This window comes from Silene latifolia, chromosome 4 (assembly GCF_048544455.1).
Source record: "Silene latifolia isolate original U9 population chromosome 4, ASM4854445v1, whole genome shotgun sequence".
Lineage (NCBI taxonomy): Eukaryota > Viridiplantae > Streptophyta > Magnoliopsida > Caryophyllales > Caryophyllaceae > Silene > Silene latifolia.
In genome coordinates this window covers 2,842,208-2,914,264 of record NC_133529.1, presented here as the reverse complement: position 1 = coordinate 2,914,264, position 72,057 = coordinate 2,842,208, and the positions used below count along the sequence as shown (strand labels likewise).

At 36.5% G+C, this 72,057-nt stretch overlaps 3 protein-coding genes across 4 annotated transcripts; all 3 read right to left on the bottom strand.

Annotated features, from left to right (window-relative positions):
* Window positions 1–46,033: 46,033 nt before the first annotated feature.
* LOC141652564 (late embryogenesis abundant protein 3-like) lies at window positions 46,034–51,323 on the bottom strand. 2 transcript variants are annotated; one of them, XM_074460086.1, is made up of 5 exons: window positions 50,005–51,323; window positions 49,500–49,881; window positions 48,026–48,683; window positions 47,047–47,300; window positions 46,034–46,590 (listed from the first exon to the last, which is right to left on the bottom strand). In XM_074460086.1, exons 4-5 carry the CDS (start codon window positions 47,275–47,277, stop codon window positions 46,387–46,389), a joined length of 435 nt encoding a protein of 144 aa, XP_074316187.1. In that variant the 5' UTR covers window positions 47,278–47,300; window positions 48,026–48,683; window positions 49,500–49,881; window positions 50,005–51,323; the 3' UTR covers window positions 46,034–46,386. The 2 variants fall into 2 exon arrangements, with proteins under 2 accessions (XP_074316187.1, XP_074316188.1); XM_074460087.1 differs by lacking the exons at window positions 48,026–48,683; window positions 49,500–49,881; window positions 50,005–51,323 and having other exon boundaries at window positions 47,047–47,306.
* On the bottom strand, window positions 50,690–51,154 carry LOC141653908 (uncharacterized). The gene has a single exon (XM_074461775.1). The coding sequence runs from the start codon at window positions 51,152–51,154 to the stop codon at window positions 50,690–50,692; it is 465 nt and encodes a 154-aa protein (XP_074317876.1).
* A 6,427-nt stretch (window positions 51,324–57,750) lies between the features above and the next one.
* Window positions 57,751–61,372, bottom strand: LOC141652563 (FCS-Like Zinc finger 8-like). Its single transcript, XM_074460085.1, has 3 exons — window positions 60,697–61,372; window positions 59,358–60,245; window positions 57,751–58,159 (listed from the first exon to the last, which is right to left on the bottom strand). The coding sequence occupies exons 2-3, from the start codon at window positions 60,239–60,241 to the stop codon at window positions 58,090–58,092; spliced, it is 954 nt and encodes a 317-aa protein (XP_074316186.1). The 5' UTR covers window positions 60,242–60,245; window positions 60,697–61,372; the 3' UTR covers window positions 57,751–58,089.
* Between the last annotated feature and the right edge of the window lie 10,685 nt (window positions 61,373–72,057).

Sequence of the window (72,057 nt, the reverse complement as noted above, 5' to 3'; positions counted from 1 at the left end):
TCGAATAGAATTAACGATGCGCAAAAAAAATGAAAATTAAGCAAATAATGAAACGATTAAGTTGTTTACATACCGGTGATTTGAGATCCATCATGTTAATTAATCTTGTTAACTAGTTGGAAAGCCCGTGCGATGCACGGGGCTCCCAATATAATTATATGTTGAAATGTATACTAAAGTTGATAAAAAAAAGTTCAACTATGTTGAATTATTGATGGAAAAAAATTCGTAGTTGGTTTAGTTGATCACCGATGAATTATTAGTGTTTTTAACATAAAAGCTTTGTCCTTCAATAGTATAATATCAAGTGACATAGTTACAGTATGTTAGTTTTTTCATTGTTACCGGTACAACTGATTTTTAATTAAAAAAGATGATATCAATGTTATGTAAAACAACAGGTGTCAAGATTATATATATTTAGTATGTTCAGAGAAAATGTTAAATCTCTTACAACATAATTTTTAGTTTCACCCTGACTATTTTTACAATTAAGAGTATTTGCTCCCTATATACTTTTCGCAAAATCAAATCCAAAATGAATTTCAACAGAATTAGTAGTCTCTAAACAAAAATCAAAAATATTAAATAGAATGCAAGGGTCAGGGGGCGCTTAGTAGTATCATCTTTGGCAACATCAATTAGTAGTTTATGGCATCACTAAAATCGTTGGGTTACCAAGTTAGTATTTTATGGCAACGCTGAAAGCGTTGGTTTAAGTTACCATGGTCTAGTAACAGAAATTTTTTAAATTTTACAAAAATTCAAATCATGCAGAAAATGGGAGCAAACAAAATTTCGGAGGTTGATTTAGATGGTGATCGATTAATCATCAGTTCCAATAACAAAAACGCAACGAAAACGTTGTAGCATTTGGTATTAACTATATCACTTGTATAACATTCATAGATATAGTTGGATTATAGAGTTATCGTTCTTATTGTTTCACGCACCATCAATTTTTTACCGAAATAGTCTTTGACTATGTATACTTAAGACTACTTATCCTTTGAAGTTTACACTTTAATCAAATAAATTCATTATTTATCTACCAGCTCCTTAAATTTATTTTAATGCTTGATTACAAACTACAAATGTATGATACCATAAGTGGGGCAAAAATAAAAATGATAACTTAAACTATTATGAATGCCCATTATTTATGGATGTTCATTTACGTAGTACGCGTTTGACTCAATGTAGTACGCTTTTGACAATTTTACGCTTTCCATTTCACAAGCTTAGTGTACTACATTGAGAAAGAAAAAGAAAAAAAAATCTCCATAAAGAAAACACACGCCTACAACCCACCGTTCACAGCCCTCCACCACCACAATTGACCACCCACCCCCATTGCCCCTTCCCACTGCCGGCGACCACCCTTTCCACTACCAGCGACCACCAATGCCGAAAAACATTATCCCACCAAATCGACCAAAATAGACCTACACCACACCTAAATTATCCTCGTCGGCGTTATCGACACCTCGCCCCTCGTCGCCGGCAAAAGCAACGTTGTCCTCTCCTCACTGCCTTCCCCATGCCGTTGCTGCACCCACTACATCGTCCTATCACCACCAGACAAGCAATGAACAATAGTTTCTAATCATCACAAACCCTAAATGAAGAAAAAAATCCAAAAGAATGTAATAAAGAGATTAATTTGATTCACAATTATGTAATTAACAAATTAAAAGTATGTTATGCACTCAAATTATCATCAATAGTTGAATAAATCAGTTTAATTTGAGAGATTGTATGGTTAGCTATTGAGAGAATTAAGGTCGTTAGTTTTTTAGGCAGGGGTATGTAAATGGAAAATAAGTGGTAAAATGTACTGAGATGAGCAAAAAATGTACTGCGAAAATAAATTACGTTATTTATTTGATCATTTTAATTTACTTATATAAGGATAATTTATTAAGATATATTTGATCTACTTATATTAGGATAGTTTTAATAAAATTTGTTTTCAATATTAAGAAATCTACTTTTCTTAGGATAATTTTATTTATTAAATTTTTTTCGATGGATAATTTTATTAAGATATATTTGATCTACTTATATTAGGATTATTTTAATAAAAAAAATTTCAATACTAAGAAATCTACTTTTCTTAGGATAATTTTATTTATTAATTTTTTTTCGAAATCTACTCTTGTTAGGATTTTAATTTATTAAATTTTTTATTTTTTTTATCAATTTTTTTTCCAAAATCTACTCTTGTTAGGATTTCTAGAAAAGTTTGACTCTCTAATATCTCTCGAAAAGTTTCTGCTTTATATATATGTATTGATTGATTGTTGTTGTTGGTTTTTTTTAATTTAGTTGATTTTTAGTAGAATTTGATAGGAAATTTTTTAGAGAGAGAAAGTGGTGTGTGAATGCAAGGGTAGTTATCGTCTTTTTTTAAAAAACGTCGTCGATGAAAATCAGCCCTCATAATAAAATGACCATTTGATTTAATGATGTAAAGTTATAGTAACTAAAATTGTCACCTAAACCCGCTAATTACTCTGCTAATTGAAAAATATTCTAGTCAAACTTGTCAACCTAATATGTCATTTATGAAAAGTTCTTAGGTACACCCGGTGCACCACGTCACCGTACACCCTAGCTAATAAGAATATTAGAATTACCCACACTCTCCATAAATAATAAAGCAAAATCTGAGTGGAATATGATTAAAGGTTTATCATTGGCTAGGTTGTACGATAATCTTGTACACCGAGTGTACCCAAGAATTTTTCGTCATTTATAATCTGCTTCAAAGATGTTTTCCAAACATTTTATGATTGATTGACTTCCTTAATTTTTCCGCTAATATTAATCTACTGAATAACAAACATGGTCTAAATATTTTTACGTGACCAATCGATCACCACTTGTATTTCAACACATATTATGATTGATTGACTTCCTTAATTGTTTTACCAATAAATCATAAAGTTATAAATTAAGCCGATAGAGTATGTATACAACGACAATAACAAATACTCGGTCAAAGAAAATGCTCAAATAAATCCAAAGAAACATACATTTTGATATTACATAAAAAAATTCATAAGCACAAACAATTAAATTACAGGTGCAAAATGATAGAAATAAAATAAAAATAAGAATATTGTTGTAATATTGTGAAAGGAAAATCCAGATTATGAATGATGATAGATACCCTTTATCCCAAACATATGATAGATAACCTTTAATTAAAATATTTCAAAAAGGAAAAATAAAAGATTGAGACGGAGAAAGTATTAATTAGGCATATGCCGTAAACCAATTGTTTTTTGCAATCCATATTATGGATCAGACTTGATATTATTAATATCCAGGTTGTTAATAAGGTACATACACTCATCGAGCAGCCTTTTAGATACTGCGCAATTTACTAGGGAAATGATCTGGTTAGTATTTTCCGTCCCGGCGACGACGGGGCAATTGTCAATGCTGTCAAAATTATTAACCAAGCATCCAGAGATGGTTTCTAATTCAGAGATCGGGTTCATTTCCAGGATATTCATTGTTGTCTCTGCTGAGCAACCTTCACCTAAGTTCTCACTCACGCAACTCAACAGGAGATCTGCATACATGCATTTCAACAATATACAAACGTTAGCATCTTCTCACCCGTTAGTTTCCCTTAAAACGCATAAAGACCAGGAGAACAATGTCACCAATTTATTTTCTGTAATAAAAGTGATTATTTAATGGTAAAAAGGTATAAATAAAATGTTAAAATGATTATATTTAACCTGTATTAATTTCAAACGGAGTCAACCGCCTATTCTCATACTCTATAATATGGGTTTCAAAAAAAATCTAAAATACGTAAATGATTTATAAAAATATTTAAAACGATTCCCCCTTGCGAAATCCATACATATAATAATTGAGCTGAGTGAATAATGATGAAAGATTTGGATACCTTCTTGGGCGGTCGCCGTGATAACATAAAGTGCAAAGAAGGTAACAATGACGATTGCTAGGATTCCACTGAATATCTTTGCCATTGCGCTAAATGTATGTATATATGTATGTATGTATGTATTTGTGATGCTTCGTACTCAAGTATATCGTCCTCTATTTATAGCTTCACTAAGCGGCCTTATTAGCGACATGGTTGCGACAATGCCACTACTTGCACGTCTACATACTACAGTTGTGATGAAGAATAATACACCTATATGATTAGGAAGACTTTCTTAAACATGGTTGCAACTCCTCTAAAAACAATGCTTCACATTTCATCATTCGATCTCTTTTTATCTCATTTCGAATTTGGTTTGAAATCTTGATATCCGATTGTGGTCCAGCTTTAGAAATCGTATATAGGAAAGGCCTTGTAATTAACGTGGACTAACCTCACGAGTCACGACGACATTGCTAAAGGTATTGTACTCATTTAATTTGTAAGACGATTCTAATAAAGAACGGCTCAATATAAGATAATACATTACAATTTTACACCTTATTCGACGACTACTTCATAGTTCATACTACCCACCTATTTGCGTTAAATATGTTAGTTCAAACTTCAAAATTATAAAATAACTAATTATCAAATAATACAGAACTTAATTATTACGGGTAGTACTATTTTTTATGATCGGTAAAATATCATGTGAATAATAAAACTTACTCCGTAATATACTCTTTTCACCAACTAGTATTGGTGCTCGGTGTAAGGAGCCGCACTTTTAGCCGTATAATTCCTGAGAATTGTGTGCGCGGTCCTTTCACTTCGAGCTCTTAGATTTTATATTTCCACTTATGTATTTTCATTTCTGTTTTCATAGTCATGTAGTACTCCAAGATTACTTCCTGCGTGTCGAATATTGGAGCTAGGTTTTTAGTTTAAGTTACCTTTTTAGGCGTTTAGATTTCATATCGCTATTATGCACAATCAATGTATCATGCTACCAGGAACAAAATATCAAATTTGCCTCTATGAGAGGTGCTAGCCAATGAAAACCACTTCTCATCCATAAGCTTGATATTGCTTGTTTCTTGCTTTCAATAACCGTATTGCTTACTTTTATTGCTTTCGTGTGCCGGACTTGATAATCGTGACTAGGATTCCCGACACACGCCAACTGAGACCGATTACAAATGCACCCTAATCCCTCATTAGTGCTTGACGCTCTCGCTTGCATTCTTGTCGTGTGATAGACAAGGGTGCGCACCACGTTCCGACTCAAAGTCCCGAACCGTGTCGTTTGATATCAGAGCTCGGTGATACGATGGCAGGAAGGACCGTAGAACCGAGTGGGAACAAAGGAGAAACTAGGGCCCAGGTGTCGGCCTTAGAGAAACTACTTGAGGAGAAAATTCCGTATCTGAAGGACTCGTGGTGAGTCTCGGGGCACTCACCACGCCAAAGATGAAACGGTAAAAGGGGCGGGAGGCTCGCCTTGAAGTCGTAAACGAGACGATAAAGGGGCATGAGGCTCGCTTTGACGCCGTAGAGGCATTGATCCTACGTGAGTTCGCGGAAGAGATGGGCTATGTCCACGAGAGACTCGGACAGCTCGAGAACATGTGTAATACATTGATGATACTGGCCGCAGACGAGAATTTCGGTGGGACTCCCAAGGTGAAGCCGTCTCGCACCTCACAAATATAGTGGGGCGAGAGACTCGAAAGAAGTCGACAACTTCCTCTTCGACATGGAGCAATTCTTCCGAGCGAGTGCGCTCGACGAGACAATGAAAGTCACTACTGCGAGCATGTATCTAATCGATGATGCAAAACAATGGTGACGCTCCAAATACGCCGAGATTGAGGCAGGGAGCGTGGTGTTAAAATCATGGGATGATTTTAAACGACACTTTAAGGAACAATTCTATCCGGAGAATGCCAATTTTTTAGCTCGAAGAAAACTCAAGAGCTTGAAGCATACGGGTTATATCCGGGAGTACGTAAAAGCCTACTCGACGTGTATGCTAGAGATAACCGATATGACCGAGAAGGATCGTGTGTTCCAGTTCGTCGATGCTTTGAAGGAGTGGGCTCAACGAGAAATCATGCGACAGAGAGACCCGAGTCCCTCTTCGCTGCAATGACTGCGGCCGAGAGACTAGTCGATTACTATACCGAGCGTGAAGCTGCTCAAAAGAAGGTATTTCCTACGACAAATGGGGGCAACCCCAGATTTGGAGGAAGCACTTCCCAAGCCAAAACTCTTTCTACGGGAAACAACCGATTCCGTCCAGGAGGAGATAATAGAAGGTGGGGGCAAGCTAATTCCACACCAACTTCCTCGAAAGGGAGCACGTCGGAATCGTCTACTGCTAGGAAGTCGTTTGCCTGTTTCTTATGTAAAGGACCACACCGAATATCTAAGTGTCTGCACCAGAAGGAGTTCAACACTCTCAAGAAGAACTTATCTAAGATGTCGATGAAACCAAACCCCGAGGGGACGGGCCTAGAAGCAGACATGAGAGACGATGAGGAGTCTAGTGAACAGGGAGAAGTGGCACGGATGGGCACGGTGCGCATGATATTACCTATCTAAGTCCATGTTATATTAATTTTTTTTCGGAAATTTCCATGGTACCCCTTAAATTTGTCAGATTTCCCATGATATCTTTTCTTTTAAGAATTTGCCTATGATACCCTTGAGGTTCCATTTTTGTGCCCATGGTACCCCTAATATAACGGTCGTTAAATGGATGTTAAATTTCGATGATGTGACAATGAATTAGTAATTAAAAATTATTAATCAATATATATATAAAAATGAAAAGCAAGGGTACCATGGGAAATTTGACAAAATTAAGGGGTACCATGGAAAATTTCTGTAATTTTTAGTTACTAATTTATTGCCACATCATCAAAACTTAACGTCCATTTAATCGATAAATCGAAACTAACAACTAATATCAAATCACAAATCACGACCCAAAACATACACAGCCCAGAGCAAACAACCTTAACTGCATGCTATTTTCTAAAGCCCAACAACAAGTCAGAAATAAAAATCGGGTTGCGAAACGTCGTAGACGTTTTATAACAAATCGTCGACGTTTTTCATAAAAAAGACGTCCCTTACCCTTGAACTCTCTCTTTCCCTCTAATCTCTCTTTCACAGCCCCCTTCAACCCAAAACCACCAAAATTCCGACACCACACCGTATTCCTCTCGCACTGCCGCATCCGACCACCACCACAACACCAGCCCGCCGCACTCGCCACCCTACGCATCTCAGTCGTTCTTGCCCTCTCACATCTAGCACTCAATTCGCTATATCTCTCTCACTTTCCTTTTAAATCGACAACCACCACCACCACGCATCATCACCGCCGGCATCATCAGCACCACGCAAAATTAATAATGATTAGATGCTAAAATATGTAAGACGGCCTAAATATACGGAAAATAAATAAATAAAAAGACCAAAAACCAATTTAATAGTCCGATCCATGAACGGACAATGACTTTCCACGTCCAACACTAGGCCAGACGTGAACAGTACACGTCTATGCCCACAACAGACGGAGAGTTTCATTGTCCGTGCCCATTCTGGACGTTCACATTCATCGTCCATAATAGTACGTATAGACGTGCAAATTCATTGTCCCTGCCCATACTGGACGTGTAGATTCATTGTCCATGTCTATGCCAGACGATGAATGTAGTCGTCCATGTCCATGCAGGACAATGAATGTTCACGTCCATATCCATGCAGGACTGTGAAATTCAAAGTCTAACTATTGACGACAAACAAATTTACGATGGCTATTAGACGTGTTCGATTCATGCTAATTCTATTCATAAGGTAATTCAATACTAATTCTATGAAGACTATTTCGATTCAAGCTAATACCATTCATATAATTAATCAACCCTTTATAATCGAGTCGGAATAAGGTATAAATGCGGGGCAAAATACGACTAAAATGCTACTTATCAGGATGCAATGTCGTAAACATACTCTATTGGATTATTTTATAACTTTATGGAATTATGGTATATTGGTAAAAAAAATTAAGGAAGTTGATTAATTATAATATATAAGTACGTTCATGGGACTTATATATAATATTTGTACGTGATCAATCGATCGCCGCTTGTATTTCAACACATATATTATTTTATAACTTTATTATAATTAATCAACCCTTTATTGATTTATTATAATACATATATTATAATTAATCAACCCTTTATAATCGAATTACATGTTAACTTGATATGAATGGTATTAGCTTGAATCGAAACCCTAATTTTCCGAGAAAGGGAGAAATAGAAGAAGAAAATGATGAAATAAGGGATTGGAATGAATATGTGGGTGAAAACGATGATATTAATTTAGAAAGTGGGTGAAGACGATGAGGGTTTGAGAACACTGGTATGAATAGAAATGAAGGAAGGGATTGAAATGAATGACAAGAGAGGAAATAGGGATTGGAATGAATGGAGGGCGAGAGATCAAAGGCAGTGATCAATGGTCTCTCACAATTTTAAGAAAGAAAGTGTAAGAAGATAAGATTTCGTAAATGGCGGATTGGTAAATATTCAACATATTCAGCGCTTTTAGCATGTTTGACTCACCAATCTACTAATTTGAGTGTTTGATAAATGACATATTTAAACAGTAGATTGGAGCTCAATCTACTATGTTTCAATATGCTGCTCCCCCAGCATATTCAAATTAGTAGATTGTGAAAAATGAATATGACAACTATTTACACAAAGATAAAACAATTTATTAACCTAAACTCGCTAATTACTCTGCTAATTGAAATATTCTAGTCAAACTTGTCTATCCAATCTGTCATTTATAATCTGCTTATGCTAATATTAATCTACCGAATACCAAACAGGGTCTAAATATTTTGATACATCATAAAGTTATAAATTAATTTTTTTTACCAATAAATCATAAAGTTATAAATTAAGCCGATAGAGTATGTATACAACGACAATAACAAATACTCGGTCAGAGAAAATGCTCAAATAAATCCAAAGAAACATACATTTTGATACATAAGAAAATTCATAACCACACACAATTACAGGTGCAAAATGATAGAAATAAAATAAAAATAAGAATATTATTGTAATACTGTGAAAGAAAAATCCAGATTATGAATGATGATCGATACCCTTTATCCCAAACATATGATAACCTTTAATTAAAATACTTCAAAAAGAGAAAATAAACGATTGAGACGGAGAAAGTATTAATTAGGAATATGCCGTAAACCAATTGTTTTTTGCAATCCATATTATGGATCAGACTAGATATTAATTCCCATACACGCATCAAGCAGCTTTGTAGATAATGCGCAATCTACTAGGGAGTAGATCTGGTCAGTATTTTCCGTCCCGCGACGGGGGGCAATTCTCAATAAAGTTGTCAACATTATTAACCAAGCATTTAGAAATGGTTTTCAATGCAGAGATGGAGTTCATTTCCAGGATTTTCGTTGTTGTCTCTGCTGAGCAACCTTCACCTAAGTTCTCACTCACGCAAGTCAACAGGGTAACTGCATACATGCATTTCAACAATATACAAACGTTAGCATCTTCTCACCCGTTAGTTTCCCTTAAAACGCATAAAGACCAGGAGAACAATGTCACCAATTTATTTTCTGTAATAAAAGTGATTATTTAATGGTAAAAAGGTATAAATAAAATGTTAAAATGATTATATTTAACCTGTCTTAATTTCAAACGGAGTCAACCGCCTATTCTCATACTCTATAATATGGGTTTCAAAAAAAATCTAAAATACGTAAATGATTTATAAAAATATTTAAAACGATTCCCTTTTTTTTTTTTTTGCGAAATCCATACATATAATAATTAAGCTAAGTGAATAATGATGAAAGATTTGGATACCTTCATCGTCGGCAGTCGCCGTGATAACAAAAAGAGCAAAGAAGGTAACGATGACGATTGCTAGGATTCCACTGAATATCTTTGCCATTGCGCTAAATGTATGTATATATGTATGTATGTATGTATTTGTGATGCTTCGTACTCAAGTATATCGTCCTCTATTTATAGCTTCACTAAGAGGCCTTATTAGCGACATGGTTGCCACAATGCCACTACTTGCACGTCTACATACTAACTACAGTTGTGATGAAGAATAATACAGCTATATGATTAGGAAGACTTTCTTAAACATGGTTGCAACTCCTCTAAAAACAATGCTTCACATTTCATCATTCGATCTCTTTTTATCTCATTTCGAATTTGGTTTGAAATCTTGATATCCGATTGTGGTCCAGCTTTAGAAATCGTATATAGGAAAGGCCTTGTAATTAACGTGGACTAACCTCACGAGTCACGACGACATTGCTAAAGGTATTGTACTCATTTAATTTGTAAGACGATTCTAATAAAGAACGGCTCAATATAAGATAATACATTACAATTTTACACCTTATTCGACGACTACTTCATAGTTCATACTACCCACCTATTTGCGTTAAATATGTTAGTTCAAACTTCAAAATTATAAAATAACTAATTATCAAATAATACAGAACTTAATTATTACGGGTAGTACTATTTTTTATGATCGGTAAAATATCATGTGAATAATAAAACTTACTCCGTAATATACTCTTTTCACCAACTAGTATTGGTGCTCGGTGTAAGGAGCCGCACTTTTAGCCGTATAATTCCTGAGAATTGTGTGCGCGGTCCTTTCACTTCGAGCTCTTAGATTTTATATTTCCACTTATGTATTTTCATTTCTGTTTTCATAGTCATGTAGTACTCCAAGATTACTTCCTGCGTGTCGAATATTGGAGCTAGGTTTTTAGTTTAAGTTACCTTTTTAGGCGTTTAGATTTCATATCGCTATTATGCACAATCAATGTATCATGCTACCAGGAACAAAATATCAAATTTGCCTCTATGAGAGGTGCTAGCCAATGAAAACCACTTCTCATCCATAAGCTTGATATTGCTTGTTTCTTGCTTTCAATAACCGTATTGCTTACTTTTATTGCTTTCGTGTGCCGGACTTGATAATCGTGACTAGGATTCCCGACACACGCCAACTGAGACCGATTACAAATGCACCCTAATCCCTCATTAGTGCTTGACGCTCTCGCTTGCATTCTTGTCGTGTGATAGACAAGGGTGCGCACCACGTTCCGACTCAAAGTCCCGAACCGTGTCATTTGATATCAGAGCTCGGTGATACGATGGCAGGAAGGACCGTAGAACCGAGTGGAAACAAAGGAGAAACTAGGGCCCGGGTGTCGGCCTTAGAGAAACTACTTGAGGAGAAAATTCCGTATCTGGAAGGACTCGTGGTGAGTCTCGGGGGCACTCACCACGCCAAAGATGAAACGGTAAAGGGGCAGGAGGCTCGCCTTGAAGCCGTAAACGAGACGATAAAGGGGCATGAGGCTCGCTTTGACGCCGTAGAGGCATTGATCCTACGTGAGTTCGCGGAAGAGATGGGCTATGTCCACGAGAGACTCGGACAGCTCGAGAACATGTGTAATACATTGATGATACTGGCCGCAGACGAGAATTTCGGTGGGACTCCCAAGGTGAAGCCGTCTGCACCTCACAAATATAGTGGGGCGAGAGACTCGAAAGAAGTCGACAACTTCCTCTTCGACATGGAGCAATTCTTCCGAGCGAGTGCGCTCGACGAGACAATGAAAGTCACTACTGCGAGCATGTATCTAATCGATGATGCAAAACAATGGTGACGCTCCAAATACGCCGAGATTGAGGCAGGGAGCGTGGTGTTAAAATCATGGGATGATTTTAAACGACACTTTAAGGAACAATTCTATCCGGAGAATGCCAATTTTTTAGCTCGAAGAAAACTCAAGAGCTTGAAGCATACGGGTTATATCCGGGAGTACGTAAAAGCCTACTCGACGTGTATGCTAGAGATAACCGATATGACCGAGAAGGATCGTGTGTTCCAGTTCGTCGATGCTTTGAAGGAGTGGGCTCAACGAGAAATCATGCGACAGAGACCCGAGTCCCTCTTCGCTGCAATGACTGCGGCCGAGAGACTAGTCGATTACTATACCGAGCGTGAAGCTGCTCAAAAGAAGGTATTTCCTACGACAAATGGGGGCAACCCCAGATTTGGAGGAAGCACTTCCCAAGCCAAAACTCTTTCTACGGGAAACAACCGATTCCGTCCAGGAGGAGATAATAGAAGGTGGGGGCAAGCTAATTCCACACCAACTTCCTCGAAAGGGAGCACGTCGGAATCGTCTACTGCTAGGAAGTCGTTTGCCTGTTTTTTTATGTAAAGGACCACACCGAATATCTAAGTGTCTGCACCAGGGGGAGTTCAACACTCTCAAGAAGAACTTATCTAAGATGTCGATGAAACCAAACCCCGAGGGGACGGGCCTAGAAGCAGACATGAGAGACGATGAGGAGTCTAGTGAACAGGGAGAAGTGGCACGGATGGGCACGGTGCGCATGATATTACCTATCTAAGTCCATGTTATATTAATTTTTTTTCGGAAATTTCCATGGTACCCCTTAAATTTGTCAGATTTCCCATGATATCTTTTCTTTTAAGAATTTGCCTATGATACCCTTGAGGTTCCATTTTTGTGCCCATGGTACCCCTAATATAACGGTCGTTAAATGGATGTTAAATTTCGATGATGTGACAATGAATTAGTAATTAAAAATTATTAATCAATATATATATAAAAATGAAAAGCAAGGGTACCATGGGAAATTTGACAAAATTAAGGGGTACCATGGAAAATTTCTGTAATTTTTAGTTACTAATTTATTGCCACATCATCAAAACTTAACGTCCATTTAATCGATAAATCGAAACTAACAACTAATATCAAATCACAAATCACGACCCAAAACATACACAGCGCCCAGAGCAAACAACCTTAACTGCATGCTATTTTCTAAAGCCCAACAACAAGTCAGAAATAAAAATCGGGTTGCGAAACGTCGTAGACGTTTTATAACAAATCGTCGACGTTTTTCATAAAAAAGACGTCCCTTACCCTTGAACTCTCTCTTTCCCTCTAATCTCTCTTTCACAGCCCCCTTCAACCCAAAACCACCAAAATTCCGACACCACACCGTATTCCTCTCGCACTGCCGCATCCGACCACCACCACAACACCAGCCCGCCGCACTCGCCACCCTACGCATCTCAGTCGTTCTTGCCCTCTCACATCTAGCACTCAATTCGCTATATCTCTCTCACTTTCCTTTTAAATCGACAACCACCACCACCACGCATCATCACCGCCGGCATCATCAGCACCACGCAAAATTAATAATGATTAGATGCTAAAATATGTAAGACGGCCTAAATATACGGAAAATAAATAAATAAAAAGACCAAAAACCAATTTAATAGTCCGATCCATGAACGGACAATGACTTTCCACGTCCAACACTAGGCCAGACGTGAACAGTACACGTCTATGCCCACAACAGACGGAGAGTTTCATTGTCCGTGCCCATTCTGGACGTTCACATTCATCGTCCATAATAGTACGTATAGACGTGCAAATTCATTGTCCCTGCCCATACTGGACGTGTAGATTCATTGTCCATGTCTATGCCAGACGATGAATGTAGTCGTCCATGTCCATGCGGACAATGAATGTTCACGTCCATATCCATGCAGGACTGTGAAATTCAAAGTCTAACTATTGACGACAAACAAATTTACGATGGCTATTAGACGTGTTCGATTCATGCTAATTCTATTCATAAGGTAATTCAATACTAATTCTATGAAGACTATTTCGATTCAAGCTAATACCATTCATATAATTAATCAACCCTTTATAATCGAGTCGGAATAAGGTATAAATGCGGGGCAAAATACGACTAAAATGCTACTTATCAGGATGCAATGTCGTAAACATACTCTATTGGATTATTTTATAACTTTATGGAATTATGGTATATTGGTAAAAAAAATTAAGGAAGTTGATTAATTATAATATATAAGTACGTTCATGGGACTTATATATAATATTTGTACGTGATCAATCGATCGCCGCTTGTATTTCAACACATATATTATTTTATAACTTTATTATAATTAATCAACCCTTTATTGATTTATTATAATACATATATTATAATTAATCAACCCTTTATAATCGAATTACATGTTAACTTGATATGAATGGTATTAGCTTGAATCGAAACCCTAATTTTCCAGAAAAGGGAGAAATAGAAGAAGAAAATGATGAAATAAGGGATTGGAATGAATATGTGGGTGAAAACGATGATATTAATTTAGAAAGTGGGTGAAGACGATGAGGGTTTGAGAACACTGGTATGAATAGAAATGAAGGAAGGGATTGAAATGAATGACAGCAGAGGAAATAGGGATTGGAATGAATGGAGGGCAGAGATCAAAGGCAGTGATCAATGGTCTCTCACAATTTTAAGAAAGAAAGTGTAAGAAGATAAGATTTCGTAAATGGCGGATTGGTAAATATTCAGCATATTCAGCGCTTTTAGCATGTTTGACTCACCAATCTACTAATTTGAGTGTTTGATAAATGACATATTTAAACAGTAGATTGGAGCTCAATCTACTATGTTTCAATATGCTGCTCCCCCAGCATATTCAAATTAGTAGATTGTGAAAAATGAATATGACAACTATTTACACAAAGATAAAACAATTTATTAACCTAAACTCGCTAATTACTCTGCTAATTGAAATATTCTAGTCAAACTTGTCTATCCAATCTGTCATTTATAATCTGCTTATGCTAATATTAATCTACCGAATACCAAACAGGGTCTAAATATTTTGATACATCATAAAGTTATAAATTAATTTTTTTTACCAATAAATCATAAAGTTATAAATTAAGCCGATAGAGTATGTATACAACGACAATAACAAATACTCGGTCAGAGAAAATGCTCAAATAAATCCAAAGAAACATACATTTTGATACATAAGAAAATTCATAACCACACACAATTACAGGTGCAAAATGATAGAAATAAAATAAAAATAAGAATATTATTGTAATACTGTGAAAGAAAAATCCAGATTATGAATGATGATCGATACCCTTTATCCCAAACATATGATAACCTTTAATTAAAATACTTCAAAAAGAGAAAATAAACGATTGAGACGGAGAAAGTATTAATTAGGAATATGCCGTAAACCAATTGTTTTTTGCAATCCATATTATGGATCAGACTAGATATTAATTCCCATACACGCATCAAGCAGCTTTGTAGATAATGCGCAATCTACTAGGGAGTAGATCTGGTCAGTATTTTCCGTCCCGGCGACGGCGGGGCAATTCTCAATAAAGTTGTCAACATTATTAACCAAGCATTTAGAAATGGTTTTCAATGCAGAGATGGAGTTCATTTCCAGGATTTTCGTTGTTGTCTCTGCTGAGCAACCTTCACCTAAGTTCTCACTCACGCAAGTCAACAGGGTAACTGCATACATGCATTTCAACAATATACAAACGTTAGCATCTTCTCACCCGTTAGTTTCCCTTAAAACGCATAAAGACCAGGAGAACAATGTCACCAATTTATTTTCTGTAATAAAAGTGATTATTTAATGGTAAAAAGGTATAAATAAAATGTTAAAATGATTATATTTAACCTGTCTTAATTTCAAACGGAGTCAACCGCCTATTCTCATACTCTATAATATGGGTTTCAAAAAAAATCTAAAATACGTAAATGATTTATAAAAATATTTAAAACGATTCCCTTTTTTTTTTTTTTGCGAAATCCATACATATAATAATTAAGCTAAGTGAATAATGATGAAAGATTTGGATACCTTCATCGTCGGCAGTCGCCGTGATAACAAAAAGAGCAAAGAAGGTAACGATGACGATTGCTAGGATTCCACTGAATATCTTTGCCATTGCGCTAAATGTATGTATATATGTATGTATGTATGTATTTGTGATGCTTCGTACTCAAGTATATCGTCCTCTATTTATAGCTTCACTAAGAGGCCTTATTAGCGACATGGTTGCCACAATGCCACTACTTGCACGTCTACATACTAACTACAGTTGTGATGAAGAATAATACAGCTATATGATTAGGAAGACTTTCTTAAACATGGTTGCAACTCCTCTAAAAACAATGCTTCACATTTCATCATTCGATCTCTTTTTATCTCATTTCGAATTTGGTTTGAAATCTTGATATCCGATTGTGGTCCAGCTTTAGAAATCGTATATAGGAAAGGCCTTGTAATTAACGTGGACTAACCTCACGAGTCACGACGACATTGCTAAAGGTATTGTACTCATATAATTTAATTTGAAAGACGATCCTAATAAAGAACGGCTCAATATAAGATGATACATTACAATTTTACACCTTATTCGACGACTACTTCATAGTTCATACTACCAACCTATTTGTGTTAAATATGTTAGTTCAAACTTCAAAATTATAAAATAACTAATTATCAAATAATACAGAACTTAATTATTACGGGAGTACTATTTTTTATGATCGGTAAAATATCATGTGAATAATAAAACATACTCCGTAATATACTCTTTTCACCAACTAGTATTGGTGCTCGGTGTAAGGAGCCGCACTTTTAGCCGTATAATCCCTGAGAATTGCGCGCGCGGTCCTTTCACTTTGAGCCCTTAGATTTTATATTTCCGCTTATGTATTTTTATTTTTATTTTCATAGTCATGTAGTACTCCAAGATTACTTCCTGCGTGTCGAATCTTGGAGCTAGCTTTTTAGTTTAAGTTACGTTTTTAGGCGTTTAGATTTCATATCTCTATTCTGATGCACAATCAATGTATCCTGCTACCAGGACCAAAATATCAAATTTGCCTCTATGAGAGGTGCTAGCCAATGAAAACCACTTCTCATCCATAAGCTTGATATTGCTTGTTTCTTGCTTTCAATAACCGTATTGCTTACTTTTATTGCTTTCGTGTGCCGGACTTGATAATCGTGACTAGGATTTCCGACACACGCCAACTGAGACCGATTACAAATGCACCCTAATCCCTCACTAGTGCTTGACGCTCTCGCTTGCATTCTGTCGTGTGATAGACAAGGGTGCGCACCACGTTCCGACTCAAAGTCCCGGACCGTGATATTTGATATCAGAGCTCGGTGATACGATGGCAGGAAGGACCGTAGAACCGAGTAGGAACAAAGGAGAAACTACTTGAGGAGAAAATTCCGTATCTGGAAGGACTCATGGTGAGTCTCGGGGGAACTCACCACGCCAAAGATGAAACGGTAAAGGGGCATGAAGCTCGCCTTGAAGCCGTAAACGAGACGATAAAGGGGCATGAGGCTCGCTTTGAAGCCGTAGAGGCATTGATCCTACGTGAGTTCGCGGAAGAGATGGGCTATGTCCACGAGAGACTCGGACAGCTCGAGAACATGTGTAATACATTGATGATACTGGCCGCATACGGGAATTTCGGTGGGACTCCCAAGGTGAAGCCGCCCGCACCTCACAAATATAGTGGGGCGAGAGACTCGAAAGAAGTCGACAACTTCCTCTTCGACATGGAGCAATTCTTCCGAGCGAGTGCGCTCGACGAGACATTGAAAGTCACTACTGCGAGCATGTATCTAATCGATGATGCCAAACAATGGTGACGCTCCAAATACGCCGAGATTGAGGCAGGGAGCGTGGTGTTAAAATCATGGGATGATGTTACGACTCTTTAAGGAACAATTCTATCCGGAGAATGCCAACTTCCTAGCTCGAAGAAAACTCAAGAGCTTGAAGCATACAGGTTCTATCCGGGAGTACGTAAAAGCCTACTCGACGTGTATGCTGGAGATAACCGATATGACCGAGAAGGATCGTGTGTTCCAGTTCGTCGATGCTTTGAAAGAGTGGGCTCAACGAGAAATCATGCGACAGAGACCCGAGTCCCTCTTCGCTGCAATGACTGCGGCCGAGAGACTAGTCGATTACTATACCGAGCGTGAAGCGGATGAACAAAGTGTTGATTTTTTTTTTTAAGGTTTGTTTTTTGTTTGGCAGAGTTTGAAGAGAATAGAGTAGAGAGAGGGAGAGGAAGGGTAGGGAGTGTCTTTTTTAAAAAAAAAACGTCGACAATTTGTTATAAAACGTCGACGACATTTTACAGCCCCCAATAAAAACTCGCAATTCCCTTGATTATTTTACGTACAATATTGGCAATGACTTTCAACTCATGTCATTCACATCCAAAATCGAGTGTGAGCGTTACAAACTTGTGATCGTCACAAATGAGAATTTGTGAATTAAGATATAGATGCAAATCTCAAGTCACTAAATTAAATATATTTCAATTAAATATATTTCAATTTCTTTCATCTATTATATGGAGTAATTTGCAAATCTCAAGTCACTAAATAATTTGTAGATAAGATGAAGAGTTCAACCCCTAATCGATCGAGCTCCACCCCTTTCATCGTATAAGTACGTTCATGGGACTTATATATAATATTTGTACGTGATCAATCGATCGCCGCTTGTATTTCAACACTGATGGGGCATATTCTGCACCGCTGACCAAGTCAACATATTGAGCAAGGTCAAAGATATCCACAGCAAGTCAACGACTTAGACAGCCTAGCCGATGCAGTCCATCGGCCTGTCACCTGGGTCTCGGCATGGCAGACAGCCAGCCGGGGCACATATCCGCGAACTCATGTCCAAGACCCCTCGGTCGGCCTGCCATAGGTCCATCGGCCGAGGGTAGAACGGTCTTTCCACCTGCTAGCCACTTGGCCACTACGTGACAAAAGGTGAAAGTCTATAAATACTCCTCAACCCTCATTGAGGAGAGGATCCACAATTTAACCTAAGAATCACTATTCATCTGGTATTATCTTCCTTATCTCTCTACAATATACATTTAGCCAAGTAACAACAACTTATCCTTTAAGTTTACTGACTTGAGCGTCGGAGTGAGTTCGCTCGGCCCAAAGCCGAGCCCTCAGTTTGTTCATCGTTTCAGGAGACCGAAAGGAGGATTCAAGCAAGGACGTCATTCTACAAGCTACGAGTGGTAACAAATAATTGCTCTGGAATTACACCCGGAACAATTGGCACCGTCTGTGGGAAAAGACACTAGAAGCTAGTCACATTCATTCCCAAACAAAAAAAAAAACAACACAAAAACCCACCCAAAAAGCTAAGAAGATGTCGAAACAACAAGAGGTAGTCGTGACCGACGAAACCGCAATCTCTCGGCCAAGATAAAAAGGATCGCCGCCAGGTACTTGGTATTCGAAGGGGAACTGTACAGAAGGTCCGTAATAAGACCACTCTTGAAATGTGTCGGTCCAGCCGACGCAGAGCTGATACTGACAGAGATTCACGAAGGCATATGTGGACACCACATGGGGGCAAGAACACTAGCCCACAAAGCTCTCCGAGCCGGCTACTTCTGGCCCACCATGCTTCAAGATTCCAGAACAAAGACCAAGAAGTGCACGAACTGTCAGATGCATGCCCCGGTGATACATGCTCCTTCCCGAGACCTACAACCGGTGCTTAGCCCCCTTCCTTTCGCACAGTGGGGGATGGATATGCTAGGGCCGTTTCCAACGGCCTCCGGAGGAAGGAAGTTCTTGATCGTCGCCGTTGATTACTTTACCAAATGGGTTGAAGGCGTAGCGATGACGGCGAAGACCACACGGGTCCGTCGAAAGGTAATCTGGGAAAATGTTATAACTCGTTTTGGATTGCCCCAAGTCATGGTATTTGACCACGGCCGAGAGTTTTGGAGTGACCTGATAATGAACTGGTTAGAAGAGCTTGGCATCAAGTTTGCATACTCCTCCGTCTGCCATCCACAGAGCAACGGACAAAGCGAGAGGCGAAAAAAAACGATCCTCAACGGTTTGAAGAAGACAGTGGAAGACCTTAAGGGAAGATGGGCCGATGAACTACCCGGCGTCCTGTGGTCCCTACGGACCACGGAGAAAGAAGCAACGGGGTACACTCCCTTCCACTTAGTCTACGGATCCGGCGATCCTACCAATTGAAGCGGCGGTGCCAACATTCGAACGGCTACCTTTAACCCAAATAAAATGAGGAAGGCCTCGAAAGCCTCCCGGACCTGGTCGAAGAAAGCCGAGATACAAAGACGCCTCAACTTGGCAAAGATACCAAAACCGGATGAGAAGAGCCTACAACCGAAGAGTCCACAAAAGGGACTTAAAAGTAGGAGATCTAGTCCTAAGAAAGTCGGCCGCCACCAACAAAGGAAATATTCATGGTAAACTGACGGCCAACTGGGAGGGTCCCTACAAAGTGGTTGAAGAAATGAGGCCGGGTACATACCGGCTGACAGACATGGAGGGTGTGCCTTTGATGAGCCATTGGAACACCGACAACTTAAGAAAATACTTTGTATAGCGGCGGAGGTGTCCAAAACCCATTGTGGACACCCCAACGCATGATCATAACAAATGAAGAATCACCCAAGTTTTCCATCGAAGTGCTTGTCCCCTCCATAATTGCCACCGGACAGTCACCCAAAGAGAAGAAAAGCTATCGAGCCGTAACCCCGATTACCTCGGCTAAAGCCGAGAGCGACGGGGACACAACGACCGATACGCTAGAAGAAAAGCTATCGAGCCGTAACCCCGATTACCTCGGCTAAAGCCGAGAGCGACGGGGACACAACGACCGATACGCTAGAAGAAACGCTATCGAGCCGTAACCCCGATTACCTCGGCTAAAGCCGAGAGCGACGGGGACACAACGACCGATACGCTAGAAGAAACGCTATCGAGCCGTAACCCCGATTACCTCGGCTAAAGCCGAGAGCGACGGGACACAACGACCGATACGCTTAGAAGAAACGCTATCGAGCCGAATTCCGATTACCTCGCAAAAGCCGAGAGCGACGGGGACACAACGACCGATACGCTAGAAGAAACGTATACTCAAAGGCAAATTGAGACGCAAATCTAGCGATCAATATGCCTACAAGGCTTAACGCTATCGAGCCAGAATTCCCGATTACCTCGGCTAAAGCCGAGAGCGACGGGGACACAACGACCGATACGCTAGAAGAAACGCTATCGAGCCGTAACCCCGATTACCTCGGCTAAAGCCGAGAGCGACGGGGACACAACGACCGATACGCTAGAAGAAACGCTATCGAGCCGTAACCCCGATTACCTCGGCTAAAGCCGAGAGCGACGGGGACACAACGACCGATACGCTAGAAGAAACGCTATCGAGCCGTAACCCCGATTACCTCGGCAAAAGCCGAGAGCGACGGGGACACAACGACCGATACGCTAGAAGAAACGTATACTCAGTGCAGTTGAGACGCAAATCTAGTGATCAATATGCCTACAGTTACGAACGCTATCGAGCCGTAACCCCGATTACCTCGGCCAAAGCCGAGAGCGACGGGGACACATTGGTCGATACGCTAAAGACGTTAAACACAGTTGAGATATGCGTTCAAACTGCCTCGGTCATACCGAAGGTAAAAACGAAGGCACTCAATTAATAACGCAAGAAGACAAGTGAAGGATTGTGATCAAAGCCCCGGCCAAGCTAAAGGCCAATAAGACAAACTTCGTTGAAAATAATTGAAAGGAGAATACAGACGACGGCCGTCCCCATAGGGATAAGCCAAAACACAACCTACCAAAGTTGTACAAAATACAAGGAAAGAAAAGCAAAAAGTTACAAATATGTCATTTGGAGCGCCAAAAGATGGCAGGGAGGAAGGGCTTAATAATTGGCTCCCGAACAGCTGAAGCTATCTGAGACGCCGGGTGAGCCTGGTGACAACCGCCCGTCTCCCTATGCTTTTTGCTTGCCATCGCAGCGGATAGCAAAGATCTTCTTCGATGGGCAACCCAAATAGTTTTCCTAGCGCCTCGGCTTCACCCTCGGCCTTAGCCTCGGCGGCCTCACCCTCATTCTCTCGGCTTCCTCCTTGGCAGCGCCTTAGCCTTCTCAAAGAAGAGTCGCTTTCTCCGCGGCCGCCTCTTTCTCTATCTTCACCCTCACCGCCTCCTTGGCCTTCTCCGCCACGGCCTTCTCCTTAGCTTCGAGCTTGTCGTCAAGCAGCTCGTCAAATTTGTCCCACGGAAAGGAACCATCAAGAGGGAAGAGCTCCCCAATCACTTCCCTGGCAGCTTCTTCGGCCAGATCCCGGAATTCGGCGCACATGTTAGGGAGCATGACGGTTTGGAGCATCTCAATGTCCTCCTCCTTTTGTCTAATGATGGCCTCTTTCCTCCGAATCACCTTCCCCTGGATCTGAAACTGGCCCCTGAATTCGTCCCTCTGCTGGAGATAAAGGTCGGCGTGCCTCTGAACAAGGTTACACTTCTCTTGCAGCTTAGCAGCTTCGGCCGCCGCAGCCTCGACCTTGGCTCTCTCAGCAAGGACCTCCTTTTCAGCATCCTCCCTGAGTTTTCTCTCAGCCAAGAGCGCCTTCTCAGCATCTCCCCTAAGCCTCTGCTCATTGAGGAGATCCAGCTTCGCCGACACGGCCACCTGCCTAATGGCATTACGCTCAAGAACAGATTGAGCCACGGCTTTCTCCTGCTCTATGATACGAGCACCGGTCAGCTCGTTCCACCTCGCCAGCTCCTTGATCAGCTTCGTGCCTTCCACTATAAGCTGGGAGAGGGAAGCCTTCTGGGATGAAGAGTCAATAGTGACGCTTTGATCACCAGCCTGCACGGGGTTCTTCTGCACTTGCTGGGAAGCCTTCTGGGATGAAGAGTCAATGGTGACGTTATGATCACCAGCTTGCACGGGGTTCTCCCCCACTTGCTGCTCAATAAGAGCGACGGCCGACAGCGGCTGATCTACAAAATTTAACGAAAGCATCAGTATCAACATGCATAGACATACCAGAGAGCCTGTCATCAGCAGCGCTTAATGAACCGGCTAAATCTGAGCCACAGGATAGATCAGTACCATGCTTGGCCTTCTTGGCCGGAAGACGCATTTCCTTGCCAGCAGCAGCAGCGGTAGAGGCTGTCTCCTTTCTCTTACGGACAAGGGGAGATCCCTCCTCATCGGAGTCCCCCCCGTCGGTGATATCAACGATCTCCACCGTCTCCTTCTGAACAGGGGGGATGGGAGGTGGAACTGATGTCGATGCCATCGCCGCCAAAGACTTTGTTTTTCGCGTATGGCGCGGCATGTTACTAACAACCTTCGCCTGGGCCTCCACCACATTCAAGCCTTTCAGCTGCTGATCCATGAGATCATTCGGCGGCGTCCTGCGGTCATGGGCTAGAGCCTTGGGATGCAAGTTAGCAACGGTTTTATCTTTGTGCAGCCCCATTCTCCGGAGGATATCCTCAGACAGGTCCGGTCCAAAGTGGTCTGCGAAGGAAACAAAGCAAGAGTTAAGTAGAAGAAATAAATCGAAGTTCGAGAAACAGGAACATTGAGAGCGGTGATGGGCCTCACACCGACCCCACTCACCCTGTGCTAGGGCCGGTATGAGGCCGACATGGCAGAGCGGCTCATCCTGAAGAATGATCTGCGTTGGGGGAATCCATCTTTTCGGCACCCCACTCTTGTCCGCCTCAAAAAGCCTCATCGCCAGCTTCTCATCCTCCTTAAGAGGGACCTTGCTGGCATCCATCTTAAGCTTTTTCCGGGTAACCCATCTGTCATGCTCCGCCTTAGTCTCACACCGCAAATTAACTTGGTGCTGGAAGGAGCGGGCCAGCGGATAGTCATCCGGCACCTTAACGTACACCCACCGATTTTTCCAGTCCTTGCAAGAAGTAAGTTTGTCAACGAGACATAACCCCGCTCCATTTGCACACTCGTACCATCCGACGCGCCCAGATTGATGGCGGAGATGATGAAGCCGACGGAATAAATTCACCGTTGGGGCCTCTCCCTTGAAGAGACAAAGCCAGACAAAGCCGACTATGGTCCTCATAGCCAACGGGTGCAGTTGGGCAACGGCAACGTTCATGGCTCTGATGATGGCCATAACGTATTCATTCAGCGGAAACCGGAGCCCGTACTCCAAATGCCGCATGTATACGCCGGTGTAGCCCGGTGGAGGGCAACAGACGGACCCCCTCCTCGTGGATAACAATTTTGTATCCCCTGCCAAAGAAGAAATGGCCCTCGAAAAATGTCTCGCCGGAACAACCGGCGAACTTATGGGTCCAAGCACGGTCAAGGCGGACCTTACAGCGTCGCCGTGATCCATAACGTACTTCGCCTCCCCTCATTAGAACGAGCCCTTTCAGCATCATCACCAAAATCGTCAGCGTCATCATCGACATCATCGTCATCCTCCCATTCCTCCAAAATTTGAGGATCAACTTCAGGAGAAGGAGACCTAGGGCCCCCAGACCTCATCAGGATGGCGTCTAGCTTCTCCTCCTCATCAAGACGCGACGGGGAACCCCCGGCGCTTGTGCTAGTCCTAGTCCCGTCGTCGTGAAAGACATAATAGCAATGATTACTTAACAAAATAAGAAGTGAGAAAATTTGTTTGTTTACCTTGAAGAAAAACACTCGCCGGAGTAACAACTCTGAAAATTAGAAGACAAAGAAGTCCTTGAAAGTTTAGAGAGAAGAAAATTTTGGAGAAATGAAATTGGTGGCCAATTTCACGGAATAACTGCCCTATTTATAGGAAAAAGCCCATGAAGAAGGACCAATCAGGGCACAGCCCATGAAGCGTCAGCCAATCAGCGAACAGACACATGTCGGACATGCAACCACGGAATGTCAATCGTTGTAACAGTTGAACGTCAATCAATGCAACAGTGACCAAGCGTCTTCAACACGCCCATTCACATCTCTTCGCCTATTCATCTTCCTCAACAAATTCCTAGGTATCAGCTCTCCGCCGGCCTCTTGATCAACCAAGCTACGTAGCACCGGCCGTTGGCAATCAAAAACAACCGGCACTCTCAACCCTGGTCTCGGCCAGCGTCACTTTCTTTTCCACATCGGATGCCCTTTACACATCCATGCGGAGGGGGGATATATATGGTACGACCTAATAAGAACCAGGCCGAGGTAGAAGAAGCCGATGCAGTAGAAAAAGCCGATGCAGAAAGTTTTTGCAAAACTACTTGCGCAGAATATACGCTCAACATACATCGGAGCCCATACCACGGCATAGACTACGCTGGGGGCAAATTGATGGGGCATATTCTGCACCGCTGACCAAGTCAACATATTGAGCAAGGTCAAAGATATCCACAGCAAGTCAACGACTTAGACAGCCTAGCCGATGCAGTCCATCGGCCTGTCACCTGGGTCTCGGCATGGCAGACAGCCAGCCGGGGCACATATCCGCGAACTCATGTCCAAGACCCCTCGGTCGGCCTGCCATAGGTCCATCGGCCGAGGGTAGAACGGTCTTTCCACCTGCTAGCCACTTGGCCACTACGTGACAAAAGGTGAAAGTCTATAAATACTCCTCAACCCTCATTGAGGAGAGGATCCACAATTTAACCTAAGAATCACTATTCATCTGGTATTATCTTCCTTATCTCTCTACAATATACATTTAGCCAAGTAACAACAACTTATCCTTTAAGTTTACTGACTTGAGCGTCGGAGTGAGTTCGCTCGGCCCAAAGCCGAGCCCTCAGTTTGTTCATCGTTTCAGGAGACCGAAAGGAGGATTCAAGCAAGGACGTCATTCTACAAGCTACGAGTGGTAACAAATAATTGCTCTGGAATTACACCCGGAACAAACACATATATTATAATTAATCAACTTCCTTAATTTTTTTTTTTACCAATATACCATAATTCCATTTAGTTATAAAATAATCCGATAGAGTAGGTTTACGACATTGTATCCCGTTATGGTAGTTTAAATAACGAGCAACAAAAGAAAATCATTTCAGATCAATCGAACTGTTACGACCATTCTTGATCAATTCTAAAGTTTCTTGTTTCATGTTAACTCTATAGCCCGGCCATCACCAAGTCAAATAACTCGCAACTCCCTATTTGGGCCGTTGGTTTATAGACAATCTTATAGTAAGACGATCCTAATAAAGAACAACTCAATATAAAATGATACTCGCATTATACAATTTTTACACCCGATTCGAGAGATATTACCAACCTATTTAAATGTTAGTTCGAATCATAAAATTACAAATTATCAAATAATACACAACTGTAAGGTTCACATATGATCGTTGAATGCGCTGTTATTTGGTCGAGTGGAAGATGGTTGGGTTAGGCTAGCCGCGGTGGCAACAACCTCAACTACGCCACCAGGGGTAAGGGACTCTTTAGAGAAGTCGCGTATCAAAAGTTAAGCTTATATAATTTCAGTTCAACTTTTATAAGTTCATTTCAGAAAAGTAAAACTCCTAGAAATTCAGTTCATTTTAGCAAAATTAAGTGCAAAAGAATAGGCCTTAGTTATTAGAGCGTACAATTTTTTAACAATCAGGCTATTGTCAATTTGTCATTGTAAATTGTCCTATATACTCTCTTCAATTCAATCAAAACTGTGCATCCACTTTTTAAAGTCAACCTTGTTAAATATTCACCTTAATTATATTTAGTCAAATTTTGAAAAATTTATACATAAAATGGACATATATATTTACATTTGTTATAAAAAGGTGTTTCGAAAAATTTTGATTTCGACACAAAAAAAATAATATATAAAGGGATAAAAATGTGGTTAAAGTGTCTAGTAGTCGTGAAAAGTCAAAAATGAGTAGTTTGGATTGAATTGGAGAAAGTAAAATTTTTGGTCACCAATCTACTTTTTTTGGCAGTAAGGATCATCTGACCACTTTTGTGTCCTATTCTGTGTCCCACTCCATTTATCTTCTGACACGTCACTTGATGCAAGATTAAAATATGCAATACGGAGTATATAGTATAATTAATTGATGTGTCATAATATGTATGGAATGGGACACAGAATGGGACACCAAATGGGACAGAGGATCCTTACTGTTTTTTGGTCATTGACAAAATTTATGTCCACTAATTCTTGTAATTTTTTTGATAATTATTAATAAAAGTTCCGATTTATAATAATAATGATGATGATGATGATGATTGATGACGATAATAATAATAATAATAATAATAATAATAATAATAATAATAATAATAATAATAGGATGCAAAATACTCCTTACCGTTATTATTCTATTCAACATAAATTTTAAAAAAAATGTATTTCTCAGCATTCGTTAGAAAAAAAATTATAGATAAGATGAAAGAGTTCAACTCCTTTCATCGTATAAGAAAGTACATGGACTTATATTTAGGGGGTATTTGGTAAATGGCGGATTGGTAAATATTCAGCGTATTCAAGACTTTTAGCATGTTTGAATCACCAATCTACTAATTTGAGTGTTTGCTAATGACATATTTAAACAGTAGATTAAAGTCCAATCTACTCTTTTTCAATATGCTGCTCCCCTAACATATTCAAATTAGTAAATTGTGAAAAATGAATATGGTAATTATTTACACATAGATACAACAATTTATTAATCTAAACCCGCTAATTACTCTGCTAATTGAAATATTCTAGTCAAACCTGTCAATTCTAATCTGCTTCTGCTAATATTAATCTGTTGAATACCAAACAGGGTCTAAATATTTTTACGTCACCAATCGATCACCACTTGTATTTCAACACATATTATGATTGATTGACTTCCTTAATTTTTTACCAATAAACCATAAAGTTATAAATTAAACGGCCGATAGAGTATGTATACAACGAAAATGGATCCTCTCTATTTCTTTCTCTCCATTTCCTCTCCATTTTCTCTCTTAAACTCATTTAATAATATTTTTCTCACCAAACCTCATTATCCCTTTATTTTTACCCATAAATTTTGAGCCGTTCAATGATGTCAGAATACGATCTGGACCACCGAAAGAAAATGGCATTTCCATTTCTTTATAGGAAATGCAGAGAAACTCTCCTCGTATACAACGACAATAACAAATACTCGGTCAAAGAAAATGCTCAAATAAATCCAAAGAAACATATATTTTGATACATAAGAAAATTCATAACCACAAACAATCAAATTACAGGTGCAAAATGATAAAAATAAAATAAAAATAAGAATATTGTTGTAATTAAAATACTTCAAAAAAAAAAACGATTGAGACAGAGAAAGTATTAATTAGGCAGGCCGTAAACCAATTGTTTTTTGCAATCCATATTATGGATCAGACTAGATATTAATTCCCAGCTATTCAGGACCACCCATAGGCCCGATACACTCATCGGCGAGCGGATATACAGATACTGCGCAATCTATTAGGGAGCCGATCTGGTCAGTATTTTTCGTCCCGTAAAGGACGGGACAATTCTTAGAGTTAACATTATTCTTCAAGCAATCAGAGATGGTTACCAATTCATCGATGGTGTTCTTGCTCAGGATATTCATTGTTGTCTCTACTGAGCAACCTTTACCTATGTTATCTCTCACGCAAGTAACATAGGTATCTGCATACATGCATTTCGACAATATACAAACGTTAGCATTTTCTCACCCGTTAGTCTCCCTATGGTTATATTTTAATTTGTCGTAATTTCAAACAAAGTCAACCATCTTAAATGAGAATTTGCCTATAAAATAGATTTAAAAAAAAAAATCTAAAATACGCAAATGATTTATAAAAATATTTAAAACGATTCCCATTTTTTTTTTTTTGCGAAATCCACACATATAATAATTAAGCTAACTGAAAAATAATGATGGTTGATACCTTCTTCGGCGGTAGCCGCGATAACATAAAGAGGCAAAGAGCAAAGAAGGTAACCATGACGATTGCTACAATTCCACTGAATAGCTTTGCCATTGCGCTAAATGTATGTATGTATGTATGTATGTATTTGTGATGCTTGGAACTTAAGTATGTCGTCCTCTATTTATAGTCTTCACTAAGAGGTCTTATTAGACATGGTTGCCACCACAATGCCACTCTTTGCACATCTACAGCTAATCTCAATTTGATTTTAAAATTGTGATGATGATCAATAATACAGCTATATGATTAGGAAGACGACCTTAAACATGGTTGCCACTCCTTTGAAAACAAGCTCTCCATTTCGTCATCCGATTTATTTTATCACATTTCGTATTTGGTTTGTAGACCATGTTATAGTAAGACGATCCTAATAAAAAAGGGGCTCGGTTATTGTTGGAGAATATTACGTAGAATATTATATGAAGATATTACGATATCAGAATAATATTGTTATATGAAATAATATTCGGGTTACCAAGTTTAGGAGATTATGAGTTTGGATGAAGAGTATGTCAAGTACTATATATATGTCGTCTTCTATTATCAATGTTACACGAACATTTATCAATAATACATCGATTCTCTTTATGAACTCTTCCCCTCTCTATTTCTAATATGGTATCAGAGCCTCACGCTCTTGAGGCCTAAAACAAAATTCCGCCACCTGCCGGTGGGCTAATGAGTTACGAAGCTCACCGGCGGGATTTTCAATAAATTACTCAATTTGTTTTTTGCGATGAATTCAAAATTTTTTGGTGAAAATGATTTCGACGATGTGGAATAGCTATCCAATATTGTTTGGATTGAATTTTGATAGAAGTACGAAAAGAATGGCATTCTAAAAGAAAGGCGTTCTTCAACCATTAAAATTGCGGATAGTTTTTCCGTTCGATAAATTTATCAGGTTCGAAAAATTGCGACGTTCCTGATCACGAAATTTTAACGAGTTCGAAAAAATCGACGTTCTCGTTTCGTTTGAATTTTGACGGGTCCGAAAAGCTACGACGTTCCCGTCCGACCATTTACAGGTTCGAAAAGATTGACGTTCCTGTAGAAGATTTGAAGCCCAAGATCGAAAATTGAAGATCATCGGATTTTTCTTCTTTCCTAATCTGGCAAACCCATCGAAATTTTGACAAATTACCAATCCCCAGTACGTCAAGGACTAATGGCATATTGTAGGCAAGAGGTTGAATGTACGCAATCTCACGTTGTCTAAGCAACACAGATGCGGGAACAGCCCTATTCAATTTCAGCCCAAATAACAAGTATTAAATCATTTTTATAGAGTATCCGATTTCCACTCGAGAGTTTTTTTTATCGCACAATGGCAGCCTCAAATGTCCGTTGTTGTTTCTCGAATTTGCGAGGTCGCTTTGTCTAACCCGAGAAATCGCCCGTGTGATTTACAAACATTTTTGTTCCTAGATCCTTGAATACCGAAAACTGTGTATTATACATTGCAATTACACTTTAATTTAGCCGTCCGAGAGGTCGTGCTTCTTACTGTCCCGGTTTTTCTACCACGTTTCCAGGGTCGTGCTTCTTACTCTCCCGGTTTTTCTACCATGTTTCTAAGGTCGCCCCAAATAACAAGTACTAAACCCTTTTTTCCGAGTATCCGATCTTTGTGAGAGACTGTTCCGGGACCCTGGAAACCTGAAAACCATGTATTACACCTCAATTTTAGCCGTTCAGGAGGTCGTACCGGCTCGTGCTTCTCTTTCTTGCGGATTTTATACCACGCGCCTAGAGTCGTTTCAAAAGTTACCCTATTCGATTTCAGCGCCCCCAAATAACATATATTAAACCATTTTTATCGAGTATCTAATTTTCGCACGAGACTGGTTTATCGTGCACCAGACAGCCTCAAATGTGTTCTGTTACCCCTCAAAATTTGTCAGGTCGCTTTGTCTGACCCAAGAAACCATCCGTATAACTTATAGACATTTTTATTCCAGGATATTAGAATCCCGAAAAACCGTGTATTATACACTTAAATTTGTGCCGCTTTGTCTCACCCTTGAAATTATCCGTGCGATTTACGGACATTTTTGTTCTGGGGTCTTAAAATTCTAAAAACCGTGTATTACACACTCCATATTGAGGCGTCCCTGTTTTTGTGTCCGTTGTCACTTCTGGAGTTACCCTATTCAATTTTAGCCCCAAATAACAAGTATTAAACCAATTTTTAACGAGTATCCAATTTTTGCCCGAGAATTATTTATCGCACATAGGCAGCATCAAATGTTCTCTGTGGTTTCTCAAATTTGTGAAGACGTTTTGTCTGACTTGAGAAACCGTTTTTGTGATTTATAGACATTTTTGTTCCGAGGCCCTCAAATCCCGAAAACCGTGTGATATACACTTCAATTTGAGCCGTTCTCGAGGCCGTATTAGGCCGTGCTTCTTTTTCTCCCGGTTTTACTACCACGTGTCTTGGGTCGCTTCAGGAGTTACCCTATTTGATTTCAGCCCTATATAATAAGTATTAAACAATTTTTAACGAATATCTGATCTGCGCGAGAGACTGGTTTATCGCACACCGGTATTCTCAAATGTACTATGTTGCTCCTCAAATTTTGTGAGGGCGTTTTGTCTGACACAAGAAACCGTGGGTGTGATTTACGGACATTTTTGTTACGGGACACTAGAATTCCGTAAATAGTGTATTATACACTTTAAGTTGAGCCGTTCGGGAGCCCTTACAGGTCATGTTTCTTTTTCTTTTGGTTTTGACAACGTGTCCGGGTGAGTTTCAGGAGTTACCCAATTCAATTTTAGACCTACATAACAAATATTAAACCATTTTAACGAATATCCGGATTTCTCCCGAGACTGGTTTATCGCACAAAGACAAACTCAAATGTCATCCGTAATTCGTCAAAATTTGTGAGGCCACTTCGTTTAATTCGGGGAACCTTTGTGATTTACGGACATTCTTGTTCTGGTCCGTTAAATCTCGAAAACCGTGTATTACACACCATTTTGAAACGTTTGGGAGGTCGTATTAAGTCGTGTTTCTTCTTCACCCAGTATTTCTACCACGTGTCCGGGGTCGCTTAAGGATTTACCCTATTTAATTTCAGTCACAAAAAACAAGTATTAAACCATTTTTAACGAGTATGCGATTTCCATCCGAGATTGGTATATCGCACACCGGCATCTCGAATGTTCTTTGTTGCTCCTCAAAATCTTTGTGATTTACGGACATTCTTATTTTGGGACCCTTGAATCCCGAAAACTGTTTATTACATACTTCATTTTGAGACGTTTGGGAGGCGTTAATGGGTCGTGTTTCTTTTTGTCCCGGTTTTTCTACCATGTGTTCGGGGGCGCTTTAGGAGTTACCCTATTCAATTTCACCCTCAAATAACAAGTATTAAACGTTTTTTAACGAGTGTTCAATTTTCGTCCGTGACTGGTTTATCGCACACCGGCAGCCTCGAATGTTCTTTGTTGCTCCTCAAAGTTTGAGAGGCCGCTCTGTTTGACACGAGAAATCGTCCGTGTTATTTACGGAAATTTTTGTTCCCGGGTCGTAGAATTCCGAAAACATTGTATTATATACTTCAAGTTCAGCTCTTCGGGAGGCCGTTGTGGGTCTTCTTTCTTTTTCTCCCGGTTTTCCCACCACTTGTCCGGATTCGCTTCAGGAGTTACCCTATTCAATTTTAACCCCAAAGAACAAGTATTAAACCGTTTTTAACCAGTATATGATTTCCGTCTAAGACTGGTTTATCGCACATCAACAGCCTCAAATGTTCTCTGTTGCTCCTCCAAATTTGTAAGGCCTCTTTGTCTGATCCGAGAAACTGTGGGGTCGCTTCATGAGGACGTACCGAGTCATCTTTCTTTTTCTCTTAGTTTTTACCACGTATCTGGGGGTTGCTTCAGGAGTTACCCTATTCAATTTCAACCCCAAATAACAAGTATTAAACCATTTTTAACGAGTATCCGGTTATCCCCCGATACTGATTTAACGCACACTAACAGACTCAAATGTCAACTGTTATTCTTCAAAATTTGTGAGGCCGCTTTGTCTACCCTGAGAAACCGTTTGTGTGAGTTACGGACATTTTTATTCCGGATCCTGGAATCTCGAAACTCGTGTATTACACACTTTATTTTCACCGTTATGGAGGCCGTATCGGGCCGTGTTTCTTTTTCTTCCAGTTTTTCTGCCACGTGTCCGGAGTCGCTTCAGGAGTTACCCAATTCAATTTCAACCCCAAATAACAAGTATTAAACCATTTTTAACGAGTATCCGATTTCCGACCGAGAGTTTTTTATCACACATTGGCAACCTCAAATTTCCACTGTTGTTTCTCGAATTTGCGAGGTCGCTTTGTCTGACCCAAGAAACCGTTTGTGTGATTTACAAACATTTCTGTTCCGAGACCCTGGAATACCGAAAACCGTGTATTATACATTGCAATTATACTTTATCTAGGATTAACTGCTTAAGGATAGGCATTTGGCGTAGTGCTTATGGTGACCAAATGCAATTTAGAGATGATTTTCCAACAAAATTTTGTCTAAAACAGATGAAATTTTGCCTAAATTAATCGCAAATCCTTAAAGGGCGACATTGAGTTGGCATGTCCAATGTCCAACTCGAATATGTGATTAATCGATCACCACCTGTATTTCAAACACATATTATGATTTTAATTGATTTCCATAATTTTTTTTACCAATAAGCCATAAAGTTAGAAATTAAACCGAACGAGTATGTATACAACGACAATATAAGTATATAACAAATACTCGATTAAAGAAAATGCTCAAATAAATCCATGGAACGCCTTGTGTGGTAGAAGTGAAGCACAAATTACTATCCGTCACAAACTGAAGACGAATAGTACCCCTCTCACAATATGCAAGTGGCAAATTAAATGGAAATTAAATGGAACACCCTACTTACCCTCCCACTTGTTATATTGTGAGAAGACACTATATCCATCTTCAGCTTGTGATAGATAGTGTCCGTCTTTAATTAGACAAGCTAGAAGTGAAGTATGACCCAAAAAGGAAAAAACAAATTTTGATATATAAGAAATTTCATACCCACACACAATTACAGGTGCAAAATGATAAAAATAAAATAAAAAATAAAAATAAGAATAAGAATATTGTAGTAATATTGTGAAGGGAAAATCCAGATTATCAATGATGATTGATACCCTTTATCCCAAACATATGATAACCTTTAATTAAAATACTTCAAAAAGGGAAAATAAATGATTGAGACGGAGAAAGTATTAATTAGGCATGTCGTAAACCAATTGTTTTTTGCAATCCATATTATGGATCAGACTAGATATTAATTTCCAGCCCTTCAATAAGGCCCATACACCCATCGAGCAGATTTGTAGATAATGCGCAATCTAATAAGGAGTCGATCTGGTCAGTATTTTCCGTCCCGGCGACGGCGGGGCAGTTCTCAAAGTTGTCAACATTATTATCCAAGCATTCAGAGATGGTTTCCAATTGAGAGATGGAGTTCATTCCCAGGATTTTCATTGTTGTCTCTGCTGAGCAACCTTCACCTAAGTTCTCTCTCACGCAAGTCAACAGGGCATCTGCATACATGCATTTCACCCGTTAGTCTCCCTTAAGACGCATAAAGACCAGGAGAACAATGTCACCAATTTATTTTCTATAATAAAAGTGATTATTTAATGGTAAAAAGGTATAGATAAAAATGTTAAAATGATTATATTTAACCTGTCTTAATTTCAAACGGAGTCAACCGCCTATTCTCATACTCTATAATATGGGTTTGAAAAAAAAATCTAAAATACGTAAATGATTTATAAAAATATTTAAAACGATTCCCATTTTTTTTTTTTTGCGAAATCCATGTATATATAATAATAATAATTAAGCTAAGTGAATAATGATGAAAGATTTGGATGGATACCTTCTTCGGCGGTCGCCGTGATAACATAAAGTGCAAAGAAGGTAACAATGACGATTGCTACGATTCCACTGAATAGCTTTGCCATTGCGCTAAATGTATCTATGTATGTATGTATGTATGTATGTATTTGTAATGCTTCGAACTCAAGTATATCGTCCTCTATTTATAGCTTCACTAAGCGGCCTTATTAGCGACATGGTTGCCACAATGCCACTACTTGCACGTCTACATACTACAGTTGTGATGGAGAATAATACACCTATATGATTAGGAAGACCTTAAACATGTTTGCAACTCCTCTAAAAACAATGCTTCACATTTCATCATTCGATCTCTTTTTATCTCATTTCGAATTTGGTTTGAAATCTTGATATCCGATTGTGGTCCAGCTTTAGAAATCGTATATAGGAAAGGCCTTGTAATTAACGTGGACTAACCTCACGAGTCACGACGACATTGCTAAAGGTATTGTACTCATTTAATTTGTAAGACGATCCTAATAAAGAACGGCTCAATATAAGATGATACATTACAATTTTACACCTAATTCGACGACTACTTCATAGTTCGTACTACCCACCTATTTGTGTTAAATATGTTAGTTCAAACTTCAAAATTATAAAATAACTAATTATCAAATAATACAGAACTTAATTATTACGGAAGTACTATTGTTTAAATTTGGGCCTACGGTGATGGCTAGTAAGACTCTATGGTCATCATGTGAATAATAAAACATACTTCGTAATATACTCTTTTCACCAACTAGTATTGGTGTTCGGTGTAAGCAGCCGCACTTTTAGCCGTATAATTCCTGATAATTGTGCGCGCGGTCCTTTCACTTCGAGCCCTTAGATTTTATATTTCCGCTTATGTATTTTCATTTCTATTTTCATAGTCATGTAGTACTCCAAGATTACTTCCTGCGTGTCGGATATTGGAGCTAGCTTTTTAGTTTAAGTTACGTTTTTAGGCGTTTAGATTTCATATCGCTATTGTGCACAATCAATGTATCATGCTACCAGGAACAGAATATCAAATTTGCCTCTATGAGAGGTGCTAGCCAATGAAAACCACTTCTCATCCATAAGCTTGATATTGCTTGTTTCTTGCTTTCAATAACCGTATTGCTTACTTTTATTGCTTTCGTGTGCCGGACTTGATAATCGTGACTAGGATTCCCAACACACGCCAACTGAGACCGATTACAAATGCACCCTAATCCCTCACTAGTGCTTGACGCTCTCGCTTGCATTCTTGTCGTGTGATAGAAAAGGGTGCGCACCACGTTCCGACTCAAAGTCCCGGACCGTGACATTTGATATTAGAGCTCGGTCTCCACGACGAGCTGCTGCATCAATGGCAGGAAGAACCGTAGAACCGAGTGGGAACAAAGGAGAAACTAGGGCCCAGGTGTCGGCCTTAGAGAAACTACTTGAGGAGAAAATTCCGAATCTGGAAGGACTCGTGGTGAGTCTCGGGGGCACTCACCACGCCGTAGATGAAACGGTAAAGGGGCATGAGGCTCGCCTTGAAGCCATAAACGAGATGATAAAGGGGCATGAGGCTCGCTTTGACGCCGTAGAGGCATTGATCCTGCGTGAGTTCGCGGAAGAGATGGGCTATGTCCACGAGAGACTCGGACAGCTCGAGAACATGTGTAATACATTGATGAAACTGGCCGCAGACGGGAATTTCAGTGGGACTCCCAAGGTGAAGCCGCCTGCACCTCACAAATATAGTGGGCGAGAGACTCGAAAGAAGTCGACAACTTCCTCTTCGACATGGAGCAATTCTTCCGAGCGAGTGCGCTTGACGAGACACTGAAAGTCACTACTGCGAGCATGTATCTAATCGGTGATGCCAAAAAATGGTGACGCTCCAAATACGGCGAGATTGAAGCAGGGAGCGTGGTGTTAAAATCATGGGATGATTTTAAACGACTCTTTAAGGAACAATTCTATCCGGAGAATACCAACTTCCTAGCTCGAAGAAAACTCAAGAGCTTGAAGCATACGGGTTCTATCCGGAAGTACGTAAAAGCCTACTCGACGTGTATGCTGGAGATAACCGATATGACCGAGAAGGATCGTGTGTTCCAGTTCGTCGATGCTTTGAAGGAGTGGGCTCAACGAGAAATCATGCGACAGAGATCCGAGTCCCTCTTCGCTGCAATGACTGCGGCCGAGAGACTAGTCGATTACTATACCGAGCGTGAAGCTGCTCAAAAGAAGGTATTTCCTACGACAAATGGGGGCAACCCCAGATTTGGAGGAAGCACTTCCCAAGCCAAAACTCTTTCTACGGGAAACAGCCGATTCCGTCCAGGAGGAGATAATAGAAGGTGGGGGCAAGCAAATTCCACCCCAACTTCCTCGAAAGGGAGCACGTCGGAATCGTCTACTGCTAGGAAGTCGTTTGCCTGTTTCTTATGTAAAGGACCACACCGAATATCTAAGTGTCTGCACCAGAAGGAGTTCAACACTCACAAGAAGAACTTATCTAAGATGTCGATGAAACCAAACCCCGAGGGGACGGACCTAGAAGCAGACATGAGAGACGATGAGAAGTCCAGTGAACAGGGAGAAGTGGCACGGATGGGCACGGTGCGCATGATATTACCTATCTAAGTCCATGTTATATTAATTTTTTTCCAGAAATTTCCATGGTACCCCTTATTTTTGTCTGATTTCCCATGATATCTTTTCTTTTAAGAATTTGCCTATGATACCCTTGAGGTTCCATTTTTGTGCCCATGGTACCCCTAATATAACGGTCGTTAAATGGACGTTAAGTTTCGATGATGTGACAATGAATTAGTAATTAAAAACTATTAATCAATATATATATATAAATGAAAAGCAGGGGTACCATAGGAAATTTGACAAAATTAAGGAGTACCATGGAAAATTTCTGTACTTTTTAGTTACTAATTTATTGCCACATCATTAAAACTTAACGTCCATTTAATCGATAAATCGAAACTAACAACTAATATCGAATCATAAATCACGACCCAAAACATACACAGCCCAAAGCAAACAACCTTAACTGCATGCTATTTTCTATAGCCCAACAACAAGTCAGAAATAAAAATTGGGTTGCGAAACGGCGTCGACGTTTTATAACAAATCGTCGACGTTTTTCATAAAAAAGACGTCCCTTACCCTTGAACTCTCTCTTTCCCTCTAATCTCTCTTTCACACTCCCCCTTCAACCCAAAACCACCAAAATTCCGACACCACACCGTATTCCTCTCGCACTGCCGCATCCGACCACCACCACACACCAGCCCGCCGCACTCGCCACCCTACGCATCTCAGTCGTTCTTGCCCTCTCACATCTAGCACTCAATTCGCTATATCTCTCTCACGTTACTTTTTAATCGACAACCACCACCACCACGCATCATCACCGCCGGCATCATCAGCACCACGCAAAATTAATGATGATTAGATGCTAAAATATGTAAAACGACCTAAATATACGGAAAAAAATTAAATAAAAAGACGAAAAACCAATTTAATAGTCCGATCCATGAACGGACAATGACTTTTCACGTCCAACACTAGGCCAGACGTGAACAGTACACGTCCATGCCCACAACAGACGTAGAGTTTCATTGTCCGTGCCCATTCTGGACGTTCACATTCATCGTCCATAATAGTACGTATAGACGTGCAAATTCATTGTCCCTGCCTATACTGGACGTGTAGATTCATTGTCCATGTCCATGCCAGACGATGAATGTAGTCGTCCATGTCCATGGAGGACAATGAATTTTCACGTCCCTGTTCATGCAGGACAATGAATGTTCACATCCATATCCATGCAGGACTGTGAAATTCAAAGTCTAACTATTGACGACAAACAAATTTACGTTGGCTATTAGACGTGTTCGATTCATGCTAATTCTATTCATAAGGTAATTCAATACTAATTCTATGAAGACTATTTCGATTCAAGCTAATACCAATCATATCAAGTTAACATGTAATTCGATTATCAACCCAATTCATACTAATTCGATTCAAACGAGAAATTGAATAAGTAGTTAATTACTTACCGATGAATCGTTGTTAGCTTTTGATGTAGATTGTTCGTTGTTCGGCATTGAATCGGATGAACAAAGTGTTGATTTTTTTTTTAAGGTTTGTTTTTTGTTTGGGAGAGTTTGGGAGAGAATAGAATAGAGAGAGGGAGAGGAAGGCTAGGGAGTGTCTTTTTTTAAAAAAAAAGTCGACGATTTATTATAAAACATCGACGACATTTTACAGCCCCCAATAAAAACTCTGAACTCCCTTGATTATTTTACGTACAATATTGGCAATGACTTTCAACTCATGTCATTCACATCCAAAATCGAGTGTCAGCGTTACAAACTTGTGATCGTCATAAATGAGAATTTGTGAATTAAGATATAGATGCAAATCTCAAGTCACTAAATTAAATATATTTCAATTTCTTGTTACTTAGAAATATCCCTTCTTTCATCTATTATATGGAGTAATCTGCAAATCTTAAGTCACTAAATAATTTATAGATAAGATGAAGAGTTCAACCCCTAATCGATCGAGCTCCACCCCTTTCATCGTATAAGTACGTTCATGCGACTTATATATAATATTTGTACGTGATCAATCGATCGCCGCTTGTATTTCAACACATATATTATAATTAATCGACTTCCTTAATTTTTTTTACCAATATAAATTAATTCCATAAAGTTATAAAATAATCCGATAGAGTATGTTTACGACATTGCATCCCGTTATGGTAATTTAAATAACGAGCAACAAAAGAAAATCATTTCAGATCAATCGAACTGTTACGACCATTCTTGATCTATTCTAAAGTTTCTTATTTCATGTTAACTCTATAGCCCGGCCATCACCAAGTCAAATAACTCGCAACCCCCTATTTGGGCCATTGGTTTATAGACAATCTTATAGTAAGACGATCCTAATAAAGAACAGCTCAATACAAAATGATACTCGCATTATACAATTTTTACACCTGATTCGACGGATATTACCGACCTATTTAAATGTTAGTTCGAATCATAAAATAACAAATTATCAAATAATACACAACTGTAAGGTTCACATATGATCGCTGAATGCGCTGTTATTTGGTCAAGTGGAAGATGGTTGGGTTAGGCTAGCCGCGGTGGCAACAACCTCAACTACGCCACCAGGAGTAAGGGACTCTTTAGAGAAGTCGCGTAGCAAAAGTTAAGCTTATATAATTTCAGTTCAACTTTTATAAGTTCATTTCAGAAAAGTAAAACTCCTATAAATTCAGTTCATTTTAGCAAAATTAAGTGCAAATGATTAAGACCTTGGTTATTAGAGCGTACAATTTTTAACAAACTAAATATATGCACGACCCATATATTTAGTTTGTTATAAAAAGGAGTTTCGAAAAATTTTGATTTCGACACAAAAAAAAACAATATATAAATTAATAAAAATGTGGACGCAAAATACTCCTCACCGTTATTATTCTATTCAACATAAATTTAAGAAAAATGTGTTTATCAGCATCCGTTAGACAAAAATTTATAGATAAGATGAAAGAGTTCAACCCCTATTCGATACACAAATTGATAAAGGACATACGATCGATGAGCTCAACCCCTTTCATCGTATAAGAAAGTACACGGGACTTATATTTAGGGGGTATTTGGTAAATGGCGGATTGATAAATATTTAGCATATTCATGGCTTTTAGCATGTTTGACTCACCAATCTACTAATTTGAGGGTTTGGTAAATGACATATTTAAACGGTAGATTGGAGCTCAATCTACTATGTTTCAATATGTTGCTCCCCCAGCATATTCAAATTAGTAGATTGTGAAAAATGAATATGACAGCTATTTACACATAGATACAACAATTTATTAACCTAAATCCGCTAATTACTCTGCTAATTGAAATATTCTAGTCAAATCTGTCAATCCAATCTGTCATTTATAATCTGCTTCTGCTAATATTAATCTACTGAATACCACGGGGTCTAAATATTTTTATGTCACCAATCAATCACCACTTGTATTTCAACACATTATGATTGATTAACTTCCTTTATTTTTTTACCAATAAATCATAAAATTATAAATTAAGCCGATAGAGTATGTATACAACGACAATAACAAATACTCGGTCAGAGAAAATACTCAAATAAATCCAAAGAAACATACATTTTGATACATAAGAAAATTCATAACCACACACAATTACAGGTGCAAAATGATAGAAATAAAATAAAAATAAGAATATTATTGTAATACTGTGAAAGGAAAATCCAGATTATGAATGATGATCGATACCCTTTATCCCAAACATATGATAACCTTTAATTAAAATACTTCAAAAAGGGAAAATAAACGATTGAGACGGAGAAAGTATTAATTAGGCATATGCCGTAAACCAATTGTTTTTTGCAATCCATATTATGGATCAGACTAGATATTAATATCCAGCCTTTTAATAAGGATAATACACCCATCGAGCAGATTTGTAGATAATGCGCAATCTACTAGGGAGTTGATCTGGTCAGTATTTTCCGTCCCGGCGACGGCGGGGCAATTCTCAATAAAGTTGTCAACATTATTAACCAAGCATTCAGAGATGGTTTCCAATAGAGAGATGGAGTTCATTTCCAGGATTTTCGTTGTTGTCTCTGCTGAGCAACCTTCACCTAAGTTCTCTCTCACGCAAGTCAACAGGGTATCTGCATACATGCATTTCAACAATTTACAAACGTTAGCATCTTCTCACCCGTTAGTCTCCCAGGAGAACAATGTCACCAATTTATTTTATGTAATAAAAGTGATTATTTAATGGTAAAAAGGTATAGATAAAATGTTAAAATGATTATATTTAACCTGTCTTAATTTTAAACGGAGTCAACCGCCTATTCTCATACTCTATAATATGGGTTTGAAAAAAAATCTAAAATACGTAAATGATTTATAAAAATATTTAAAACGATTCCCTTTTTTTTTTTCCGAAATCCACACATATAATAATTAAGCTAACTGAACAATGATGGTTGATACCTTCTTCGGCGGTAGCCGAGATAACATAAAGAGCAAAGAAGGTAACGATGACGATTGCTACAATTCCACTGAATAGCTTTGCCATTGCGCTAAATGTATGTATGTATGTATGTATGTATGTATTTGTGATGCTTCGTACTCAAGTATATCGTCCTCTATTTATAGCTTCACTAAGCGGCCTTATTAGCGACATGGTTGCCACAAATGCCACTACTTGCACGTCTACATACTACAGTTGTGATGAAGAATAATACACCTATATGATTAGGAAGACTTTCTTAAACATGGTTGCAACTCCTCTAAAAACAATGCTTCACATTTCATCATTCGATTTCTTTTTATCTCATTTCGAATTTGGTTTGAAATCTTGATATCCGATTGTGGTCCAGCTTTAGAAATCGTATATAGCAAAGGCCTTGTAATTAACGTCGACTAACCTCACGAGTCACGACGACATTGCTAAAGGTATTGTACTCATTTAATTTGTAAGACGATCCTAATAAAGAACGGCTCAATATAAGATGATACATTACAATTTTACACCTTATTCGACGACTACTTCATAGTTCATACTACCCACCTATGTGTGTTAAATATGTTAGTTCAAACTTCAAAATTATAAAATAACTAATCAATCTATCTATCTATATTATTAAAGGAAGCTTTTTTCGAGCGTTTACAAAGTCTCCAACTTTGTCAAAACACCTAAGATTAATAATTAATGCTAAATAATTAAACCGAAAAAAAAGCCTTTAATGAATAAAAAAATACAATTAATCGTACAACACTTCTATCAAATGCCCAATTCTATATGAATTAGAGTCCATCAACTGAATATGCTAAATAGCTGTAAAAGCTGTCACTATCAATTAAATAATTAAAAAAAATATCTAAACTTATATCACACGTTTAAAGTGTCCAAGAAATCTATCTTTTGGCTCATGACTCTTGTACATACTCTAACACAGCTACAGAATATTTACATCATAAGAAATCTATCGATCTTTTAATATATAGAATCCCATCCAAACTTCACCCTCCAGCTAATTCCCAAGTCCAAATATCGTATGCAGTTTCCTGTAGAACATAGAATTTGATTCAAATTAGTAGGATTATACATACTATATATACAAGTTTTTTTGTATTTCAATTTCCACACACCATCTATTCCATATTTGATACATCTTCTAGAGAATTACCTCCAACAATGGCAATCTTCGCTACTACTAAGTTAATAGTGACGTAAATCAACTATCGAATAGAATTAACGATGCGCAAAAAAAATGAAAATTAAGCAAATAATGAAACGATTAAGTTGTTTACATACCGGTAATTTGAGATCCATCATGTTAATTAATCTTGTTAATTGTTGTTGTTGGTTTTTTTTAATTTAGTTGATTTTTAGTAGAATTTGATAGGAAATTTTTTAGAGAGAGAAAGTGGTGTGTGAATGCAAGGGTAGTTATCGTCTTTTTTTAAAAAACGTCGTCGATGAAAATCAGCCCTCATAATAAAATGACCATTTGATTTAATGATGTAAAGTTATAGTAACTAAAATTGTCACCTAAACCCGCTAATTACTCTGCTAATTGAAAAATATTCTAGTCAAACTTGTCAATCTAATATGTCATTTATGAAAAGTTCTTAGGTACACCCGGTGCACCACGTCACCGTACACCCTAGCTAATAAGAATATTAGAATTACCCACACTCTCCATAAATAATAAAGCAAAATCTGAGTGGAATATGATTAAAGGTTTATCATTGGCTAGGTTGTACGATAATCTTGTACACCGAGTGTAGCCAAGAATTTTTCGTCATTTATAATCTGCTTCAGATATGTTTTCCAAACATTTTATGATTGATTGACTTCCTTAATTTTTCCGCTAATATTAATCTACTGAATAACAAACATGGTCTAAATATTTTTACGTGACCAATCGATCACCACTTGTATTTCAACAGATATTATGATTGATTGACTTCCTTAATTGTTTTACCAATAAATCATAAAGTTATAAATTAAGCCGATAGAGTATGTATACAACGACAATAACAAATACTCGGTCAAAGAAAATGCTCAAATAAATCCAAAGAAACATACATTTTGATATTACATAAGAAAATTCATAACCACAAACAATTAAATTACAGGTGCAAAATGATAGAAATAAAATAAAAATAAGAATATTATTGTAATACTGTGAAAGGAAAATCCAGATTATGAATGATGATCGATACCCTTTATCCCAAACATATGACGATAACCTTTAATTAAAATAATTCAAAAAGGGAAAATAAACGATTAAGACGGAGAAAGTATTAATTAGGCATATGCCGTAAACCAATTGTTTTTTGCAATCCATATTATGGATCAATATTAATTTCCAGCCTTCTAATAAGGTCCATACACTCTTCTAGCAGATTTGTAGATAATGCGCAATCTACTAGGGAGTCGATCTGGTCAGTATTTTCCGTCCCGGCGACGACGGGGCAATTCTCAATGCTGTCAACATCCAAGCAATCAGAGATGGTTTCCAATTGAGAGATGGAGTTCATTCCCAGGATTTTCATTGTTGTCTCTGCTGAGCAATCTTCACCTGAGTTATTTCTCACGCAAGTCAACAGGGTATCTGCATACATGCATTTCAACAATTTACAAACGTTAGCATCTTCTCACCCGTTAGTCTCCCAGGAGAACAATGTCACCAATTTATTTTATGTAATAAAAGTGATTATTTAATGGTAAAAAGGTATAGATAAAATGTTAAAATGATTATATTTAACTTGTCTTAATTTCAAACGGAGTCAACCGCCTATTCTCATACTCTAGCTATAATATGGGTTTCGAAAAAAATCTAAAATACGTAAATGATTTATAAAAATATTTAAAACGATTCCCTTTTTTTTTTTGCGAAATCCATACATAAAATAATTAAGCTAAGTGAATAATGATGGAAAGATTTGGATACCTTCTTGGGCGGTAGCCGAGATAACAAAAAGAGCAAAGAAGGTAACGACGATGATTGCGAGGATTCCACTGAATAGCTTTGCCATTGCGCTAAATGTATGTATGTATGTATGTATGTATTTGTGATGCTTCGTACTCAAGTATGTCGTCCTCTATTTATAGTCTTCACTATGAGGCCTTATTAGCGACATGGTTGCCACAACAATGCCACTCCTTGCACGTCTACAGCTAATCTCAATTTGATTTTAAAATTGTGATGATGATCAATAATACACCTATATTATTAGGACGGCCTTAAACATGTTTGACATTGTGTCACGGTCCGGTACTTTAGCCGAACCGTGGCGCGCACCCTTGCCCGTCTCAAGGCAAGATGCAAGCGACAAGGCTCTTCGGACTAGTGAAGGATCACTCACTAGCACGATACTCGGGTCTCGGCAACACTCGACAGGATTGCAACGAGAGCGTCAAGCACTAGTGTTTATCAAGCACTAGGGGAGACATTGAATTTACAAGTTTAGTGTAGAATAGCGATATACCTATTTATGGAAACCTATTCTAAAACTACTAAGAAAATACTTACTACAAATGTACAAGGGAAATGAAATTACATAAGCATAAATAAATCTAAAGGTTCGAAGTGTGCGGATCGTCACACATTGCATCCCGTTATGGTAATTTAAATAACGAGCAACAAAAGAAAATCATTTCAGATCAATCGAACTGTTACGACCATTCTTGATCTATTCTAAAGTTTCTTATTTGGGCCATTGGTTTATAGACGATCCTAATAAAGAACGGGTCAATTTATAAGATGATACTCGCATTATACAATTTTACAACTTTTATTCGACTACTTGATACTACCAACGTATTAAAAACTACAGTATATTAGTTCAAATTACTCCCTCCTATTCTGAATAAGTGTCCCATTTGGACAATGACACGAAAATTAAGGAATATAGTTAAAATAGTGAAAATTATTGTATAGGGGTAAGAATATATGAGTTAAATAATGAAAAGTATTGAATATGATGGGTTATGGGTGGTTGGGGTGGTAAATAAAAAAAAAAGAGCTAAGGGTAGGAAAGTAAAAAACCATGTCCAAATATGGCAAATGGGACAGTTATGTGAATAGATGAAAATGGCAAATGGGACAGTTATTTAGAATAGGAGGGAGTATAAAATAACAAATCATCAAATAATAAAAAGCTTAATAACTCCGTATTACGGAATATTGTTTAATATTGGGCCTACCACCTACGGTGATGGCTGGTAAGACACTGCTATACAACATTTTTTGTGATCGGTAAAATATCTTGTGAATAATAATAGGGCACAAAATAGTAAATACACTTCACCGTTGTGAATTTATTCAGCGAAAATATAAATAAAAAATGTATATCAGCGTTCAGCCGAAAACAACATTATCGATAAGATCATATGAGCTCAACCCCTTTGCTCGTATACAAAAGCAAGTACTCCGTATTCATTCTATTCAACAACATTCTCCAGTACGTCCAGGAAACATGGCATCATGCGGGCAAGGGGTTGAATGTACGCAATCTCACGCTGTCTAAGCAAACACAGATGCAGTACGCAACAACAGAGTACAAAAATCAAAACCGAACAAAATCGTGCAACACACGACTTTAAGGTTCACAGAACGACCACTGACTACGTCATTTTTTGGTTCAAGTGGAAGATGGTTGGTTAAGGGTAGCCGCAGTGGCAACAACCTCAGCAACACCACCAGGAGTAAGGGACTCTTTAGGGAAGTCGCGTAGCAAATGACCGCCAATTATACCTTCTACATCCCCTTGCAGCTCTGCTGCTCTCACCTTTTCTGCATCCCTTTGTGTTACTTCCTTATCAGCTTCCAGTTTTTCCCTAGCATTCTGCAATTTTATCAAATTTAACCAAAAAAAAGAAAAAAGAATCAGTAATAAATACAACATTCACGACACGAAATGTTTTTTTTTTTTTTTGGGTGTATAAGAAGTCACCAAAGCGATTTTGGTACTGACGTGACTTGAACCCAGATCATGAGTACCACATCTCATGACTTTACCAACTAAGCTAGTTGACGTATACAGCCACGAAATGTTTTAAAAAGGTGTCATATATTATCTTGCCATAAGTTTCACAAGGAATCGCGAATCGGTTAGAACGTATCGTTAGACACTTAAGACGAGTACTCCTGTAGAACTGAAGAGAAATATCGATATACCTTCTGATGTACTAAGTTCCAAACATTTGTATGAAATTTCTCATATAATTTTGAATAAACGTACGAAAACGACTTAAAAGAGAAAATATATGAACGAAAAATTCAGCAAAAAAGGAAAAATTACCCCAATAACTTCAGCAAGAGTAGTCATATCATCATCATAAATCCTCCTATTATTAGCCATAGCAGCAGCTTGCGCCTCAATTCCAACACCAGTCGGCGGAGGAGCTGTGGTACCAGTGGCCCTCATCTCGGCCGCCTGAATAGCGGCCGCGTCGCTCTCGTTGACGGGTTTATCACCAATGACAGTAGCAGCTACTTCTAATGCAGTACCTATGGTTAGTTTTTCTGCCATATCTCCTCTTTAACTCACCCCCGCTACAGAACAAGTTAACATACACTTAACTAGCTCAATTGTTAATGTTATCAGAATATTTGACAATGTTGGAAACTGTGCCATTTTTGAGGAACACATGTCATATAGCAATATAATGTTCCCTACTTCTTACACGTATAACTTTAGATAGAGTTTCACAAGATTCAGACATCTTATGTTTTACGTAAACTAAACTTGAAATATAGGACCACTTGTCCAACACCTACTTGTTTAATTTGAGACGGGTTAAGTATGGTCGATAAGATAAAGGCTGGATGCCTAGGGATTAACAAAAGTTTCCTATATATGCTAATCGGAACATGTGTAACCCGTTTTCACCTTAGACGGATACTATAGTCTAAAAGAGACTTACTGTGCTTATACGTGGCTCGGCTCGAGTCAATTGGAGGGTATGTCAACTGTCAAAAGTGAATATGAAGTTCAACTTACGTTACTTCGACACTTCACATTAGCTTTCAACTATATGTCACAAGTTCAATATGGAGATAGTTGTGTTGAACACTAATCACCAATTCACCATGTTCATAAGATCATAAGATGCATTCGAGACCGCTATAAATTAACAATCTTCTGACAGCAAACAAATGTTACATATATATCTAACTTCCGTTCAGTTATTTGTTTATCTTTAATTAAAATAACTTTCACAAAGGATAAAAAAAAGATTATGACGAAGGGAATATTGATAAAGGAAACCGATACGTACCAAATAGGAGCATGGACGACGACATATAGCAAGGCATATGACCTGGAAATCTCAATAAAGGGCCGGCCTTTACTGCTAAAATCTGTCAATGGCAATGTCAGTAGCGAGTACCGACTCAAGGATCAGTGAAGCGGGCCTTCATAGCCGTCTTTCAAGAGTCTAAACCAGAGTCCACCGTCACATAATCCATGAAGTCAGAAACGCTGTTGAACTCGAAACAGTGAGAGAATCAGTGATTCAGACAATACGAAAGCTAAGAAATTCAACCCCTAAATACAAGGTAATCACACAAAACTGTCAATCATGTAAGGAGTTGAGGATTCCTGAAGGCGGTTTAATGCACAACTACACATCAGAGTGCTGATAATAAGAAGAAATTACCAGACGAACTGCAGCGCCAATGCTAAAATGAGACATAAAACATTACAAAAGGTCGCTCAATCGTGAAACCAATCACAAATAATAACAGAGCATAACTATCAACCACGAATCACATTTGCTGTGATGAACACAAGAGACAATCTTTGAATACTTAGTAGAAACACAAATCAAAACGAACAGTTACAGTAGCTCAGAAATTGTGTAGCAGGGTACGGCTGCAGCTTCAGGACTCAGGAGTCAGGACACCAAATATAAACAGTTTGCAAATATGAGCCTCCTACATGGACACCAAATATAAACAGATTAAATGTATAATAATTATTGGCCCTTCTGGAGTTTCGCATCAAAGAAGTGACAGGTATGCTCATAAGTAACGATTCTCGGTGCTTTTGAGAACTCATTAGTGAGCGTGGTGAAAATCTTGTTTGCACCTTGGGCAATGAAGCGTCTTTGCTAATTCGTTTCCATTGCAAAAATAAGTACGTTCTTTATCGCACCCGCTTCCATGACGAAGTCACTATAAGCAAGTGACTCGTTAGCTCTTGCATTGGGGTCTGGGTTTCGCGGTATTGGCTCAGTTAAGTACTTGAGCTTACCGTTAGCAATGGCAGCATTCCTTAATGATGCCTCCCAGTCCGCAAAGTTGGACCCGTCATTCTTCAGTCGGGTGGACGGAATCATGTGGTCCATGAAAGTTTTGAGCCAGGACTCGCGTGCAAGTGTGGCACTTGGCATAGGGATATCATTATCTCCAGCCATTTGTTGTAAGTAGTATTATCAATATAAAACAAATTCTACACTACGAAAAGAAGAATAAAAACATAATAAACATACTCATCGTTATGATTTAAGTCTAATGCAAAAACTTTTATAATGCGAAGACTCAAGCATTTATACAATTGACCTCCCTCAAGAATTATATAAATGATCCAAAGACTCAATTATCTGTAAATTGATAAGCCAACCTCTTGGCTAATTCTACTATTAGAATTCTTGGTTGATAAATTTCTGTAAATTCTATCTATAGTCCATCATAATCACGATAAACTCTTCGGATTATAATGTTGAGGTAAAATAAGTCAACACAAACTACTACATGGAAGTATGAAATACCATGTAAACAAAAACTCTAGGCCAAGTTTTACCATTAATTGCGTGTAAAACAGTGTAAAACGGATGAGTTCAAACAATCGAGCAAATCCCAGGAAAGATATAAACTAAAGAATCCCAATTATTAAACATCCAAATCACTTCTCGTTGATAAAATCACAGTGATTCCCTATATTCGCTACAGATACCTCACCAACATCGAAAGCTAATCTAAAAGGCACCAGTTTCCGCTCAAATTCATACCATATCAGCATCATTATCATAATTATTCTACTGAACTACTAACCATAACATATCCTACTGTTATCATAAAAAAAAAAAAAAAATCAGATATTTGCCAACAACCACCACCACCCCAATATTCGCTACAGATACCTCACCATCACCGAAAGCTAATCTAAAAGGCACCAGTTTCCGCTCAAATTCATACCATATCAACATCATTATCATAATTATTCTACTGAACTACTAACCATAACATATCCTACTGTTATCATAAAAAAAAATCCAATATTTGCCTAAGCCGTAATCCCAAAATGACTTGGGGTCAGCTCACATGAATCATTCCAACAACAACAACAACGACAAAGCCGTAATCCCAAAATGACTTGGGGTTAGCTCACATGAATCATCCCATAGAACGGTCACTTAGGGATCACACAAAACATCTACAACATTTCAAAAATATCCCGACAAACTGCAAACTAAGTTACCCGATTCACTTAGTTACCTACAAAATTGCGTATCAATTCGCGCAAACTACAGATCCAAATTACATTGAATATCTGAATTATGACATTTGGCTATAGCTTTACTGAATTATACTCTATATTGAGCTAATCGCATATTCAAATTGGGAATCCAAATTGGTCATACTATCTAATCAAAAGGTAAACAAACAAAATGGGTGATCACAAGTGCAAAAGGAGTGCCAATTAAACCACTAATCATTTCAAGATTCAATTCCTTCCAATTACATGATCCAACAAAATTAAAATCCCAATTGAAACAAAAAAGTGGGATAATTAACTAAGGTAATCACTAACCGAATCATATAATTAATTAGTTCGTCCGTGTCAATCATTTGTTTACCTTTGATTAAAATACTGCCAGCAGCAATAAATATAAAACGTAAACAAATGATTAGGACGGAAAGAGTAATTAATTAATAAATTAATTTACAATAACAAAACCATCGTCACCATCATCACCACTATCATCACTATGACCATCCCCACCCTTAGGAACAATAACAACCAAGTCTCCGCTATCATAAACAGCGGAAGCAAGTTCGGGTCGAGTCATTTCGGGTAATCTAAACCTCCACAAATCAAGCTCGAATTCAGTCGTGGCGGATACAGCCGCGACCGAGTTCGAGCGAATAACGATCTTAGTCACACCAGGATGAATCTCCACCGTGTCCGCCACCACATCGGGACTCACATCGGTGTCTGACACGGTGAACTTGAAGAAGCCACGTGTCTCCTCGATTGACACGTCAGCGTCGGAGTGAAATGGGAGTTCTAGAACCTTCGCGAAGATGTGAGGAAGTCGACGGAGCTTCTTCGATAATGGTGATGATGCGGTGTCGTATCGGAGAGTTAGGTTGCGTTTTTTTGGGATTGGATGGACCTTCATAACTTTGGGGGAATTAAACCCTAATTTTATTGAATTGATTTTGATTTTGGATGCGTTTGATTTGGGGGTGAGAAATTAGGGTTTGATTGGTTAATGATTGGGATTTTTGGGAATGATTTGATTTTCCTTTCGGATTTTGTTATTTGTGCGTGTGATTGTGTTTCCTTTTGAATATTACCGATATTTTCCTTTTAACTTTATTCAGTTTTAAAGAAGCGGATAAATAATATTTCCGTTCTTGTGTTATTATTATGGGAGATAGGGCGTGATTCTCTAAGGGATAATATATAATATTTGTCGTGATTGAATAAATTTATTTTTGAGCAAAATATATTGGGTTTGGATTGGTAAAATATAAATTTTTGGTTTGGTAGAGGATAATGGAAAAGAAAAAGAGAATGATTCTGTGATATAGACAAGGGAAAAGGAGGATAATGACATGTAACAAATTGAGATGATGAAAGGATAGCAAGTTAATGTAATTGAGATCTCTATGCATTTATTTTTATACATAATTGTATGATCGTTTGATGCTGCTAAGATACAATCTGGGCCGTTAAAAGAGAGAAATAAAGAGGATCTTGACTCAACTTAATGTTCTTGGTAGGTAACTAATTATAGGTCAATGATTACAAGGTAGAGTCGCGATTTTACAATTTTAGTAGGGGTAGACCGTAAACGAGTAATGTTATAAGCATGTTATAAGCTAAACTTAAAAAATAAGTTCAAAATCTACTAATACATTTTTTCTTTGTTTATACTTATACAATATTAGCATTAATTAAACTGTTTATAGAAAAACAACTGTGTTAATTCCTCAAAGGCATGTTTCGTAATTAAGGATGACTACTCATCATGATTATTAAATGGTTGTTTTAACTGAGGTCGAGCTCTCAGAAATCAGAATGCAACATTGTTAAAACTCATGAGTTAGAACTTTACCATCCCAATGGTCCTACCCAGCTCGAATCCAGATTGAACCGGACGGTATACACAAGAGAAATTCATGACTACTTGACTATGGATTAGAGGTGATCATGGGCCTAATCGGAGCGAGGGTATAAGCCTAATTGATTGGTCCAAGCCCGACTTTAAGTGGGCTAAAATGAGCAATTGGGCTATAATCTGAATTTCTTAATCCTGTAAATGTGATGAACATTTAAGGCATTGTGAATTGCAAACAATCAACATGTTTAACGATCAAGAAATTTAAGTCACTTAATCTGATGATGATCAAGTACCAACCTGAAAGACTAGCTTGATAATGCAGTGAATTTTCGACATAGTCGGAAACGTTCTTTCAGAGTAATGAAATTATAGTGAACAATTCGAATACAAACAGAGAAGTTGGTTATATAGAGTATAATCTTAGAAAAGGTTGGTAATGCTAGTTGGAAGGTCGAAGAGGTTTACTTGTTTCGTCTATACGATCACACTAATTAATTTCTTATGAGACGGTCTCATACTAGAAATGTGAGACCCGTCCAATTCGACAAAAAACTCTATCCATTGATTTACCCACTACGAAGTAGTATAATTTTGGGGTTTCAATACTTTTTGCTTCTCCCATCACTGGCAAACAGATTAGGTCGTGTCGGATTCGTGTCACATGTAAAAGGGTCACAAACCCTTCAACCCTAACCTGACCCATTTAAGTTTCGTGTCATGTTCGTTTCAACCTACTTACATAAATGGGTCATCAAGACTCAACCCTAACCCGTTAATTTCGTGTTCGGTTCCTGTCGTGTTTTCATGTGTGTCAATATATGGAAAGTGTAAATACATTTATGCGATGATGATCAAGAAAAGTTATGATTAATTTAGTAAATAGGTTATTCGTGTCGGGTTCGTGTTTAGAGAACTCAACCCAAACCCGACCCAATTAAATACCGTGTCCGTGTTCGTGTCGACCCACTTACATAAATGGGTCATTATGTCTCAACCCAAACCCGTTATTTTCGTGTCGTGTCATTGTTTGCCAGCTCTACGTCACTGTTTTTTTTTTTTTCGAGCTTGGTTTAAACATAAATCTTATGTGAAACCGTATTGCATATATGGAACTAATATCATGATCCTATAATTAGATGTAAACCACGTTAGAAGATGGTATTAAAATTTTTTAGCATTAAATGATCACTATTTGCAAATCAGTAAGTCTCATGAGAGACCGTCTCTCACTAATTTAGTGAGAGACATAATACCTTATACCGACTAAGACTATCCCAAGAAATTGGAGAAATATCGAGTTGACGTATGGTTTGAAATTAGGATTGACAAGTACGATAAGTAATTTCAATAATACATTAATTAATTTTAGCTCATAATCAAGTGGTCCTTATTATAAAGATTAGTGTTCTAATTGTGTACTACTTGTGTTAATGTGTACAAGTAATATGCGTACGTTTCTTGTATTTTGGACAAAAATACAACCCAAAGAGTTCTTTTTAAGCCAAGTCCTTGCACAATCGTTGAGCTGTCTCACAGCTAACTCCCTTTTAAGATCACTAATCTATGTGGAATTTCCTATTAATTACTTTACTATTTTCTTGGATATTATTTAAACACAAGTTGTATATTCCTATTTTATATAACAAATAACTTGGACAACAAATGTCCCTAATTTAGAGTTTTCTCGATTTATTAACTATAATTCTGAAGTTATAAATCGTTAGTTTAAGTCATTTTCTGGGTTTAAGGATTAAGAGTTTCTAAGTTATTTAACTAATTTAAGTTAAGTGGTATTAATGAAATTGCAGTTCGAATTGTTAATCATAATGTTATAATGCTAATCATGATATTAGTGCAACTAAAATATTTAAGTTAACTGGTAATAATATATTTCATTTCGAAATTTGTCAAATATAACCACTAACTGAATAGGACAATACAAATAAGATGATTATATATTTTTGTTTAGCTTCCGCAAAAAGTCATGCAATTTCATTAACATACAATCAAGGAAGTCTTATTCTTATATAATTTCAAATGATCGTAACATGTAAAGTATCATACTGGTAAGGTCAATTATGACAACTAAAATAATATGTTAACTTGTTAAGTGGTAATAATGAAATCATTTCGAATTGTTAAATTCAACCACTAACTAAATTGGACAATACAAATGTTACGATCATATTTTTGTTTAGCATTCGCAAAAAGTCTTACAATTTCATTAACAATCACAGAGATCTTATTCTTATATAATTCATCAAATGATTAAGACAGATAATATATCATTATGATGACAAGGTTAATTAACTATGACAACTAAAATATTAAATTACGTGGTATTGTGGTAATAATGATGTTTTATTGCGAATTATGAAATACTCCGTATAACCACTAATTAAATAGGACAATACAAATGAGACGATTTTTATTTATTTAGCTTCCCTAAAAAGTCATGCAATTTCATTAATAATAAAGGTCGTCTTATTCTTATATACATAATACATGGTTGAACAAAGTCGTTATAGGTGAGTAAATGATTGTGGATAGTAACCTGAGTCCTGGGTGGGTAGGGCAGCAATCAAGTTTTTGCATTAAGGTTTATAGACTTTGTGACCACCTTATTATTGTGTGAGGTGTATTAACTATTCAATAATATTATTATTGGTAACAAGGATAAGAGTACTCATAGGTCACTATAGGCAGATGATTTTATTTTATATCATTCGGTTTTATTCGAATTCGATTCAGGTAGGATCACTAGTTTGATTAAGCTCAAACTCATGAATTTTAATATTGCTGCATTTTTAGAGCTTAAATTCGAGACCTCTGATTAGGTTATAACAACTCTTTATTAGTTGATCTAAGTGTTTATGGCCTCATGGGTATAGTAGGCGATGATAATGCTACAGGTAGCTAGAATACTCTCTTCCAAGGGCTTTTGTGTGTGCAATAGCGAAATATTCGTCATTAGCAAATTTTAATTGAAGCCGGTTTTAAACATGCAAGAGTATAAAAGTAATCCATACATTCAGTAACGAGTGATAAAACTATATTTTTTTTACCATTTCATGTTTTATAACGATCTTAAAAGATATTTTATTATTGGTCATATAGAAAACTAAAACGAAGTAAAACCGTACATTTATGAATGGCATATAATTAATGAGTTCACCTCTTATTAATTAGCCTAAATACCACTCAGAATTAGTTTGTATGATTCAATTAAAGTTAAAAGAAAGTATAGACGGTGGTGGAGCTAGGGGGCCAGCAGAGTAGCAGGGTGCTCATCCTGCAGGCGGATGAAAGTTTCAAAGTTTGTAGTTAAAATGTTCCAAGTTTTATCAAGTTTACCTTATCTATTCGCCTCGGCTGAGTTCAATTTCTGGCTCCACCACTAGGTATAGATCTTTCATTAAGTTACATTATTACATGTGATTAGATATAAGCAAAGCAAACTAATAAACCTATAAATAAGGTTTAGTTAACTTATACACTCCACCAAGAGTAATACATATAGATAATAATAATTGAGTTTTCTAGTTATGTCATGAAATTTGGTTGTTATCAAATTGTAGTTGTTTGGACGATTGTTACACTAAAATAAAATGGACAAATTATATAGGTTTGAATCTTTGAAGAGATGATGATAATTATTGATCAACAAAGATGGACAAACAAGACACTGAAGACACGACATTTTTTAATGGTATAACTTACTTTGGGTCCCTTTCCGTAACCCTACTTCCCTACTTGTATTATTGTATTCCTATGATGCATGATTGGCCATCTAATTTATAAATAAAAATAAAAATTGGCGGAAAGTGTGATAGCTTAATACTCGATTTCAGTATCACCCTCTTACATAAATTCTAATATTCCCTCTTATCTTGATTAGAAACTAACGATTTAGGATCGTCTTCTTGTCTAAAACCGAAGTTATTCATGAATGGAATCTGATAAAAATTACACGAGTTGACGTATTGGAATGAACTCGTTGCATTGATGATTAGTGATGGCCGAAACTAAAACAAAGTTATCCAAAGTCCCAAAGGCCCGCCATTGCGATCATGGAGATGCAAGTTCAGTGGTGGAGCGAGGGGGGGCTAGTAGGGGCGGTCGCCTCCGCTGAAGTTTGAAAATTTCGAAATTTTTAGTTAAAATTTTCAAATTTTTTCGAGACCCCCTTATAATATTTCCCTTTCGCCTCCGCTGAAAATTTTCGCCCCGCTGCCTTAAAATCCTAGCTCCGCCACTGTGCAAGTTTAATTTGCAACCAGAATTCTGGTATCATATATGGACAAAGGCAAAATGTCTAGGGACGATCAGAAGGCACATCTATCTAAGTACACAAATAGGATCCTACATCCAGTTGTATAATGCTCATTATACATCTGGCTAGAATTCGAGCTAATATATAAAGAACTCGAGCTATATATTTTGAGGAATTCGAGCTAATATATAAAGAACTCGAGCTATATATTTTGAGGTTATGTTTACCCATTTCAACAATTCTTCATATTTTTAGTATATGTTTCGAGTTCTTGGCATTACATCTACTAATGGTTCAACAAAATATTATTTACATGAGATTTTGAGTCTATATCTAGTCTTTTAGTTCTAATTGTAATGTAGAGTTTTTTGTTGAAATTTTATATACAAACTATTTTTAAGTTACTTTTATATCCTTATTGATCTGTTGCTGAACAGTATGATATAACTAAACATGACTTCTCAATTATATTTCCCAAGGCTTTTGCAAGTCATATAAGAAGTCGAGCTATTACCCATAATACATGTGTTATTGAACATAGAACTCGAGCTTATATAAAAAAAAATTCGAGCCATCAGTTATTAGCCATTAAAGCTCCACCTGATGCGCGCGTGACTTGCCAATTGAATTTCCCAAGGCTTTTCCAAGTTATCTAAGAAGTCGAGCTATTACACATACTAGATGCGTTATTGACAATAGAACTCGAGCTTAAATATGAAGAATTCGAGCCATCCATCATCAATCATTGATAGTAAAAATTGATTTCGATTGAAGAAAGAGAGTTATAATAGATTAAATAAATTAGAGGGAGAGGATGATTATGTAAGGCATAATGTAAAAAAGATGGATATATAAAGAATTCGAGCCATCGGCAATCAACCAATAAAGCTCCGTCCACCATTGATGGTAAAAATTGATTAATTTCTTAATGATTTTGATTGAAGAATGAGAGTTGTGATAGTTGATTGAATAATTTAGAGGGGGAAGATAATTAAGTATAAGGGAAGAAGATGGAGATCAGTAGTTAGAATAGGGAAGCAGTTATGGAAAAGAGGGATTACGTTTGATTTGTTTTAGGTTTATTATTTTAGGATTTAATAATTGTATTAGAAAAAGACTAAAATAACCCTGGATGTACAATAACATTGTACATCCAGTTGTATAGTCTATGAACTGATCTAAGTAGGGTGGGGTGTTATATACTTATCTGATGCATTTATTCTTAAGACGGATATACCTGTCTTACAACCAACCGCTATTCGTACGGTACGATTATCGCTTGAGCATCAAAATAATTGAGAAGAAGATATTAACATCATGAACAATAATTCAACATCACCCACTGAAATCCAAAAGAAACTATGTGCCAAAAAAATAGAGAATCAAAACTTAGGTCATTCATGATTCATTTGATTACTTTCAACAAAGATTAAAGACTACAAATTTCCTTCACAATATGTCACATAGCTCAGCATCTCCTAATCCTCTTCCACTCTCTATTCTCTTACTCACATTGGTGTACAAAATTTTTTATGAAACTAAAAACCAATAATTTTGAGTAGAGAAATGGTAAAAAGATAACATTAAAAAATTCCAACTAGCTAAGGTTACTATAATTATATTACTAGTTGGGAAAAATTAGGAACTTATTATTATTATTTTAGGTAGGGCAAATTGTTCTTGATTATGGTTTGAAGATGCTGAGAGCACACTCCTAGTTCTCCACTTCATCAAAAAGCATTTCTTGGCAACGGCATTCCTCACTGCAAAAGGCCTTTTCCCCTCTGCATTATAATCATGAGCAAAAAAGTGGAACCTAAATTAGTCTTTTGATAACAATTTGTCATATTATAGTATGGCACAATTTACTAGAATAGATTATTTGCGGGTTTTTGAAGTACCAGTCAATCGATGCAGTTTTTAACGACCGAATGATATAAGAAGGATAAGGAGGTCGAATGTATAGAGCCTAGACTTGGGAAACGGGTCAACCAGCTCGAGTTCGGGTCGGTCATTTTTGGGTTTACAGGTTCGGGTCGGGTTTGATCATTTCGAGATCAGGCCATTTTTGGGTCTATTATTATCATGTTCTTTATGCATAATAGTCAGTTCACAACAATAACCATTCGGATCAAGTCATATACTCATATTGTTCAAGCCAGTCCGAGTTACGGGTCATGCTCACTACCAGTCGGGCTAATTTTGCCAAGTTTGGGCTTATGTTTAACTCATGAACAATCCGTCATCAAATGCATTGACTCGCTACTACTTCACGATCAAAGAATCATCCGGAGATTAGTTTATCATATTCCAAAATTGAAAATAATGATTCTTTTGACTCATTTGAAATGATACTCTAGTAAACAACTCATATGTAATGTGCTGCCAAAAAAAAAAAAACTCATATGTAATATTGTAATGTAATACTACATGATAAAAATCATCCAATTGATGAGACTATTAGTGCTAATAATCCAAAGCAATGATCCTTTCATAAAGCATCCTACACATATAATCAACAAGCTATGACTTAAAGTGGAATGATTTGATCACATGGAGCACAAACTCTTAAATCATAAAGTTAACACCACTCTTTGATGTTAGTTCTTAGTTGCTTTTATGTTTCTTTAAATCTATTTCATAGTGCTAAATCACATCAACACAAGGGAGTGACACGAAACCGATAGACAAACATTGAACATAGGATGTTATTCCTCGACCAATAGTGATAGAGCGACACCAGGTGGTTTTAAAGATACAAACACAACATGAAACCAATAGACAGACATTGAACATAAGATGTAATTCCTCGACCAGCAATGATACCGATAGACAAACATTGAACATAAGATGTAATTCGTCGAGCAGCAATGATAGAGCGACACCAGGTGGTTTCCGACTTTCCGAGATGCATACATTAACTATTTAACTACAATGACAAAAACACAATTGAAAGAAACGAGAAGAAACTGAAAGATATACCTGTACATGTAAATGTCCCTCCCTTCACCAAGCTTCTTCTTACAATGATGGCAAAAACTAAGGAAATTATCAGGTGCCGGAATCGAATTCTCCAAATTCGAAAAATACCCATTTCTCTTAGATGAAAAAGAAGGTGACCCAACAATTTTTCCACAACAACTTTCAACAATGCAATTCCCAAAAATATGAGTAGTCTTAGGGTTAGGACCATGAGAGATTACACAAGTATAATCCTCGGATTCTTCGTCGATATCATCAATTGAAAGACTCTCATTGCCATCAATAATTCGATTTCCGACGATTGATTCCACAGGATGAACTTGGGAATTAGGATCCTTATTTCCAAATGGTGACCAAAGATTGTTTCTTGGGGTCTTAATCCCAAATTCTCTAGGTGATTCAGGGGAAAAACAGGGGAAAACAGAGGAATTTGTCAAAGATGGTACTTGAATTCTCAACTGTGAACCAAAAACAACAAGTTTTCTCTTTTGTTGTTTTGTTTCGGGTTTTGGGAAATTATTGTTGTTGGTTTCAAGGTTTTCATCAATAAGAGCAAGCCCAATACCTTGTTTATGACTTAGCTCTTCCCAAGCATGTTGTTGTTGATGTTTTGTGTTGTTTGGGAGCGGTTTCGGAGATTTATTGTCGAAAACCCAGAAATTAGCAACAACAGAAAATGGGTTTTTGTCAAGAATTGAAGTTGGGCTCATCATTTGATCACTATTATTAGTACAAGTGAACAAATTCTTGAAAAATCTTGGAGAATTTAAGAAAAATGAGGTGGGTTTTGTTGGTTTTTCAGGTGGAAGCCATGGATTATTACTAATTTGATCACCAACTATAGATTGTTTGCTTGTTACTGATCTTGATCTTTTCCTCAGCATTTACCTTCAACAACCAAAACAAATCATCAATCATGCAAAAAGCCGAAAACAAATGTATATGCAACTATGCAAGCGGTATTTTAATCAAAGGTAAACAAATGATCAGGACGGAGGAAGTACAAAGAAGTAAAGAACTCAACTTTAGCTTAATTCTAACAATACGAATCATCAATCATGCAAAAGTTCAACACAAATGTAACTGCAAGCGGTATTTTAATCAAAGGTAAACAAATGATCGAGACAGGGGGAGTACAAAGAAGTAAAGAACTCAACTTTAGCTTAATTCTAAGAATACAAATCATCAATCATGCAAGAGTTCAACACAAATGTATTTCTCAACGGATTTTAATCAAAGGTAAACAAATAATCGGGACAGAGAGTACAAAGAAGTAAAGAACTCAACTTAAAGCTTAATTCTATGAGTAAGTAAACAAATGATTGAGACGGGGGAGTACCTTTCTTTAGGAAATTGATTGAAGATGCTCAAATCCCACCAAAAAACTAAACTTTGTTAGCTCAAAGAACACAACTTGGATCTCTCAAAACACTCCACAACTCACAAAAACAAGTTAGATTCACAAAAAGATCAAAACTTTCTCACTTTCTCCACTAATTAACCAACAAAAAACATCAAATAATCAAAGAAACGCCCAAAAACACATGCAAAATCAAATGCATATTTCACAAAGTAAGTAAAAAAAGGACAAATCTTTGAACGAAAAAAAGGTGAAAACAAACTAGCAGTGAATATGCTACTGCAGTTGTTCAGCTACAGAATTTAGTAGTTTTCTCAAATCCCAATAAAAAAAACCCAACAAATTAATGTTTTACCCATTAATTTTTTTTGGACTATTCTAGAAAAAAATCGGTTGATGAGTGTTACAGAAATTCCATAAATTTCGCATACGTGGTAAAACTGTGAAAGTGAATTTTTATCCACTTTTTTCAGTTTTTTTTTTTTACTTTTATTAATTTTGGTAAGTGTTTGAGTTTAAATTAGTGTTATTGTTGTTGTTCTTGTAAAACTAACTAAAACCCACGAATGTTGTGATTTTTAATTTTTGTAGAGATGGAAAAAAAGAGAGGAAAAAATTGAGTAAGTTGGAAATGGTGAGGAGCTTTTGAGGGACTTTATAAAAAGATGAGATGAGTGTCAATTATAAAGAAAATGGGGCCCACTTATATGAAAAATTAAAGAGGTGGGTCATTTTCATTATTTTTGTTTTTTTGTTTAAGAAATTATTTTGCTTCATAGGCCCTCTAAGTTGCTTAGAATTGCATGTTGGAGTGTTGTTTGTGTTGATCCTCATCTCCTAATAAAAATGACATGTAATTATAGCTTTTTTTGCAAGTTATTATGATAAAGTTGAGTTGGATAAAATTACGATGGTAGTAGATGTCAAATAGCTTAGTTGATAAAATTATGAGGTATGGTACCTATGATTTAAATTTGAACCGTATCAACATCAAAATTGTCTTAACAATAAAAAAAAGGTAACGGTTAGCCTAATTCCATTTGTTCAAGGCGATTAGGCTCGATCTGATGTCTACATTTATGACGAGGGAGGTTTAAATTTGGTAAGTTGATAATTAAAACTAATTTACTAATTGTATGTATTAAATTATTTTAAGGTGAATGTCATATTATTGTTAGGACATGGAAATTGGAAAGTTGATAATGAATAATTTTTTTTACACAAATTATAGTGTAAGACGGTTTTACATCGTGATACAGTCCATTTTTGTAAAAAGATTATTCATTTGTTGCTAATAAATGAATATTTTTTACACAATGTGACTTTCTCACAGTATGTGACCTTGTTACGCAATAGCTGCTGATTTTTTTATAGCTTGTGTTAGTTGATTTTCATTAATTAGAAAAAGAAGTCGACAAGATTTTAATTAACTTAACTCTTTGAGCATGTGTTGATATGACATGGGAAAATTACCTAAGTTAAAGGGTACTCTAATATTTTAGGTCGATAAAGTTATTGATTTTGATACTTTTATAAAGTCAAATTCCAACGTAAAATATTTGTAATTGTCAAAATACTTAAAACATTTAAATTTATGTCAAATGCTTCATACAAATGATATAATCTCTCTTCTACTTTTATAATATAATGTTTAGACTCGAGAACCCATTCTATTCATGCTACGCAAGATGTCGGGCACAAATTTTGTGCATATGTCCTTCAGTATCGTTTCAAATATAAATATGACTCAAAAGTAAAAATTTAAAGTAGTTGATTATTTATCCATTTGCCACAATTTTGGAGAGGATGTGATTCATTTGACTAAGACAAAGTAGTTGATTATTTATCCATTTGCCACAATTTTGGAGAGGATGTGATTCATTTGACTAAGACCATTGTATAATAATTTTTTTTTTTGACAGGTGGACAAAAAAACGAGATTATATATTTATGGCTCTCTTACCTAGTACTCCTCCATTCAACTCCACTTTGCAACATTGCTTTTTGCGCGGGTATTAAGAAACGGATTAAAAAAACTATTAAAAGTACATAGGGAAAGGGAATGGTGGGGTTAAAGATATTAAAAAAATATAAAGGTGAGTTTTATGGTGGATTTGTGTGGGGTATGAATGACATTTTTTGTAAATATAGATTTTCAATAAGGATAGAAAAGTCTTTTACATGTCCAAATAAGGAAACCTGTAAAGTGGAGTTGAATGGACGGAAATAAAATACTTGTAAAGTGGAGTTGAATGGAGGGAGTATATGAGCCATTTTATTGCAACTTTTAGGAACATAACAAAATGAAAGACAATGGGAGGATGTGATTCATTTGACTAAGACCATTCTATAAATTTTGATACTCCTTAAACAAACAATTAGATTAGTGTATTCTTACTAATAATTTATGGTTTATTTTAGATAAGTTTTGATTACGGAGTATAAGTACCTGTAAATGGGTTAGAAAAGTCGAAATTCATACCCGGTTAAGAAATAAACATTTTAAAAAATACAAACATGCATTAGTTACTACAAATAAAATTTCAAATTATAAACGGGTACATACAAAGTAAAATAAAATATAACTCCTCGATAAACATACAATAAAGAAAGAACCGTTAATTATACCAGAAAATACAATCTTAATTATAGATGATCATAGTTATTTCAATGTGGGACATGATAGCCTTCAACAACGTATGTCCTAATAACACACACTAATGTTCTAAATGTGGTAAGATTTACAAGATATTTGTCTGAGAAGTCCAATTACAAATAAATACACTTTTAAAATACACGTTAAAAAAACCGTTAATCCATAATCGGCATTGTACACTATTAAAAGGTTGGTGAAGCAAACTCATTGATGATCTTACATTGGGATAATTAACAAGTCTTAATCTTAGTGCTAAGGAAATTAAAGATAGTTTAAGACGTAATTAAGTACACAAAAATAAACTCAAATCGTGTGGGATTTCATACTTACCAAAGCAAAAATGATGACAATATCTAAATTGTCGTTTAGTGAAGAGGGCTTCCCTCCTGAATAATGTATCTGCTGCACTGTGATTTGTCAGAAATGAGCATAATTTCGTAGGGTGACCGTATTGCGTATGTATGGCGTATAAAAATTGAAGTACATGAATCAATTGAATGTGGGTGTTGAATATTATGAACAATAGAGAGATTAGAAAGGACAGAAATTGCACGCATTTGTATGTGGTTTTATCTTCATGACGTTTCCTAACGTTATTTACTAACTGCTCTTCTTCCTACATATCAATGACCCACATTACTAGTTATTTACCCATTTATCCTTCTTAAATAATACGGAGTAAAACAGGTTAAATAGACAGATAAGAGAAAAAAGTAAAATACACAAATGAAGTTATATGACTTATGACTATATGAGTGTAGTCGGAGTTTGATTTCTGATTCTCGCGAATGAATACACAAATTCTCATTTATAATCGTTGTAATTTATGACGGGAGTGTAACACTATTTAGATCAACCTTTTTCTAGGGAAGATTCTTCCCTAGAAAATGGCCGGAAGATACAACGGTTATAACTTAAGTAAGAGTTGCTACAAATGAAATACTCCCTCCTATTCATTTTAACTCTCCCCTTTCCTTTTTCATCTATTCATATAACTCTCCCTCTTTCCTTATTTAGTAAAGTTTTATACTTATTTTAATCACCTTACCCCACAACAATACCCACAATACTCATACTTTTATCTTATTTTAATCACATTACTCCACAACAATACTTATTTTAATCATCTTACCTCACAATAATATATTCCATCTCTCCAATTACCTTACATCACCATAATACTTTACGATAAAATAATTATCCCCTTAATTTGCGTGCCCTTTTGAAAGGGGGGAGTTAAAATGAATAGGAGGGAGTATTAAATACTCCCTTCTAGTCGCTCATTTCTTCCCTTAATTTCCATTTTGCACAAGAAATAAGGAAATGATTTTAGACCACACAAAACACTCTACCCCACGTGCAAATGAATTTGGACCACACAAACCTTTCCAAAAAAAAGGAAAGAGAGAAGAAAATTCGATTACCATGAAAAAGAAAAGAGGGAAGAAATGAGCGACTATGAGCGAGTATAAAAGTATTTTCATTTACTCTTTTTGTTCTTATATTATATATTTTTTTTTTACCTTTTTCATATCATAAATAGATTATTTTAATATTTGTTTGTTAATCTATATTCATGTGAAATTGTATGGGAAAAAAAATCAATACGTATAATATTTTTTTTTGTTAATCTATTTTATTATGGGGTCCTAATTTGAGTCAGTTATGACCAATTGACCATATGTGAGAACGGAGAAGACCCGTTTCTTATGAGGTTTAACACTATTACATTCTAAGTGTTCGAACCAAAAAATTTTAGTTAATTTAAAACAAGTACTTACCAATGATTTAATTGATCATAAATATATTTTATCGTTTACTAAAGATATTGCACCACGCCAACCCCAATCGAGTCAATACTAGTATAAATTTTATTTTGATGGTTGAAATAGTACTCCATATTTGACATTGTAGTTTCGTAGGTGTGTGGTGGTTGTTTATGTATATCACAATGTTCACCATTGTAAAGAGACTTACGAATATTAATGGTTAATATCATGCATGCATTAATCTTGGAAGAAAAGATCAAGATAAGTAAATATTTGTATGAATATAATAATCGTACGTTCAAAAGTGACTTCAAATGCAAGATGAACGTGTTTTAATTGAATAGTTGAATTTGCAACAAAGTCAACTAATGCTGACTAATACCCCCTCCATTCAACTCCACACTAGCACTTTCTTTTTTCACGTTTGCCAACGCGTTTTTTACGCGCTAAATATCGTTAGCTACGTATTTGCAAAAAATATAAAAGTTAGATATTTTTAATGTACTCGTAACAACGAATAAAACAAGATCCCACATGAATATATTTTCACTTACGTATCGAGAGAAAATTGAAATTGAAGGCTTAACTATGAATAGTGTACAAAATAGATAATGGTAGTGTGGAGTTGAATGGAGGGAGTAAGCTCGAAGGTTGCATAATATATATAAACCCACAAGCCCTACTCATTTTCTCAATTTTGTAGGCTAACATGATTTATGATAATACTTGTGTATATATAAGGCGGTTCACATATTTATCGTAAAACGGTATCTTTAAATAACCATTTTTACTTACTAACAAGTTTGTGTTTAGATGCGTTTCACAATTACCTATGAGTAATACCGCCTTATACAAGACTTACGTGCTCTTTAATTTATGTTTAGGAAGCTTAACAAAGGCAAATATATACCCGTATAATGTTGGCTGGGGCTTGAACGAAAGTCATGTGTACCACTTTTTGTACTTTATCAGTTAAGATAACTGATATCTGCAGGTGAATTAGAAAATATGGAGGACTATGATTTCATTAAAAGTAATGTTGTTCGGCTCAAAATTATGGAAAATAGAATATTCTATAAAATTCTAATTCTTATATAACGAAGAAAGTCATTTTATTGAAGGGTTAAGTAAGTGATTTTTCACACGTAAATATGCAATTTACATAAATAACAATTTCATATATATTTAATTTTCATGTGAATTTCATTTTATAAGAGTAAACCAAGAAATATACTTGCACAAAAGAAGTAAAAAAATTGATTAAAAGGGTGAAATAATGGCATGAAAATAAGAGGAAAAAGAAAACAATAATAAAGTCTTTTACCGTCCGCTTTTAGGTCGGTCGGTAACTTACCTACTACATCAAATATGCAGTCAGTATTTCTCGGTCATTATCATCAGACCTGATTTTAATAGATCATATCATTGATAAATGAATATGTATTTTGAGCTACCAATCGAAATTTCAATATTTCTATATTGCGTAGCACACAAGAGGTAGTATTTTTTTCATAACGAAATACGTAGTAGTAATTAATTTCTTTTAGTTTTGTTATGACTTACTTTGTATGTTAATCTTAATAGTCCTTTTGTCAACAATTGGCCTATATAGTTAATTTACCTATTTTTTTCACTAGTTTGTCCTTAACTTTGCATCAAACACATTACTCAAAATTTATAATCACATCATATCAATGCATCATTTACAATACTAATTTCCTTCATTCTATCAAAATATGTCCTCAAATTTCAAAGATTCTTCACGCACTAAAATTTGTGTCTCTTGGTAGCTTTTCACCCCCAACATGAACATCCATCATCATTGATCGAACACAAAGTTAATAAATGTGGGCCTTTTGTATAAGAGATCACCTAAAGGCATAGGCCCTTAGCATGCACTATTGCACTAACATGTTATTTTGCAGCTTTTTTTTTGCCCTCACATTTTAATCATAAATGAAGACAAAGTAGATATTATAAAGTCGCGGAGTTAGGCTTTAAATTTAGTCGAGGCGGAAAATTTGAACGAGGGTAAACACTAAACAGGTTATGATATAAGGAAAAATTAAAAGTTTAAGCTGATAATTAGAGGCTGGTGCTTAGTAATTAGTATTCCACTTTGGAAAGGGGAGGCGGTGAGATTTGAACCGCATGACCTTTTAGTCATATGACTCTGATAACATGTCAAGAAACCATCTTAAGAAAAAGTTTAAACTGATGGTTGGAGTCCAAGGTCGTCGATTTTATACTTTTAACATTTTTCAACAGGAACAAGCGTCCCTACTAACCCGCCAATGAATATGTAGCTATCATGCTCTAAAATAAAGGGTAAGTAGATAGGAATCGTTCACATAAAGATCTTAGACTTTGGTCATGAAAAAGCTAAGTAAGGGTGCGTTATGTTGCCTTGTTTATCCATGCATGAAATCGAAATATGCACAAAATATCCCTTCTCTTTAAGGGCACCTTTCAGGCTTTATGGCTTAAGTCTACTTGGATTGACAGCCACTACACGATATACTCTTTTGCTTATTACTGTATTCAATATTAGCACACAATTAAACACTTTTCTAGATCATTCTTACACTACAACTTAAGATAAATTTATTCTAAATAATACGTCGTAATCTATTGCTCGTGTACGTAAAAATCATGTTAGTGGACGAAGTGCACAATATTTAACTTTCATGGTTCATAGAGTAGGGAAGTTCCTCCTCATATTGTTAATGTAGGACACTCACGTGTTGACAAATCATAATAACGAGTTATTTCTCAATTATTTTACAACCAAATGCAAATGTAATTCTGTAAACAATCTAAATGACTTATTATGCACGTTGGCATATATAGATTAACTCAGTTAGTTAAAACATTATTACATTACATGCTCATGTGTGTCAAGTTTAAAATCTTAACCGAAGTAATAATTTGACTTGAGATTATGCTTTGGAACCCCATTAGTCGTCAAACTGGTAAAAATAAATACTTAACCTAATCTACGTAGCTCATACATTTTCACATATATCGGTGAGTTTACCTAGTACGCACGAGGTAAAAAGATTACCTAAGTAAGAATCCACGGGACATTGCCCATGGAAGCAATACTTGCTTTGGTTCATCAAATTATAATAACTCTTCACAAGTAATTTCTCAATTTTATTCAATTTTATTATTTCAACACAAATTCTTATTCATAACTGTTGTAAACAAAAATAATTTATAATGGAGTATAAATCCTTCCAAATTAACACTTTTTTGGGTGATGGTATTTTCCAATCCTTCGTTATAACTTACTATACGATTGTAAGCAAGACTTACTACTATCTCAACACAATGATCTACAAAAATGCCATTTCGTAGTAGTGCATTATTTTTGGTGTACAATCTCTTTCAAGTTGCATATTACATCAATTACTTTTGTCATTTTTCATAAATCATATAATTGGATAAATCAATTTCTAGGCCCTACTTCACATGCCATTTCTCCCTAAACTAGTGTGTTTAGATGACCCCTCTCCTTATTAGGACTACTATATTCTCAACTATATTAGGAGACCTTGCTTTTTGAAACTATAGGACAATTGAAAAGGAATTTTGGATATTTATTCTATTATATGAATTATAATTGAACGTTTCAGTCGATGGTATCTTAGTTTAGTGGTCGAAAAGTAAAGGCTTTTGAACGATATTCACATTTTTTTATTATGTTGGCAAAGTCCCAAAAAAAAGTGATTAAACATCAAAATGTAGACAGTGGCGGATCGCTAAGGAACGACTAGTGTAGAGGCAGTGGCGGATCGCTAAGGAACGACTAGTGTAGAGGCAAGCGAGGATGAAAATTTCAAAGTTTTGAGTTAAAATCTGTGAATATTTTTCGAATTTTCCTTACTCAATTATCGTTTACCTCGCAGAACTTTTTCACCCAGCTAAGTTACATTCTGGCTCCGCCATAAATCAAAAATATATAAAGTATATTTGTATTCATAAATCATAATATCTAAAGTTAGGTTTTAAAGTTATTACCTCAAAGCTTTATAATCTAATCACTACCGTTAACCTTGGCTTTAGTGTCTCTTTAACATTAAAAAGATGATTAAATATTTATTCCATCTAGAATATCTCCAATCTTTAACTATCTTATCATATTTTTTGTTCCAAAATATAAACCCTAGAAATTATAAAACTTCGTTCTTATATAAAAAAAAAAAAATCTTTCAATCTTCATTATCACTTCCATTATATTACTCCGTAGTATTGATATGAAAAATAGTTCAAATTATTGTAGTTTTTATACCAAAAAGATTCATATATTTTTAGATTAAAATAATTACAAATTAGATTATTTATACAACGAAAACAGTTGGTCTTGCCTAAAACCGTTTAACCTAAGACCTATTACACCCTCTTTTTATTTACATCTCTATTTTAATCGGGTATAAAAATCGTCTTAAGTTATATGGTACTCCCTCTATCCCGGCATTTGTTGTCCTTTTCCATTTTGGGATGTCTCAGTCATTTGTTGTCCTTTCTATTTTAAGAATGAACTTAATGAGTAATTTGATCATTCTCATTCAATTTGTTCCACTTGTCATTTAGTTATTGGCCTTTTCCTCATTCCTTTTTCTTCGCCAAAAACGAAAGCGACAACAATCGATCGAATTGGCAGGACGGAGAGAGTATTAAACAAGAAATCATGCAAAGAAAAGTGTCCATGGGACATGCATGCATGGTGCGGCTCCCATGAATGAAATCATATGTGAAATTAGCAGGTGCAGAGATTTAAGTGGCTTAATGCAATTTATAAAAGCACATTAATAAATTAAATACTTGTCCTACAAGTTATGATTAAGATGTGTTAATGTGTTATTAATGCCACAAAATATGGACCTTCTTTATTAGTAATAAAGTCATTAGCTTGTTTTACACCTCAAAATTCCGTTTTCAATGAGATGATAATGATAATGCTAAATTAAACTAAAGTTTTAAGATGGAGTGTTATCTTTCTCGATTCTTCTCTATTTTAACCTATATAGGGTGTATTTAATTTGCATTTTGAATAACATTTATAGCTTACGACAATGTTAAGAATTTTACATTTAATTCGTATAATAGAGTAATATATAGATCTTGTTTAGATTGGTGATATCTGTTTTATATTACCTCTAAAAGGATCTAAATACTACTACACGGTGATAATGGGAGAACCTTTGATGGCATTTATTAAGTGACTTGTTTTGTTAACTGGTATCTGTATGTCATTTGATATATTTTTGTTCGTTTTAAACCAGAATTTGCGAAAAATGATTTAGAAACAAGATCATTTTACATTATTAAACTAGTATTTAACATTCTTTTGGTAAAGTAAAAACACTCACATGAGGTAATTTGTTAGAATATGTCACTACACGTAAATCAATGAGTGTTTACTAAAATTTTGAATTGATAGAAACTATTGATAAATGATAACTCGTATATATTTCATTAATTTAAGTGTACAATTACGTGATATATTCGATATAGTTAAAAATTTCTGACAATAATAATGGCCATCTAATTTAGTTGCACCACGGTCTCTTTTTTTCGGCTGAAAAGAGCTGAACTGAATTTAACGAAGGTGAACTAAACTGAATAAAACTGAATGAAATTGAATAGAGCTGAAATTAATTCCAAAAGAACGGGATGGCCAATATCTACCTCAATTCTCTCGAAAACTTATATACCCTCAATCCTATTGATAAGTTGTGCTTAATCCATCTTATTGGGGGAAATTATAAAAATTTGTTAGACATATAATCTCAAATAAATAATTCAAAGTCAAATGTGATCTTCAATCCACCATCAATTCTACATCAAAATAGAAGTTTGTTTACAAGTGAATATTAGCATATGCTATATAAATTCTACACCAATGGAGAAGTTTAACAAGTAAATAACTATAGCATATGCTATATATACTTTAGCATAATCCAATTTCAAAACATAATAATCTTTGTTTACGGTATTCAACTTACACAAATTCTTGTTTAGACGGAGAATTCGTTTGAACAAAAAAAAAAAAAGAGTCAAATACATGCTACTACATATTTAATTTGTCATTACTATTACAATTACAAAGAGCTATTTAATCCATTTTAAAGATATAACAGATATTTCCGTTCTAAACAAAACCTATTACTCAACTAATTCATGATTGACTTCATGGGCCCATCTTGTCTTATTTTACAATATACCAAATCCATCAAACAATAGTATTAGAGCAAATCATTAATAAGTTGGTAACTTTTACTAACTTACATAAACATAAACAACTGTCCGTTTTTCTTTAAGACTATTGCTTTTTGTCTGAAATAAGACGGGTAACATGTCATTATTTTACAATAAAATGTTGTTATTTTTTTATAACATGTTACCATTATTGTTCACATCATTTTCAGGGTAAAAAATGGCATCTCTAATCATAACATTTTGTGAATTAATTGGTTGTATTTTCTTAAAAAATGACAACATTTTATCCGTCTGACAAATAAGACCAAAAATGTCCGTCTAAAACAAGAATTCGTGCATAAACAAAGTTAACTCAAGTAGGACCCATTGAAGACATTATGATACCATATTCCATTAAGATTTGTCACAAATCTAGATAAAGTAAATGGATAAGAGTAAAAACTCCTTTGACTCAAACATATCAACTAAGCTCCAATTATTGAGTGCCAACTATTTAAAATTTAATTATGTTTAGGAGGTCCAATTATGAAAGGCAACTAATATTAATTAATGATACATTGATTGTAATTTCATGCTAAAATGTGTTGAGTTTGATGCAGATTAGAGGTGATAACGAGTCGAGCCGAGTCGAATATGAGCTTGTATTTGCTTGACTTATGCTCATAAACTAAAGTTATTAATGCAAACTAT

Bases quoted from the DNA above. Each gene is read 5' to 3' on its own strand.
- LOC141652564 (XM_074460086.1), bottom strand. From the start codon at position 47,277: ATGGCAGAAAAACTAACCATAGGTACTGCATTAGAAGTAGCTGCTACT. The intron at 46,591-47,046 runs GTAATTTTTCCT...ATAAAATTGCAG, and splicing joins CTCTTGCTGAAGTTATTGGG to AATGCTAGGGAAAAACTGGA.
- LOC141653908 (XM_074461775.1), bottom strand. From the start codon at position 51,154: ATGAAGGTCCATCCAATCCCAAAAAAACGCAACCTAACTCTCCGATAC.
- LOC141652563 (XM_074460085.1), bottom strand. From the start codon at position 60,241: ATGCTGAGGAAAAGATCAAGATCAGTAACAAGCAAACAATCTATAGTT. The intron at 58,160-59,357 runs GTATATCTTTCA...ATTATAATGCAG, and splicing joins AGGGACATTTACATGTACAG to AGGGGAAAAGGCCTTTTGCA.